Consider the following 56,256-nt stretch of genomic DNA (forward strand, 5'->3'; position numbering starts at 1 on the left):
AGGGGCCCCTTGGGCCTTGCTTGGCCAGTGGTTAAGAACCAAGAGTTCAGCCAACTAAACGTGTTTTCACAGGACACTGCAGGTTCCTCAGACTCTGCTAGAACCAGGGGTTTTCCTGCTGGTGCTCTGCCCCTCAGCCACTGTGGTCTTGCCAGCACCCCTAGAGGGGAAAGGCCCCCACCCTCAAGTCTGCCAGTCCTGTCCCTCCCCAGGGCCAGATGGGAGCTGGTGCCCCAGAGGGGAAAAGCTGCCATAACTGACTCAGTTTCAAGGTCAGGAGACTTTTATTCCACAGAGTGGAAAGTTCAGTTAAAAAACTTCTCCCACTCCTGCTTCCCGGGATGGGAAGACGGGACATCCCAGCAAGGAGCCAGCGCCGCGGGCGAGACCTGGCACCGGGACCATCATGGTTCAGCTGTTACTGGCGCTGCCTGCGAAGAGATGGGGGAAGGGAACAGACCCGCTTACAAAGGAGCCATGGGAGCCATCTGTGGAGCTGGGGGCAGGAGGAAAAAAAATATGCAACCCACTAGCCCCACATAGGGTCCCCTGCCCTCTGCACCGCTGAGAGGTCTCTCCCGCCAGCAGCCACTAGGGGGCGACACAGGGAAGGGAGAGGGGCCCCACAAGGGTCAGGGTGACAAGTTTAGAAACCCCCTTCCCCCGCCAGGCTGGCCAGGAAAGGGGGAGGGTTGGGGGACTTACCGGGGGTGATGAGGTGAGGGGACTCATTCGGCCGCCGGTTGAGGAGGGAAAAGGGAGGGTTATGAGCATGGGGAATGTGACCCCCCCCCTTTCCAAACACCACAAGCTCCCACCACCCCAGCCTGACTCCTCCATTCCCCCTCACCCCCAGCATGACCCCCACACACACCCCATGCCCCCTCCTCACTGCCCCACCCCCACTGTTTCCCCAATTCACACCACATGCCCCCAGCATAACCCCCTGCATCTACAGCATGACCCCCCCCACCTCTTCCAAAGTGCAGCATGACCCCTCTCTTGCACTCCCTAGACCACACCCCCTACCTGGCTTTGCGGTTAAATTTGCATTTGCATTTTCCACCTAGGGGCAAAAAAGAGGGTGGGGGGAGGATTAGACACAAACTTGGTGGGGGAGGAGCAGCAATCCCCCCCCCCCAGGAGCTGCCAGCCCCCGCATCACTGCCCCCCATAGCTAGTGACAGATGTTCAGTGCAGACATCCCCAATCTCATCAGGTGCCAGGACATCCCCCCCACCTCCACCCTTCTGCTGCCGAAACACCCCCGGGGCACAGGGACACCCCCCTCCCCATCAGCTCCTGGACACTGAGACACCCTCCCAGTTCTGAGGCCCCTACCTTCCTAGGGCCCTGGGACACCCCCATCCAACCCTCACCTGCTGGGTGCTTAGACCCCCTCTCCCAAGTCCCTGCCCCACCCCACTCACTGAGCAGCACAATGACCCCCAGGGCGCAGAGAATGCCAGCGGCGATCAACCCTCCGACCCGCAGGCGGTGCCAGTCTGGGGGAAGAGGAGCTGTCAGAACCTGGCCTAAGGGGACCTCTAAAGCACCTCCCTCTGCTGCAGAGGAGCTATGCCCCCACCCCACTCCCAGATCCCCCCCCAGACCCCTCACCCAACCCCACATCCCCCAGACCCCACCCCACCCAAATCCCCCAGACCCAACCCCACATCCCCCAAATCCCATCCCCCAGACCCTCCAAACCCCACCATCCCCCAAATCTCCCCACCTAACACTACATCGCCCTAATCTCACCAGACCCCGTCCAACACCATGTCCCCCAAATCTCCCCAATCCCCAGACCTCCCCCAAATCCCCCCACCCAACACCACATCCCCTGAATCTCACCAGACCCAACCCCACATCCCCCAAATCCCATCCCCCAGACCCTCCAAACCCCACCATCCCACAAATCCCCCCACCTAACACTACATCCTCCAAATCTCCCCAGACCCCGTCCAACACCATGTCCCCCAAATCTCCCCATCCCCCAGACCCCACCCCCAAATCCCACCCCACCCAACACCACATCCCCCAAATCCCCCTGCCCCCGCAAATGCCCCCCACCCAACACCATGTCCCCTGAATACCTCCCATCCCAGACTCCCCCATCCTCCCGCACCCAGAACCCCCAGCCAGATCCCCAAATCCCTCCACCCCCATCCTCCTCCCACAGCCCAATCCATCCTCCCTCCCCCCTTGGTCCAGTGCGGGCTCTCCACTGCCCAGCTCAGGCTACTGCCCAGCTCCCTATGAGAGGGTAGGAGACTGGCCTGGCCGGTCCAGCCCCTCCCTGTCTGTGCCAGGCTCCGCCGGCAGGGTCCTGTCCCGGGGAGATGCCAGTGGAGGGAGATGGCAGGAGCGGCACTTACCGTAATAGAAGGGGCTTGCTGGGTCTGGCGTGGGGCAGAAAAGAAAGAGTTAGGGTCATGAGGCCAGGACTCCTGCGTTCTACCCCCAGCTCTGGCAGGGGAGTGGGGTCTCCAGTGGGTTGGAGCAGGAGTAGGGGCTGGGTGTCAGGATTCCTGGGTTCCTTGGACCAATCCAGGCTAATATCCCTCCCCCAGCTGCTCCATTCCCCTTTGGCCTCTACCCTTCCCACCCCATCAGAGGAGTGACAGCCAGGCTGAAGTGCCCCCACCCCATGAGTCCTCTCTGCTCCCTCCCACCTCCCAGGGCAGCTCAGGACCATGCTGGCAGCAGGAGAGCAGAGGGTGAACTCACCCATGGGGTGTTCAGCTTTCAGGACAGGAAACGCCACTGAAAGAGAAAATAGCATTGGACTCCCAGCAGGGGGCGCTGTGGGGGGCAGGGCAGGAGAGCTGTCAGGGGGGGGGGAGCTCCTGACTGCTCCAGCCCAAGCCCCTTCCAGCAGGGGGCGCTGTGGGGAGCGTCTCACCTGCCAAGAGCAGCAGGAGGCCAGTGGTGACTGGCTGCATCCTGGATCCGAGACTGGGTGGCGGGTCCCTACACAGAGAGACGGGGCAGTGAGAGGCGAGAAGTGGCCAGCACCAGGACTCCTGGGTCCCTCCTAGACCTCACTCCCCCACATTAAACCAACACCTGCCTGGGCTCCCGTGTCACATTTCCCAACCCCCCAGCGAGCCCCCACCCTGGGGCCAGATCAGAACTGGTGCCCCCTAGAGGTAAAAGGCCCCATTCCCCCCTGCCAGCCCCCGACCTGGGGCCGGATCAGAACCGGTGCCCCCTAGAGGTAAAAGGCCCCATTCCCCCCTGCCAGCCCCCGACCTGCGGCCAGATCAGAACTGGTGCCCCCTAGAGGTAAAAGGCCCCATTCCCCTCTGCCAGCCCCCCGACCTGGGGCTGGATCAGAACCGGTGCCTCCTAGAGGTAAAAGGCCCCATTCCCCCCTGCCCCTCCTCCAGCCAGCCCCCACCCTGGGGCCAGATCAGAACCAGTGCCTCCTAGAGGTAAAAGGCCCCATTCCCCCCTTCCCTCCAGCCAGCCCCCGACCTGGGGCCGGATCAGAACCGGTGCCTCCTAGAGGTAAAAGGCCCCATTCCCCCCTTGCTCCCCCTCCAGCCAGCCCCCACCCTGGTGCCGGATCAGAACCGGTGCCTCCTAGAGGTAAAAGGCCCCATTCCCCCCTTCCCTCCAGCCAGCCCCCGACCTGGGGCCGGATCAGAACCGGTGCTCCCTCCCTCCAGCCAGCCCCTGACCTGGGGCCGGATCAGAACCAGTTCCCCCTAGAGGTAAAAGGCCCCATTCCCCCCTGTCCTCCCTCCAGCCAGCCCCCAACCTGGGGCCGGATCAGAACCGGTGCCCCCTAGAGGTAAAAGGCCCAATTCCCCCCTGCTCTCCCTCCAACCAGCCCCTGACCTGGGGCTGGATCAGAACCGGTGCCCCCTAGAGGTAAAAGGCCCCATTCCCCAGCCAGCCCCCAACCTGGGGCTGGATCAGAACCGGTGCCCCCTAGAGGTAAAAGGCCCCATTCCCCTGCCCCAGCCAGCCCCCAACCTGGGGCTGGATCAGAGCTGGTGCCCCCTAGAGCTAAAAGGCCCCATTCCCTGCCCGCCCCCACCCCCAGGGCCGGATCAGAGCTGATGCCCCCTGGAGATTAAGGCTTTTGCTGTCAGTTGAGGGCACTCGCTCTCCCCGTCAGCTCAGGCTGTTCCCAGCTGGGGCCGTGGGTTCGTAACCTGCCGAGGTCAGGTGAGGTCAGGCAGCCGAGCGCACAGGGGCCCTGCCTGGGACCCCCCCCCCTCGCAGCCGGGATCCCCAAGAACGGCCTGGAGATGGGGTATCCTAGCAACCAGGGGGCCCAGCCCAGCCAGCTGGTTCTGGCCCATGGAGGACAATGGACTGGGCAGAGAGGCCCCCGGTGACCTGACCAGCCTGTTCCAGCCAGAGGGGACCAGAGAGGCCCCCAGTGACCTGTTCACCTGGATGGAGGACAAAGGACGGGGGAGGGGCTGTTGGGGGAGGGGATCTCAAATGCCAGGCTGGAAGCAGGGGGGCTCGGGGCTGGAGAGGGGGAGCAGGCAGAGCCCACCTGGCTACGGGGAGACTGGGATGTGCCGGGCTGAGGGAGGCCAGGCCTGAGGCCCTGAGAACTGCCTGTGCTGGGTTCACATGCTCAATACACCCTCCCGTGTTACCCTGGCTGGGGGTTCCTGCAGGGGTTGCTTTGCTCCCTCTGGGCGTGGAGGCCCCGGGGGCCCAGAGCGAATGGAGCCCCTGAGGGGCCAGAGACTGTCCACAAAGCATGTGGGGTGGTGGGGAGCATAGCCGGGGCTGGATTCTGTCCCTGGCTCTGGGAGGGGAGTGAGGTCCAGTGGTTGGAGCTGAGGGTGCGAGGGAAGCCAGGACACCTGGGTTCCATCCTGGCACGTCCCTGGGTCAGTATCCTCCCCTTCTGCTCTGGGTGACCCTTGGGCCGCTGTCCCCAGTGCTCAGATGGGGGGGTGGTCTCTCCCCTCAGGGGGGCAGCGTCATTCCCAAGCATGGCCAGGGCACACATGCCCCCATCACAGCAGGGCGGGGGTCTGAGGGGTGGCAGCCCAGCGCCTGCGCCACATGGTGGAAAATAGGCTACTACTGGCAATGGGACAGGGAGCTCCTTCTCCAGCTCAACGCGCCCCTCCCCCCCAAACCAGACACCCAGGGCCCCTTAGCCCCGCTGCCCCAGAGACTAGGCCACCCACCCAGCCCCCTGCAGGACAAGATCGATGCTTGGCTGAGGGATGTCCTTAACCCACCCCCTTCTCTCAAGGATGTCATAGCAGCTGGCAGAGCTGGGATGTCCTTAACTCTGCCCCTCATCCTTAACCTCACCCCCTCTCCTAGGGGTGCTGTACGTGCTGGCAGAGCTGCAGCCAGGGTCGGGTCCATATCATTGGGATAGGGCACAGAGGGGATGGCCAGGGGTCACCCCAAGGGAGGAGACAGTCCAACACCCCTGAACCGGGCCAGGACTGAGCCCTGCCCACCAGCATCACATCCCCCCGGATGGAGGGTGCCCCCCTGAGGGCAGGGCTGGGACAGTTGGAGCCATTAAACTGCCACAGTAGGACACCCCAGGGACTCAAGCCCCAGATGCCCAGTCTGGGTGTCAGGATGGCCCCCAGCCAACACCTAGCGCGTCTCATCGGTAGGGCTCTGAGCAGGCTGATATCATGATCTCCCACTACAACTGGGGAAACTGAGGCACAGAGAAGGGCCAGGACTCTATCCACTAGGCAGCCCTGTCTCCAAGCGAGGAAGAACCCGCCCCACCCCTGGAGCCGTTGTGCCAAAGGTGAATTCCTCCCCCGAGAGTAAATGGATCCTCTGGCTAATCTGGATTTGCCTGGTTTCATCCACCAGCTGTCAGCTCCCGCTCAGCCTGTCTGCTGGGCAAGGGGGCCTGCTGTGCTCAGCTATCTCCTCCCCTCCCAGAGCCAGGGGTAGAACCCAGGAGTCCTGGCTCCTAGCCCCCACACCCACTCAGCACCACTCCCTCTTCCCCGAGCCAGGGGTAGAACCCACCCAGAAGTCCTGGCTCCCAGCACCCCCCTGTTCTAACCACCTGACCCCACTCACTTCTGGTTCCCAGCCCCCTCTCCCCCCACCACATACACACTCTTACCCACTAAACCCTCCCCCCAGAACGCTCCCAGCTGGGGCTGTGGGAGGGAGCCCAGGCTGGGCTGGCAGGATTCCCCGGGCGGATTCCAGGGTTCGGGCACCTCCCCAGCCTGGGGCCTCAGAGCTGGCTGAGCCGGCTGCAGAGGGAGCCAGGCCAGGGTGTGGCCCATAGAAACCAACCTCCCAGGGTCCCCTTTTTCTGCCCTGCCCCAGAGATGCCTGGGGCAGCAAAGGGTCCCGCCCACCACAACTCTGCCCTGGTGACGGGAGGGGCGGGGGCTGGCTGGGTGCCAGGATGCCTGAGTTTTTTCCCTGGATTGGGGAGGAGAGTGGCGTCTAGGGGTTAGAGCAGGGGGGCTAGGAGCCCAGATACCTGGGTTCTCTCCCTATAGCTGGGAGGCTGAGGGCCCGGCCCAGCCCAGGCTAATCCTGTTTTTTTTTTCTTTAGATGAACATTTTTATTGACATCCCTAACAGAGTAACAAAAGTTTATGATCTCGGTCTCTGCTTCCTGCCTGTTCCTAGGTGAGCGCCTAGAGCAGTGACTCGTTAGCCCCCAGCTGGGGGGGAGGGAGGGAATTTATGACTCCAGTAACAATCCCAGTGAACCGGGCCTGGCTGGGATCATTTTCACACTGCAGCACAATCCCCTCAGCCTCAGCCAGTACCAGGCGTTGTTACCCCAGTGCCCGGACCTGCCCCCCAGGACCCCAGAGAGCTAGTACCTCAGTGCACAGCTGCCCAGAACAGCCACTGACATAGGGGAGAGGCAGCCCCAGCCCCCAGGATCTTCTGAGCACATAATGGGGAATACTGCACCCTCTCCGGCGCCCTGCCAGGCCCCGCACAGACCCCTCACCCCAGATCAGGGCCCCCCTCCCCGCCAGACCCCGCACAGACCCCTTGCCCCAGACCAGGGCTCCCCTCCCCGCCAGGCCCCGCACAAACCCCTACTCAGATCAGGACCCCGCCTCCCTGCCAGGCCCTGCACAGACCCCTCCCCCATTTCAGGCCTCCCCTCTCACCAGGCACAGCACAGACTCCTCCCCTCCCAGATCAGGACTCCCCTCCCCACCACACACCATTACAAACCTGCCCCCCTAGGTACCACACAGCCCCCCTCCTCCACACCTGGCACCACACAGAGTCCCCCGGCCAACCCAGCATCCCTCCTGTATTTTAACTTGCTAGAGGACAGATTATCCTCCCCACTTTACAGGTGGGGAAACTGAGGCACAGAGCAAGGCCAGCCTGGGGTGCCAGCAGCCAAGCCAGGAATAGAAGCCAGGCATTTAGGCACTCAGCACATTCACCGTAACATCCACTCCCAGGGCAGCCTGCCCCACACCCAGACAATCTGCCCCCAGCAGCACAGCTACAGGCAGTAGCTCCACACCAGGGCCAGGATCCCCCAGCCCAGTGAGGGCAGCGCCAGGTGACTTACCCAGGGCAGAACAGCTAGGCACAGGCAGCACAGCTCAGCCCTCCCCTGGCTCGGCTGGTTAAGTAGGGCAGGGCCCAGACCACACCCAGGCAGGTGGGGACAGGCCTGGCTGCCTGGGCTGGGGGCGGGAGGAAAGGTTGAGCCTAAATCCTCAGCCTCAGCCAGCAAGGAGCCAATCTGGGCACCGCAGCAGGGATCGGGCAGCTCCTCGGGGGCCAGGCACCAGGGAGACGAGTGTGGAGGTTTCTGCGTGTCAGTGCTGCAAAGTGTCAGAGAGGGAGCTGGGACTCCTGGGTTTTCTCCCCAGCTCTGTGAGGGGAGTGGGGTCTGGTGGGCTAGAGCTGGGGGGGTCTGGGAGCCGGGACTCCTGGGTTCTTGCCCTGGCTCTGTGAGGGCGAGGGAGTGGGGTCGGGGGCCCTGAGTTCCCGAATGGTTGTGGGTAATAGAATTGCAGGATAATGCAGCATGCTAGAAGTCAACATTCAATGAGGGATTCCTGGGCTAATAATGGCTGCAGGTTGGGAGTGACGGGGACTGGCAGGGCAGGGCTGGTGTGGACTGCGAATTGGGAGTGAGGGACACCAGCAGGGCTGGGCCAGCAGGGGCTGTGGGGCGGGAGTGAGAGGGGCCAGCAGGGCTGAGCTAGTAGGGGCTGCAGGTTGGGAGTGAGGGGGGCCGCAGGGCTGGGCGGGTGGGGCTGTGGGATGGGTGGCGAGGGGGGCCGGCAGGGGCTGCAGGTCGAGAGTGAGGGGCACTGGCAGGGAGCCCAAGGCTGAGAGCAGGTCCCACTTGTCTTGTTCAGCACATTCCCTCCCAGCTCCATATTTGCCGTTCCCGGATGCTGACTTTGCCCAGCAGCGAGAGCCCTGGCACAGCCTGGCCCCTGGAGATAAAGGGGGAGGGCAGGTGCTGCAGCTAACGCTGGGAAAGGTTAAAGAGCCGGTGACAGGCACTTCCAGCCCTGCCATGGGGGCGCCAGCAGCAGGACTGGGGACCTCCATTCACTGTAACAGGACCTGGTGTGGGCAGGATGGGTCATCAGCTGGGAGCCAAGACTCCTGGGTTCTCTCCCCAGCTCAGGGCGGGGAGTTGGGGGTCTAGTTCTAGGGGCTGGAACTTGGGGTGCAGGGGATGCAGCTCCCCCTGGCTTAAAGTGGTTTCCATGTTATCCAGGGTTTACAATTTGGTTCATTGGCTCTCAGCTCCTCCCTTATAAACATTGTTCCAGCACTCTTGGGCCTAGTAGTTAGAGCAGGGGCAGCTGGAGTCCTGGCTCTAAACACTAGAGCCCAACTCCCCTTCTATAGCTGGCAGGAGAACCTAGGCTCAGCAGGGGGCGGTGGGCCCAGCAGGGGGCGCTGGGCTGCAGGGAGTGGGGCGGGACCAGCAGGGGGCGCTGTGCTGCAGGGAGTGGGCGGGGCTCAGCGGGGGGTGCTGTGCTGCAGGGTGCGGGGTGGGGGGTCAGCAGGGGGCGCTGGGCTGCAGGGAGTGGGGCAGGACCAGCAGGGGGGCGCTGTGCTGCAGGGAGTGGGTGGGGCTCAGCAGGGGGTGCTGTGCTGCAGGGTGCGGGGTGGGGGGTCAGCAGGGGGCGCTGTGCTGCAGGGAGCAGGGCAGGGAGTTAGCAGGGGGCGCTGGGCTGCGGGGAGCGGGGCGGGGAGTTAGCAGGGGGTGCTGGGCAGCGGGCAGCGGGGAGCGGGGCGGGGAGTTAGCAGGGGGCGCTGGGCGGTGGGGAGCAGGGCAGGGGTTTGCAGGGGGTGCTGGGCAGCGGGGCAGGGGGTTAGCAGGGGGCACTGGGCTGCGGGGTGGGGGGTTAGCAGGAGGCCCCCAGCTGCAGGGAGAGGGATCAGCAGGGGGCTGTGATGAAGCAGGGCTTGCTGGTTTCAATGGTTTGCATGCAGTGGGCTCGGGACTCAGTTTCCCTGGGCGTTACTGGGTTTTTGGGAGAGGAAGTTTGTTGTTACAAAGGGCCAGCGAACAGCCTGGAGAATGGAGACCCCAGTGACTGGTGACCTGATGACCTGGAGGCCCAGCTGTGGAGTCACAGCCGGTTCTGGCCAGTGGGAGGACAATGGGCTGGGGCAGAGGACCCCGGTGACCTGACCAGCCGATTCCAGCCACTGGGGAACAAAGGACGGAGGAGAGGAAAGGAGGCCCAGGCTGCCTGTTTACCTGGAGAGACGACAATGGACAGAGGCGGGGCTTGGGGGAGGTGATATCAGATGCCCAGCTGGGAAGCAGGGGGGCTCGGGGCTGGAGAGGGGGAGCAGGCAGAGCCCACCTGGGTGCAGGGAGACTGGGATGTGCCGTGCCGAGGGAGGCCAGGCCTGAGGCCCTGAGAGTTCCTGTGCTGGGTTCAGACACTCAATAAACCCTCCTGTGTTACGCTGGCTGAGAGTCGCTCCGGGCTAGAGATCAGGGGGGCATTATTCCCTCTGGGTGTGGAGGCCCCGGGGGTCCAGAGCGACAGGACTCCCTGAGGGGGCCCATGGCATGAGACAGACGTGCTGAGGCTCAGAGAGGTGCAGCTCTGGGAGGTGGAGGGGCCTGATCCCGAGAGAGAGTGGACCCCCGGGAAGGGCTGTCACACTGAAGGGGGTGACCCCAGGAACCGCACGAGGCCACGAGTGGGCACCCCCTGGGAGTCTGCGACAGGGGCGCCGTGCTGCAGGGAGCAGTGGGGCTCAGCAGGGGGTGCTGTGCTGCAGGGAGCCAGGGGCTCAGCAGGGGGCGCTGTGCTGCGGGGAGCAGGGGGCTCAGCAGGGGGCGCTGTGCTGCGGGGAGTGGGAGGCTCAGCAGGGGGCGCTGTGCTGCGGGGAGCAGGGGGCTCAGCAGGGGGCGCTAGGCTGTGGGGACACTGAAGACGGATCGCCCCAGGCAGCGTATCTGTGTCATGTCTAAAATCCAGCTGGTGCAAATCCCCATCAGCTGCAGCTGGATTCCTCACTTCCAGGCCTGAACTTCTGCGGCATTATGTGCAGCTGTCTCCCAGCTGCTCCCCCAGAGGTGGCTGCATCCCAGCCCCCGGCATGCCATCCCTGCCCGTGCAGCCATTCAGGGGAAGCTGCTGGCCAGTCTTTGCCCCTCCTCACTGGCTCCTGGCTGCCTGTTTGAGGCCCTTTTGCTGGGGGGGGAGTGGGGCTGGTGCCAGTCCCTTAGGGAAGCACAATGGGACTCGCATGGTGGAATTTGGGGCTCAGTGCCAGCCCTGGCTCCCCTGCCTGGCTCTGCACTGTGGGAATGGCTCAACATTTAGAAGCAAAGGTCAGGGTGGCCGGGGGAAGAGCCTGGGACAGGTCCTGCCCTGACAGCTCCCACACAGCCCCCTGCAGGGAAATCAGAGGAGACACCCCCTCCAGGCACCACCACCCCCTGCTGGTGGGGGCAGGAGCTGCGCTGGGCCATTGGCCTCCCCCACACTTGGGGCCTGGATGCCCCAAAATTGACTTTCACCCCTCAGTTGCTTCCTTTCATCAACTTACTGTAAAACCAGGAGCAGCACAGACCCTCAGCCCCCCTTCTGGCCATCTGCCTGTCGCTCTGCACTCATCTGACGCACCAGGCAGAGCTGGGGAGGGCAGGGCAAGGCTGGGCTGGGCTAGCAGGGGGCTGCGGGTCAGCAGTGGGGGCACCAGGCAGAGCTGGGGGGAGGCAGGGCTGGGCTGGGCTAGCAGGGGGCTGCGGGTCAGCAGTGGGGGCACCAGGCAGAGCTGGGGGGAGGCAGGGCTGGGCTGGGCTGGCAGGGGGCTGCGGGTCAGCAGTGGGGGCACTAGGCAGAGCGAGGGGGGCAGGGCTGGCTAGCAGGGGTCTGCGGTCAGCAGTGGGGCACCAGGCAGAGCTGGGGGGAGGCAGGGCTGGGCTGGGCTGGCAGGGGGCTGCGGGTCAGCAGTGGGGGCACCAGGCAGAGCTGGGGGGCAGGGCTGGGCTGGCAGGGGGCTGTGGGTCAGCAGTGGGGGCATTAGGCAGAACTGGGGGGGGCAGGGCAGGACTGGGCTGGCAGGGAGCTGCAGGTCAGCAGTGGGGGCACTAGGCAGAGCGGAGGGGGGCAGGGCTTGGCTAGCAGGGGGCTGCGGATAGGTAGAGCCCTGGGCGGATATGAAAATGTTTATCTGCATCCGATCTGCAAAAATTGTCTGCAGAGATCAGCATCTGGGAGGCTGGGCTGGGGGGGGAGCCCTGCAGGGGGGCTGGGCTGGGCTGGGGGGGAGGCAGGCAGGGGCCCTGCAGGGGGGCAGTGGGGAATCCTGGCGTGCATGGCTGCTGCCCTGTCCCCATCCTGGGCACAGGCTGGTTTCCGCTGACCCCGGCCCCACGGGGCTCCCCTGGCCCAGCCGCGCACAGAGGCCCATTGTCCAGCGCTGGCGGCCGCACAAGGCTCCATTGAACGCCAGGCTGGGGTGGGGGGTGGGGAGGCTCCGGCCCAGCCTTTGTTCTGCCTCCACAGGAAATTCTGGGAGCCGATGATAAAACCTGGCAGCAATGTGGGGCCCCTCCCTGCCCCAGGCCCCGCCTGCCCCACACAGAGCCGCCAGCCCCAAGAACAGGCCAGGGCGGGGACTGGCAGGCTCGGGGCTGGGGCACGGGGAAGGGGAGCGGGCGCTGATCCGGCCCCGGGACAGGGCCCATGGCTCAGTGGGTCTCTGCCCGGCTCCCTGCGGAGTGGGTCCCGTGTTAACAGTGACAGGGCTGATTCATGGGGAGCGGCTCCCCCTCTTCCCCCCCGAGGGGCCCCTCCAGGGCAGAGCCGGGGCAGATCCTGTCGGAGGAGCTCACCCCCTCCTTGGGCTCTGCTCTCTGAGCCCCAGCCACCTCCCTGGCAACAGGACATGGCAGCCAGTTAGGTGTCTGACACATTGAGGGGAGTGGGGTCTAGTGGTTTGGGGGAGGGGCTGGAAGTCAGGACTCCTGGGTTCCGTCCTTTCAGTTCTGGGTGACCTGGGTCAGAACCCTCCCGTCTCATGCCTCAGTTACCCCAGTGCTTTGGGGTCCCGTGACCCCGCTGTCTCTGGGTCACGCTAGGGGGACGCAGTGCTGGCCGCTCTGAGAACAGGACATGGTTCTCCTCGCCCTCATGCAGAGGGGAGGCGCCCAGCCCAGCCCTGAGCCTGGAGTGCTGCCATTCAGGGCTGGGAGACCAGGGAGTTCAATGGCCAGGCATGGCCCTGTCCCCTGCCCATGCCCGCTCTGGGGGCAGCTCGTGCCATTCCTGCCATGTGGGTACTGCACAGGAAAGGGTGGGGAGCTGGTGGTGTTCAAAGCAGGGGGGTTGGGAGCCAGGATTCCTGGGTTCTATCCCCAGCTCGGGGGTGGGGGTGTCTAAGGGCTTAAAGAGGGGGCAGGATAGCTCAGTGGTTTGAGCATGGGCCTGCTAAACCCAGCGTTGTGAGTTCGATCCTTGAGGGGGTCACTTAGGGATCTGGGGCAAATATCTGTCCTGCTTTGAGCAGGGGGTTGGACTAGATACTTCCTGAGGTCCCTTCCAACCCTGAGATTCTAGGATTCTTCCCACCACAGACATTGACTCAATGGCATATTGGGCAAATCTTAGCCCCTTTGTGCCTCAGTTTCCCTCGCTGGTCTAGGGGGGAGTGATTCCCCCTCCTTGCTGACTTGAATTAGCATCTATAAAATGTATTCAGCTCCTACCATGCACAGGGGTGGGGTCAGAAGTGGGGCGTGGGCAGGGCACTGTGTGTGGGTATGGGGGAAGCCCATGGCTGGGATAGCAGGATTTGTGGGGCATCGATAGAGCTGGGGGGTGGGGGGGGTGCTGCGGGTTGGGAGTGTGGAGCACCAGCATAGCTGTGCTTCCCCAGCACTCTCCTATAGTGTTCCAGCTGGCCAGGTTGCTGTGTGAGGGTGGGGAAGGGGAAGCCAGATCTGTGGGGAGGAACTGGGAGCTTGGCCAGGGCTCTGCTCAGGGCAGGGGCAGGCAAGGCCACGATCCCCTGGTGGGCAGGGCCCACAGGCTGTCTTGGGGTCTGGGCACCAAGCCCTTTGCAGAGGGCACTGGGACAGCAGAGATGCAGGTGCCACCAAAGCCTGGACCCGGGGTCTGCACCAGAAAGTCGACCCCCCCCCGCTCTCACACACACACTGCGGGGAACAAACAACCTGGCTACCCCCACCCTTCTTGGCTCCCACAGCCTCTGGGGGGGTGGTTTGCTGGTCTGTTCAACGCCCCAGCAAAAGCTCTGTCCCCGGCCTGAACTTTGGGCTGGGCTCCGGGCCCAGCTCATGCACACAGGCCTTGGGCTCAATGACACCCCCACCCTGGTGTATATCCCAGCTCGAGCAGGGGGCCAGGCCTGCCGCGGTGTTCCCGGGGCTGGGGGCTCCTGAACATACGGGCTGTTGATGCAGCCATAGACCAGTGTGTTGTAGGGTCATTCAGATGCATGGGGGTACCAGCACTGGCTTGTTATTGCAGGGCCAGGCACACGTGGTGAGGCTGCACCTGTTCGTCAGTGTAGGGCTGCGTCTGGGGTTTGTTACTGTAGGGCTGCTGGAAGGCGGGTTCGTTGTTGCTGGGGGAGGGGTTTGTTATTGTAGGGTTGCTGGAAGGCGGGTTCGTTGTTGCTGGGGGAGGGGTTTGATATTGTAGGGCTGCTGGGAGGCGGGTTCGTTGTTGGTGGGGGAGGGGTTTGTTACTGTAGGGCTGCTGGGAGGGGGGTTCGTTGTTGCTGGGGGAGAGGTTTGTTATTGTAGGGCTGCTGGGAGGCGGGTTCGTTGTTGCTGGGGGAGGGGTTTGTTACTGTAGGGTTGCTGGGAGGGGGGTTTGTTGTTGCTGGGGGAGGGGTTTGTTACTGTAGGGCTGCTGGGAGGCGGGTTCGTTGTTGCTGGGGGAGAGGTTTGTTACTGTAGGGCTACTGGGAGGGGGGTTCGTTGTTGCTGGGGGAGGGGTTTGTTATTGTAGGGCTGCTGGGAGGGGGGTTCGTTGTTGCTGGGGGAGGGGTTTGTTACTGTAGGGCTGCTGGGAGGGGGGTTCATTGTTGCTGGGGGAGGGGTTTGTTACTGTAGGGCTGCTGGGAGGCGGGTTCGTTGTTGCTGGGGGAGGGGTTTGTTACTGTAGGGCTGCTGGGAGGGGGGTTCGTTGTTGGTGGGGGAGGGGTTTGTTATTGTAGGGCTGCTGGGAGGGGGGTTCGTTGTTGCTGGGGGAGGGGTTTGTTACTGTAGGGCTGCTGGGAGGGGGGTTCGCTGTTGCTGGGGGAGGGGTTTGTTACTGTAGGGCTGCTGGGAGGGGGGTTCGTTGTTGCTGGGGGAGGGGTTTGTTACTGTAGGGCTGCTGGGAGGGGGGTTCGTTGTTGCTGGGGGAGGGGTTTGTTACTGTAGGGCTGCTGGGAGGGGGGTTCGTTGTTGCTGGGGGAGGGGTTTGTTACTGTAGGGCTGCTGGGAGGGGGGTTTGTTGTTGCTGGGGGAGGGGTTTGTTACTGTAGGGCTGCTGAGCGGGGGGTTCGTTGTTGCTGGGGGAGGGGTTTGTTACTGTAGGGCTGCTGGGAGGCGGGTTCATTGTTGCTGGGGGAGGGGTTTGTTACTGTAGGGCTGCTGGGAGGGGGGTTCGTTGTTGCTGGGGGAGGGGTTTGTTACTGTAGGGCTGCTGGGAGGGGGGTTCGTTGTTGCTGGGGGAGGGGTTTGTTACTGTAGGGCTGCTGGAAGGCGGGTTCGTTGTTGCTGGGGGAGGGGTTTGTTACTGTAGGGCTGCTGGGAGGGGGGTTCGTTGTTGCTGGGGGAGGGGTTTGTTATTGTAGGGCTGCTGGGAGGGGGGTTCGTTGTTGCTGGGGGAGGGGTTTGTTACTGTAGGGCTGCTGGGAGGCGGGTTCGTTGTTGCTGGGGGAGGGGTTTGTTACTGTAGGGCTGCTGGGAGGGGGGTTTGTTGTGGAGCGCCTGGTGGCTAAGCACTGGGGCCGGGGTACACAGTGCAGGGACAGTCGGTCGTGGAGCCCCCGGCCACCCCTGCTCACGAGGGTGCTGGTACGGGACTGGCAGGTGAGGGGGCCCACGGCCAGTCACAGGCTGGGATTAATTCAGCAGCAGCAGAGCCCCGCTCCCCGCAAGATGGGTCAGTTTCATCATCCTCATTTTACAGAGGGGCAGTGAGGCACCCAGGGGAAAGGACGTGACCAAGGTCACAGCCAGAGCTGGGATTAGAACCCAGGAATCCTGGGTCCTAGTGCCCCCCTGCTCTGACTGTCAGACCCCCTCCCCTCCCAGAGCTGGAAATCGAACCCAGGAGTCCTGACTCTCAGCCCCCCATGCCGGACCCCTGCCCTGTTGTGGTGACGCCAGGCTTCAGTCACAGCCCAGGGATTCTCTGCACTCACTTTATTTGCCTGGTGCTATAGCAGGAGCGGGCGGGTTGGGGGCACTGGGATTCCCTTGGCTCTCCCAGGCTCCCCCTTCACCCCGCCCACTAGGGGTGTGGCCTCGCTGTGTCCCTGTGAGGGTGCTGGGGGGCAGGGGAGCAGCAGAGGAGGGGGAATCCACAATCCCAGGCTCCAGACCGCCAGCTCAGCCCCTCTTCCCAGATTGCCTCCCTGGCCACCCCACCCCACAGCCGTGCACCCAGCAGCCTGTTCTGCAGCAGGTGGGGAGCGGGATCCCCGAGGAAGCCCCTGCCCAGGCCTGGCCCAGGGCCCTGGCTCAGGGGGCTTCAGCAAGGAGCAGGCAGGAGGTGCTGAGCAGCAGCAGGAGCAGCGGGGAGCAGGTGGGTGAGTGAGGGCTCCCGCTGGCCAGCTGCAGACCTGCAAAGAGAGAGGCAGAGATGTCATTTCACCTCACCAGGTGGGGCGCTGTGAGGAGCAGAGTCCCCCCGGGGCTGGGATCCCAGCATGGGTCAGAGAGAGGGGAAAAAGCCAGGCCCATAAGGTGCTCCGCCCGAGAGGAGGGAGTACCCCTCACTCCTGACCTGCAGCCCCTGCTAGCCCAGCCCTGGGTTCCCCACAACAGCTTGGCCAGTGCCCCTCACTCCTGACCCGCAGCCCCTGCTAGCCCAGCCCTGGGGTCCCCACAACAGCTCAGCCGGTGCCCCTCACTCCTGACCCGCAGCCCCTGCTAGCCCAGCCCTGGGGTCCCCACAACAGCTCGGCCAGTGCCCCTCACTCCTGACCCGCAGCCCCTGCTAGCCCAGCCCTGGGTTCCCCACAACAGCTCGGCCAGTGCCCCTCACTCCTGACCCGCAGCCCCTGCTAGCCAGCCTGGGGTCCCCACAACAGCTCGGCCAGTGCCCCTCATTCCTGACCCGCAGCCCCTGCTAGCCCAGCCATGGGTCCCCACAACAGCTCGGCCAGTGCCCCCCACTCCTGACCCGCCACCCCTCCTAGCCCAGCCCTGGTTCCCCACAACAGCTCGGCCAGTGCCCCTCACTCCTGACCTGCAGCCCCTGCTAGCCCAGCCCTGGGTTCCCCACAACAGCTCGGCCAGTGCCCCTCACTCCTGACCCGCAGCCCCTGCTAGCCCAGCCCTGGGGTCCCCACAACAGCTCAGCCGGTGCCCCTCACTCGCGACCCGCAGCCCCTGCTAGCCCAGCCCTGGGGTCCCCACAACAGCCCGTCCGGTGCCCCTCACTCCCGACCCGCAGCCCCTGCTAGCCCAGCCCTGAGGTTCCCCATAACAACTTGGCTGATGCCCCTCACTCCCAACCCACAGCCCCTGCTAGCCCAGCCCCAGACTGACCCCCTCCCCACCCCACAGCTCTGCCAGTGCTCCTCAATCCCCAGACTGATCACTCTGATCATTCCATGTCTGGGGTCCCCCCAGCTAGGCCAGTGCCATTCAGCACAGCTCTGTGGGGCCAGCACGTGGGTCTCTCCGGAGCAGACACCAGCCTGGTCCGACACATGGGCAGATGGGGGCTCCTGGCCCGGGGGCAGATTCCCAAGGCTCCTGCTCTGATCAGGGCGGAAAAGCTGGCACAGCGATGCCCAAAGCGTGTGCCCCCTGCCCTCTACTGGTGCTTCCCGGGACTGCAGGTAAACTCACTGAGCAGCTGGCCCTGCCCACTGAGCTGGGTGCTACCAGCCCCAGGGAGACCCTGAGCGTCCCACCCAGATGGCATCTGGCAGCACCAGAGCCAGCGCCAGTTGCAAATCACCTTGGTTGGCAGCTTCGTCGTACTTCAGGAAAGGGCCAGCAGACACGACCCCCGACGGAGGCTTCCTGCCCCGCACAGCAGAGCCCGGCCTGGCGCAGTGCTGCAGGGGGAGGACAGAGCCTTGTCAGCGCTCAGCACTAGGGGGCACGCTGGAGTCTCCCAGCACAGGGCTAGCAAAAGGCTCTTTGGCACAGGGCACGATCTGCCCAGTGGCTCAGAGACACTGCAAAGCACATTGCAGCCTGTTTATGTGGGAATGCAGCCACCTCTGGGGAGGCACAGCTCGGTCACAGCCACATGGCAACGCTGCTGGGGACAGTTTGTCCTGCACTGAAATGCAGCCACCTCTGGGGTGGGGCAGATGGGAAAGAGCTGCATGACAGTGTTGTACAGGGTGCTCACTTGGCACAGGGATGCAGCCACCTCTGCGGTGGGGCAGCTGGGTCACAGCTGCACAGTGATGCTGAATGGGGACAGCTTGCCTGGCACTGAGATGCAGCCAGCCCTGGGGTGACACAGCAGCATGCTAGTGCTGCACAGGGATGGCTCACAAGGCATGAGGATGCACTGCAGGCCCCATCCTACCAGACAAGGAGGACCTGGCAGGAGCTGCTCCCCCCCTACACTGACAGGGCCTGATCTGGGTCCGTCCCTCGGTGCTGCATGTGGGCCTGGCTGAGAGCACCCAGGGCTGCCATGTGTCCAGCCAGCAGGAAGGGAGGCTGCTGCCAGTCAGCCCCTGAGCACCACTGGGGAGCTTTCCCAAGGAGTCTCAGAGCAGATCCAGTCCCTGGTGTGGAGGGGGAGGGTCCCACTGCCCCGGCTCTGGCCAGGTGGGGCTCATCTGCCCACGTGCTCACTCACCACGGTGCACGTGGCCACTTGGGGGCTGCAGAGCCGGACACGGCAGTGCAGATACACCAGTTCCAAGTCTGGGATGAACCGGAAGATGTTGAAGGAGAAGCGGCTGATGGTGGAGACGCCGTCCTCCTCGATCGTCACTGTGCCGTCTCGCAGGCTGGGGCACCTGGGTGAGAGACAGGGCACAGGGGGGCAGCAGGTTAGACACTTAGCCAGCTCTCCCTGGCTACTGCAGCTGCCTCCCAGGCCAGCATAGTGTTAGAACCCAGGAGTCCCAACTTCCAGTCCTACCACCCTGCCATGCCCCACTCCCCACCCAGAGCCAGGGACAGAACCCAGGAGTCCAGACTTCCAGCTCCCCCCCTCTAACCCACCATGCCCCACTCCCCACCCAGAGCCAGGGACAGAACCCAGGAGTCCAGACTTCCAGCTCCCCCCCTCTAACCCACCATGCCCCACTCCCCACCCAGAGCCAGGGACAGAAACCAGGAGTCCAGACTCCCAGCTCCCCCCTCTAACCCACCATGCCCCACTCCCCACCCAGAGCCAGGGACAGAACCCAGGAGTCCAGACTCCCAGCTCCCCCCTCCTCTAACCCACCATGCCCCACTCCCCACCCAGAGCCAGGGATAGAACCCAGGAGTCCAGACTTCCAGCTCCCCCCCTCTAACCCACCATGCCCCACTCCCCACCCAGAGCCAGGGATAGAACCCAGGAGTCCAGACTCCCAGCTCCCCCCCCTCTAACCCACCATGCCTCACTCCCCACCCAGAGCCAGGGACAGAACCCAGGAGTCCAGACTCCCAGCTCCCCCCTCTAACCCACCATGCCTCACTCCCCACACAGAGCCAGGGATAGAACCCAGGAGTCCAGACTCCCAGCTCCCCCCCCTCTAACCCACCATGCCTCACTCCCCACCCAGAGCCAGGGACAGAACCCAGGAGTCCAGACTCCCAGCTCCCCCCCTCTAACCCACCATGCCCCACTCCCCACCCAGAGCCAGGGACAGAAACCAGGAGTCCAGACTCCCAGCTCCCCCCCTCTAACCCACCATGCCTCACTCCCCACACAGAGCCAGGGACAGAAACCAGGAGTCCAGACTCCCAGCTCCCCCCTCTAACCCACCATGCCCCACTCCCCACCCAGAGCCAAGGATAGAACCCAGGAGTCCTGTTGCCCAACCCCCCTGTTCTGCCCCCCTTCTGGCCCCCGCTAGGTGGTGTGAAGCAGAGAGACCCGCTGCTCACTGGCTGGTGATGAGATCCCATCGGATGCTGGAGGAGGGGTCTCGCTCCGGAGTGGCCCAGCACGATGACAAGGTCAGCACGAAGTGGCTGGGGTCCAGCCCCGAAACCCGGATGCCCACATAGGCTCTGTGGTTGACAGTGAGTGGGATGGGGCTCTGGGTGAAGGGTTTGCTGTATTGGGGGTCTTGGTACAGGACAATGCTGGTCAGGTAGCTCCCTTGGCCGGAGGGGAGGGTTGTGTTAACGACACTGTGCAAGGAGGGGAGAACAGAAGAGACACAACACAACACTCGATGGAGGCTGGAGTAGAAAAGTCACGTGTCCGCAGCAGGGTGGAGCATTGGGTCACCAGTGGGCAAAGGCGAGTTTCAGGGGTTGTGGGAACTGATGAAGTTGCAGGAGCTGCAAGGATCGGGGGGCAGGAGCCAGCATGGTGCAGAGGGGCAGGGGAACAAGGGGTCCCAGGACCCAGCATGGTGCAGAGGGGATGTGGGAATCAGCTGGGTGCTCGGGGAGGCGGGAACCAGAGGTCACAGGGACCAGTGCGGAGCAAGGGGACGTGGCAACAAGGGGGCAGGTGAGCCAGAGTGGTTCAGGGGGACGTGAGACCAAGAGTCACAGGGATGGGGCGGTGCAAGGCAAATGCCAGGAGTCACAGGACGGCGCCGTGCAAGGCAGGTGCCGGGGGTCACAGGGATGGCGCCGTGCAAGGCAGGTGCCGGGGGTCACGGACGGGGCGGTGCAAGGCTGGTGCCGGGGGTCACAGGGACGGGGCGGTGCAAGGCAGGTGCCGGGGGTCACAGGGACGGGGCGGTGCAAGGCAGGTGCCGGGGGTCACAGGGACGGGGCCGTGCAAGGCAGGTGCCGGGGGTCACAGGGACGGGGCGGTGCAAGGCTGGTGCCGGGGGTCACAGGGACGGGGCGGTGCAAGGCAGGTGCCGGGGGTCACAGGGACGGCGCCGTGCAAGGCAGGTGCCGGGGGTCACAGGGACGGGGCGGTGCAAGGCAGGTGCCGGGGGTCACAGGGATGGCGCCGTGCAAGGCAGGTGCCGGTGCAAGGCAGGTGCCGGGGGTCACAGGGACGGCGCCGTGCAAAGCAGGTGCCGGGGGTCACAGGGACAGGGCTGTGCAAGGCAGGTGCCGGGGGTCACAGGGACGGCGCGGTGCAAGGCAGGTGCCGGGGGTGACAGGGACGGCACGGTGCAAGGCAGGTGCCGGGCGTCACAGGGATGGCGTGGTGTAACGAAGGTGCCCGGGGTCACAAGAATGGTGCGGTGCAAGGCAGGTGGATTCAGAGGTCCTGCTAACTGGTGCAGCACAAGGGGGGTCATGGAACCAGTGTGATGCAAGGAGACGGGACCCAGGGGTCACAGGAACCAGAGCAGCTCAAGGGGGTGGGACTGAGGGGTCTCAGGAACCAGCGCAGTGCAAGGGGGGGCAGGACCCAGGGGTCGCAGGAAGTGGTGCTGTGCAAGGGGGGGGCAGGACCCAGGGGTCGCAGGAACCAGCGCAGTGCGGGGGGCAGGACCCAGGGGTCACAGGAACCAGAGCAGCTCAAGGGGGCGGGACCCAGGGGTCTCAGGAACCAGCGCAGTGCGGGGGGCAGAACCCAGGGGTCACAGGAACCAGCACATGCAAGGGGGGGGCAGGACCCAGGGGTCACAGGAAGTGGTGCTGCGAAGGACTCCTGCGAAGCAGCGTGGTGGAAGCAGTCCCATGGGCAGGGACTTGGGGCACTGAGGGCCAGGTGCTCTGGGAGCTTTGGGGTCCCAAAGGCAGAGGGCTGCAGGGGGCTCCAGAAATGAGCAGCAGCAGCAGGTGGTGCTGAGGAGGGGCCCTACTCACTCCTGTATGGGCTGGATGGCCATTGGGATGGACAGGTTGATGCTCAGTGGCTGGGCGCAGGAGAAGTGCAAGAAGAGGAGCCTGTCCCGGCTGATGACCCCTCCATAGCTGGTGCCCACCCGGCCCTGAACCTGGTTGGAGTAAGTGGCGTGGGTGGCGTTGACCTGTGGGGACATACAGAAGCAGCAGCATTGGTGGGAGCTGAGACTCTCCCTGCCCAGGATCCATCGGGGCAGAGCTCCCCTCCTCACCGCCCTTCTCTCTCAGCCCCGCCTGGTGAGAGACCATTGGCCTGCGTGGGGGGTGGGTTGTGCCGGAGCAGGGGGGCAGCGTGTTGACTCGTGCTTGGCTGTATGATCCTATGGAGGTGTGCATCCTCGGGGAGGCACTCGTGTGACACCAGATAGGTGCGGCTTGGTTCAGGTGTGGGGCAGTGTGTATGGATGACTCACTCCGGTGGGTTTCGGGGAGGGGGGCATGGGGAATCATAGAATCTCAGGGTTGGAAGGACCTTAGGAGGTATCTAGTCCAACCCCCTGCTCAAAGCAGGACCGATCCCCAACTAAATCATCCCAGCCAGGACTTTGTCAAGCCTGATCTTAAAAACCTCTAAGAAAGGAGATCCCACCACCTCCCTAGGAAACCCATTCCAGTGCTTCACCACTCTCTGAGTGAAAAAGTTTTTCCTAATATCCAACCTAAATCTCCCCCGCTGCAACTTGAGACCATTGCTCCTTGTTCTGTCATCCGGTACCACTGAGAACAGTCTAGATCCATCCTTTTTGGAATCCTCTTTCAGGTAGTTGAAAGCAGCTATCAAATCCCCCCTCATTCTTCTCTTGTATTCGGGTTTGTGTGTATGCACAGGTAGCACCGCGCAAGGGGGCAATGTGTTGGCAGGGGATGTGCACGGAGCCGTGTGTTGGTACGTGTGTGGTGGGGTATGTGGCCATATGTTTGTGTACATGGCTGTGTCCTGGTGCATATTCATGTGGCCATGTTTTGGTAGGGGCATGTGGGTGTATATATGTCTCATAGACTCATAGACTTTAAGGTCAGAAGGGACCATTATGATCATCTAGCCTGACCTCCTGCACAAAGCAGGCCACAGAACCCTACCCATCCGCTTCTATAACAACCCCCTAACCTATGCCTGAGTTATTGAAGTCCTCACACTGTGGTTTGAAGACCTCAAGCTGCAGAGAATCCTCCAGCAAGTGACCCATGCCCCACGCTGCAGAGGAAGGCAAAAAACTTCCAGGGCCTCTGCCAATCTGCCCCGGAGGAAAATTCCTTCTCGACCCCAAATATGGCAATCAGCTAAACCCTGAGCATGTGGGCAAGACTCACCAACCAGCACCCAGGAAAGAATTCTCTGTAGGAACTCAGATCTCATCCCATCCAACATCCCATCACCGACCACTGGGCATACTTACCTGCTGATAATCAAAGATCAATTGCCAAAATTAATTGCCAGAATTAGGCTATCCCGTCATACCATCCCTTCCATAACCTTATCAAGGTTAGTCTTAGAGCCAGATATGTCTTTTGCCCCCACTCCTCCCTTGGAAAGCTGTTCCAGAACTTCACTCCTCTAATGGTTAGAAACCTTCGTCTAATTTCAAGTCTAAACTTCCTACTGTCCAGTTTATATCCATTTGTTCTTGTGTCCACATTGGTACTAAGCTTAAATAATTCCTCTCTCTCCCTAATATTAATCCCTCTGATATATTTATAAATAGTAAGCATATCCCCCCTCAACCTTCTTTTGGTTAGGCTAAACAAGCTGAGCTCTTTGAGTCTCCTTTCATAAGAGAGGTTTTCCATTCTTCGGATCATCCTAGTAGCCCTTCTCTGAACCTGTTCCAGTTTGAATATCCTATGATGGTGCACGTGCACAAGGCTGGGTGCTGGTCAGGGTGCTCGAGTGTGCACGTGGCCATGTGTTGGTACACGTGGCTGTGCATTGGTAGGGTTATGTGGGTGCGCACGTGGCCGTGCGCTGGTAGGGGGTGCGGGTGCTCGTGTGTGGCTGTTCGCTGGTAGGGGCACACAGGTGCGCACGTGGTTGTGCACTGGTTAGGAGTGCGCAGGTGCGCACCTGGCCGTGCGCTGGCAAGGGTGTGCGGGTGTGTGCATGCTTGGCTGTGTGCTGGTAGGGGTGCTCGGTTGCGCACATGGCCATGCGCTGGTTAGGGGTGCATGGGTGCGCACCTGGCCGTGCGCTGGTAGGGGTGTGCGCGCGTGCATGGCTGTTCTCTGGTAGGGGCACATGGATGCATGCATGGCCATGCGCTGGGAGGGGCACCAAGATAGCTGCATGGCCATGTGCGAGGAGGGGTGCAAGGGTGGCTGCGTGGCCCTGAGCTGGTTAGGGGCACATGGGTGTGCACCTGGCCGTGCCCTGGCTGGGGTACGCAGGTGCGTGCGTGGCCATGCGCTGGGAGGGGCGTGCGGGTGCGCACGTGGCCATGCGCTGGGAGGGGCATGTGGATGTGCGTGTGGCCATGCACTGGGAGGGGCGCACGGGTGAGCAAATGGCTGTGCACTGGGAGGGATGTGCGGATGGCTGAGTGGCCGTGTGCGGGGAGGAGTGCGTGGGTGGCCACGTGGCCATGCACTGGGAGGGGTGTGCAGGTGGCTGCGTGGTCCTGCGCTGGTTAGGGGTGCATGGATGTGCGCCTGGCCGTGCATCGGAAGGGGCACGCGGGTGCGCACTTGGCTGTTTGCTGGTAGGGGGCGCGCAGATGCATGCATGGCTGTGCATTGGGAGGGGTGTATGGGTGGCCGTGTGGCCGTGCGCTGGTAGGGGTGCACGGGTGCGCACGTAGTCGTGCACTGGCAGGGGTGCATGGGTGGCCACGTGGCTGTGCACTGGGAAGGGTGCGCGGGTGTGCACGTGGCTGTGTGCTGGTAGGAGTGTGCAGGTGCACACGTGCGTGGCTGCTTGCTGGTAGGGGCGTGGGGATGCACGCATGGCCATCCGCTGGTAGGGGTGTGCGGGTGCGCACGTGGCCGTGCGCTGGGAGGGTTGCACGAGTGCTCCCCTGGCTGTGTGCTGGGAGGGGTGCGTGAGTGCTTCCCTGGCCATGCCTGGTTAGGGGTGAATGGGTGGCCGTGTGGCCGTGCCCTGGAAGGGGTGCATGGGTGCGCACGTGGCCATGTGCTGGTTAGGGGTGTGTGGGTGACCGCGTGGCCGTGCGCTGGGAGGGGTGAGCGGGTGCTCCCCTAGCTGTGCGCTGGTTAGGGGTGCGCAGGTGGCCGTGTGGCCGTGCGCTGGGAGGGGTGCGCAGGTGCGCACATGGCCATGCGTTCGGAGGGGTGCGTGGGTGCACACGTGGCCATGTGCTGGTTAGGGGTGTGCGGGTGCGCACGTGGCCATGCGCTGGGAAGGGTGCATGGGTGTTCCCCTGGCCGTGCCTGGTTAGGGGTGTGCGGGTGGCCACGTGGCCGTGTGCTGGGAGGGGTGAGCGGGTGCTCCCCTGGCTGTGCGCTGGTTAGGGGTGCACGGGTGGCTGCGTGGCCGTGTGCTGGGAGGGATGCGCCCGTGCTCCCCTGGCCGTGTGCTGGTTAGGGATGCGTGGGTGGCTGCGTGGTCGTGCACTGGTTAGGGGTGTGTGAGTGTGCGTGTGGCCGTGCACTGGGAGGTGTGCGCGGATGGCCGCTTGGCCGTGCGCTGGGAGGGGTGCGCGGGTGCTCCCCTGGCCATGTGCTGGTTAGGGGTGTGCGGGTGCGCGCGTGGTTGTGCCTGGTTAGGGGTGTGCGGGTGCGCGCATGGCCGTGCGCTGGGAGGGGTGCGCGGGTGGCCGCTTGGCCATGCGCTAGGAGGGGTGCGCGGGTGCTCCCCTGGCCGTGTGCTGGTTAGGGGTGTGCGGGTGCGCGCGTGGTTGTGCCTGGTTAGGGGTGTGCGGGTGCGCGCGTGGCCGTGCGCTGGGAGGGGTGCGCAGGTGCTCCCCTGGCCGTGTGCTGGCTAGGGGTGTGTGGGTGAGCGCGTGATTGTGCCTGGTTAGGGGTGTGTGGGTGCGCGCGTGGCCGTGCGCTGGGAGGGGTGCGCGGGTGCGCATGTGGCCGTGCGCTGGGAGGGGTGCGCGGGTGTGCACGTGGCCGTGCGCCGGTTAGGGGTGTGCGGGTGCACACGTGACCGTGCTCTAGGCGGGGTGGGCAGGTGCTCCCCTGTCTGTGTGCTGGTTAGGGGTGTGTGGGTGCGCGCGTGGTTGTGCCTGGTTAGGGGTGTGCGGGTGGCTGCGTGGCTGTGCGCTGGGAGGGATGCGCCGGTGCTCCCCTGGCCGTGTGCTGGTTAGGGATGCGTGGGAGGGGTGCGCAGGTGCGCGCGTGGCCGTGTGCTGGTTAGGGGTGTGCGGGTGCTCCCCTGGCTGTGCGCTGGTTAGGGGTGCACGGGTGGCTGCGTGGCCGTGCGCTGGGAGGGATGCGCCGGTGCTCCCCTGGCCGTGTGCTGGTTAGGGATGCGTGGGTGGCTGCGTGGTCGTGCGCTGGTTGGGGTGTGTGGGTGCGCGCGTGGCCGTGCGCTGGGAGGGGTGCGTGGGTGGCCGCTTGGCCGTGCGCTGGGAGGGGTGTGCGGGTGCTCCCCTGGCCGTGTGCTGGTTAGGGGTGTGCGGGTGCGCGCGTGGTTGTGCCTGGTTAGGGGTGTGTGGGTGCGCGCGTGGCCGTGCGCTGGGAGGGGTGCGTGCGTGGCCGTGCGCTGGGAGGGGTGCGTGGGTGCGCGCGTGGCCGTGCGCTGGTTAGGGGTGTGCGGGTGCACGCGTGACCGTGCGCTGGGAGGGGTGCGCGGGTGCGCGCGTGGCCGTGCGCTGGGAGGGGTGCGCGGGTGCGCGCGTGGCCGTGCGCTGGTTAGGGGTGTGCGGGTGCACGCGTGACCGTGCTCTGGGCGGGGTGGGCAGGTGCTCCCCTGGCCGTGCGCTGGGAGGGGTGTGTTGGGCATGGATATGGCCACCTTGGCTGCGACCAGTCGCCAGGTGCAGTCTCCTCCTCACCGTCACCGTGGTCCCGCAGCTCTGCCGTGTGCTGTCGAAGTAGAAGACGAGTCTGCCCCTGACGAGGCTACCGGTGCAGCTGGGGTCAGCCAGGTGCAAGGCCTCGGCGGGGAAGCCGTCGGTGAAGAGCAGACAGCGGGACAGGGACACTGAGCTGTTACCACCACTGCAGGCCAACTGATAGTCTGGAAGGGAAGTGAGAGCTGGTAGAGGACAGAGTCTGTCGCATGGGGCCTCTCCTGGCGTGGGGCTGTGCCCTTGTTCCTGGCATGCCAGGCAGAGACCACCGGCGCAGTGGAGCTGCAAGCCCATGGGACAGAAGGAGACCCTGGGCTCCTTTGCCCACTCCACGTGCCTGGTAACCCTTCCTTCAACGAGAGCTCTGGGAACTCGCCCACTGTCGGCAGAGAGGGCACGCACGTGCTGGGCACTGCAGCGAGACCCGTAAGGGCCAGGGGCGGGAGCCAGCTGCCTTGGAGGCAGAGAGGGAACGGGCAGATGACGGGGGCTTGGAGTGGGAGACAGATGGCTGAATCTGCAGGGCCCATCACCTCCCTCCCCCGAGCAGCCTAGCCTCTTACCCAGTTTTCCATGGGATCATAAAGGGTCAGGACATTTAGGGGACACCTGGGGAGCCGGTGCCTGAGCCAGAATTAGAGCCCTGAGTCGTCTTTGTTGCCAGCTCTTTCCCCACCACGAGCCTGTGCCAAGCTCCTGGCCCCCTGCTCTTTGGCTCTAATCACTGCCCCTCGCACTGTGTGATGAGGAGAGACGTAACCTTGGGAAATCTGCTACCCCCTGGTCATGGAGCCAAGGCATTCGTGGCAGACAGAGGCCAGCAGGGACCGGTTGCCTTGAAAGCCGTGACAGAATTCCAGGCCTTGAGTGCCAAAGGAAAGCAGGAGTGAGAGGAAGGGATCGGAAATTGCTCTTTACCATAGTCAGCCACTTGGATGGGCTCAGAAGCTTTGTAGCAGTAACAGCCCCATCTCCCTGCCTGCTCGCCGCACCATTCGTCCTCCCCGCAGGCCAGACCGACACACGGGTCACGCACAGCTGCAGAGTGAATCAGAGTTTAGTAGCGGCACGGAGGGGCCTGGTCCAGCCGACCTGTTGATTATACCTGCGGCTGTTCTCTGATCTACCCAACCTCCTGTATTTCTAAGGGCAACCTGTACATTTCTCCAGCTTTGCATCACAAAGCACTTTGCAAATCACAGTTCCCTCACCTCACACCTCATACAGCCGCCTCTGGGCTGGGCAGATTAATAGCTCATGGGGGTTAAAACACGGCCACTTCTGGGGTGGGCCCCAACGGCAGGCTAGCAGTCACAGAGCAACACTGCTCTGCCGGTGCCGAAATGCAGCCAGTTCAGGAGTGGGACCAGCAGCTGTTTTAGCAGCCACACAAAGACCATACAGGGATTGTTCACACAGTGCTGACATGCAGCCACCCCGGGGTGAGGTGCAGCCTACAAAAACACTGCACAGTGTGTCGTGGCAGGAAGTGAAGGAGAACGGAGGAGGAAGAATTTAAATACCCAAATGGGGATGTGGCTAGGACACCAGATGCCCCCAAAAGCGTTTTAATGACTACGGGGGATCAGGTCATTGGCTTTATGGCTCCTCCAAGATTTAAGGCTCAATCTCAATAGTGCCAACACCTCACACTCCCAAATTCCCCAACCCAGTGCTCTGCCCCCAGGCCTGCAGGTGGGACTGGTGCTCACGGCACTGCACAGACGATCTCCAGGCGCCAGCGCGTATCCCCTGAAGGCTGCACAGCTCTTCGTAGGAGGCAATGGCCGTGCACAGCATCCCATTGGCCGCCCCGTAGTGGCACATGTCGTACAGGCAGGAGGAGTAAAATGGGGCAGGGTCCACGTGCCAGTGGCACTCGGCAAACGGTCCCGATTGACTAGTCAGGGTCCCGCAGAGCTCTTCAAACTCCAGGGGGTCACTGCAGGGCTCGAGGGAGTCGGTGTCATCCACACACCTGTAACAAAGGGAAGTTAGCGGTACCCGGGCAGGGCAAAGGGAGTGGCTCTCTCTAGTATCACCTAGGGAGTGTCTGACACCCCCCCACACTCCCACCAGGGGACCTTCTAAGCTCTGTATTAAGCTCTGCCTCCCAGCAACGTGCACTGTACCAGCCTACAGCACATCTCCCAGGGCCTCCAGCTTGTGATTTCTCATGCATAAAAATAAATGAGGTCCAGCGGTGAGGAGAGGGGACAAGGGTGAGAGGTAGAGGTAGGGAAAGAGGAGCCTGTCACACCATGCATGCACGTGCAGACACGCACACAGACACAGGCGAATGCACACACAGACACATATACACAGATGCGTGCACACACAGATGCTTGTGCAGATACGCACACAGACAAATGCACACACGCACAGACGTGCACAGACAGATGTGCGTGCACACACAGATGTGCACACACAGACACGCACGTGCACGGGTCCTGTCCTCAACCTACAGTGACGTGAACAGGAAATAATTCATTTGGAAAAGTAATGGAATAACAGGTTGTCACTTTCTCTCTCTACCCCCACCTGCTCCATTCATCTGTTCACCCAGCTCTCCCCCCTCACGCTGCTCCATTCATCTGCCCCTCGCATGAGGAACAGGCCAGAGACCCAACCAAGTCACCAAGCAGCTCTGCCAGTTGTCACTGCCAGTTTCCAGAGCCTCATTTGTGAGCTCTGCCTCCCAGCCCAGCCCAGCAGCTTCCACTCCTACAATGACCTCTCCCAACGCGAAAGCCTCAGTTAATTTCTCTGGTAAACAACTACCAAACATCCCCAGGGATCCCGCTGGAGCGTCAGGATCCCACAAACCTGGCCGGGCTGGGCTCAGCCTTCCAGGCATTCCCGAACTCTGCGTCACTCCGGGCTGTCTCCCCACTGGGCAGGACTTTATCGTCCCTGCGGATGTCATTGAAGTTCCCACACATCCCGCACAGCTGCCCCCGGTACTCCGGGCCCACACGGACGAACAGCGTGTGGCGGCCGTTGAACTGGATCTCCACATTGGCTGGGGTCTGTATGGTCACCAGGTTTCTGATCCTGGACACGCTGCCCAGAGGGCCCAGGGCATGCGGCAGGCTCACCCTTGCCCCGTTAACCTGAAAGAGCAGAGGATGCAGGGCAGTGAGCGCCGCCTGGGACACCGCCCCCAGGCGCAGTTCCACCGGGGGGAGGCCAAAACCTTGCCCTCTGCGATCATGGAGCTCCTGGCCTGTAACAGCCCTGGGGGCACCAGGCCACCAGGGCTGAGCTGAAGTGGGGCAGGGGCTGGGAAGCAGAGATGTTCAGCAGGTTCTAGGTTGAGGCCCCGAAAGCTGATTTCCCTCCTCAGTATTGAGTTATATTGTAGGGGCGCTTCTGAGCCCAGTCACAGGTCAGGACCCCACAACCGAACAGCCCCTGCTCAAAGCCGTCTCTTCCCAGCAGAACTGAGGCACATCCGGAGCCCTGGTCTCACACCCTGCACGCGAGGCTGGCTGGGCTTTTACCTCCTGTTGGCTGCCTGGCCTGAGAGGGGGCAGAGGCCAAACCCTGAGCGAGCACAATTCATCACAGCCCCCCTGAAATCTGGCTGCTGACTGGTGTCACTTCAGTGCCCCTAGTCCTCCCGAGCCTTCCCAACACCCCCCCCAGCCCTGCCCAGGAAGGACGGACGCCCTCTCGCCGTGCACTGGGAACGAATTCATGGAGCGGTTCAGTTTATTGCAGCGCTAAGGGCCATGGGACATGCCCAGAAGTCTTAGCGCCACAGACCAGGGGTGGGGCGTCAGGGGGCCATGCCCCCCCTTTTTACTGGCCATAAGGCCGAGTGCTGGGTGGAAGGGGCAGAGAGGAGCGAGCGAGGGGTTTCGGGGGGAAGAGGAGAGCAGCGCAGGAGCAGGCCCTCGGGCGAAGAGATGGGGTGGGAGTGGGGTCTTAGGGGAAGAGGTGCAGCGAGGGCGCCCAGGCGGTGCGGGGGTGGTGGTTCGGGGGCAGCATTCACTAACGGGCTGTGCTGGGGTCGGACAGGGAGGGCTCTCGGGCTGGAGCTCCTTTCAAATGTCTCCACGCTCACCTCAGCAGCCTTGCTGTCCCCTAGGACAACGTGAGCGTTCTGGTCGCCTCCCTCGAGCCAGACGTCCACCCGGGAGACGAAGGAGACTCGACGATTCCTGCAGTGCCTGTTTTCAGCCACCACCCGGAAGGAGAAGTCGAGGGAGGAGTTGCAGGTGTGTGAGATCTCGTAGGCGCACGTGCCCTGGAAATGGGCCACAGCCCCATCGAAGGTGAAGTAATGAGGGTCCCCTGTCACCGTGCAGGTGCTCAGCTGGCTCTGGCAGCCCAGCCTCCCGTCCTTCACCGCACACTGCTGGCCGGGGTTACAGCTGGCGGGGGCGCAATTAAAATTGAAGTGGCCGTCACAGCTGCACCTTTCCTGGCAACCAGAGAGCCAGACCCGGTCCCCAGCCTGCAGGGATAACAGACAGAAAGCACTCAGCAGAGCGTAACTGTAGAAGGAAGCATGGAGTGGAAAGAAGGGAAATACCCCAAATCGTAAGTCAGAGATTAGGTCCCAGTCCAAGAAGGTGCAGCAGGTGACTCACCCCTTAAGGGCTGGGGCTAGCCAGCCCTAGTGACAGAACGAGCCCCAGCGGGGGTGAATCAGGTAATTCCCTAGAAAGGGGGAAGTTCAGGAGCTGTGAGAGAGTCTGCAGAGAGTGAGGAAAGGCACCTACCAGGAAGACCCTGAGACCAGGGGAGTTGGTCCCAGCAGGGAAGCCTGAGAGAGACCCTGACCAAGCAGGGGAGAGGCTGCAAAGGCCCCACGCAGGAAGGTCTTGAGGGAGGAAGAGAAACCCTGCACTGTGGATTCTGTTTGGGATTTTGAGTTTTATTTGTGGTTCTTTTACATTAATAAACCTAGTCCCCAAGGAGGGGCATTTTTGACCAGCAAAAACCTGAAGGGAAGTTTTATTGGAACAGTCTAAGAGGGGAAACTGAGGCAGGCTGCCTGTAGCATGACCCTAGACATCGTGGGGCTGCATGGGCATTGGCTGGCCCATCCACATGGAATCCCATTGCTCTACAAGGGTGCACTTAGGCCATGCAGATGTAGGATCTATCCCCTGGTTAAAAGATCTGGTGATGTGACTGAAGCAGCCACAGAGGTGAGTGAAGGAATGTGGGCCTATCACAGAGCTTATCCAGGTTTCTGTGGCTTTCCCTGTCAATTTGACACCTCCCACAGGGCTCAGTAGCAGAGCTGGTCGGAAAATGGGATTTCCGTAGCATGTGAAAGTCCAACATTTGGAGCTTAGTTTCATTCCAAACTGAACCAAATGCTGAAGTTTCCTGCAAAATGAAAATTCCAGAAAAATGGATTTGGGGCCATCAAAATGTTTTGTTTCAGTTATGTCAGATTGTTCTGTTTCACTAAGGTAAAAACATTTTTTTTAGCTCATGTAAAACATCATAATATATTTATCGCAATATTTATATCACATTCAATATTATAACTGTGAAGACACTCAAAGAAATAGTTTAATGTTTATCAAAATGAAATGAGCCAAACGATGAAGTACCCAATGCAGTTTTGTTGAAATTGACACATTCTGACAAAACATTTTGATTTTGACAAAAAAAGGTGAAACCTGCATTTTCTGATGGAAAAAACTGTTTTGCCCAAAGGTCTCCTGGAGCCAGGAAAGCGTCCGCCGGGAAACTCACCGGGTAGTGCAGCCCGTTGCGCACGCAGCCGCACTGCTTCTCTGGAACGCAGCTAGCCCCGCTGCGCAGGTACCCGGTGTTACAGAAACAGCCTTCGGCACACAGGCGGCTGCAGTGAGCCTGGATCATGCTGCGTGCACAGGAGTCCCGGCAGGGAGGCTCGCAGAGCTTGTAGTGACTGTTTGCTGGGCATCCTGGGGCTGGCAAAGAGAGAGGAGCAGGAAGAGAAAAGATCCAGTGTTAATCCCAGGGAGAGGCGCTTGGAGTTTCCAGAACCAGATATGAAAAGGCACCAGCTCGGGACCCCAGAATTCACACCAGGGGATAGGGAGCCTTGGCAGCCCTGCCCAGTTCAGGATGTTTCCGGGAGCAGAAACCAGTGAGCAAAGCCACTAGGACAGGGCGGGAGAACTTTTCCAGACACCTACCAGCCAGGGGTCTAAACCAGTTTGTAGGTACAAAAGAAGCATCCTATTCTCCCCCCACCCACCACTGCAAGGTGCCAGGGCAGCACCCTAGTAGGAAACCGTCCCCCATCTGCTGGGAAAGGGAGCTGGGATTCCTACCAGGGTGCTGTCTGTGGGCTCCAGCTTTTTGTAGCAACTGCTGATGTTGGGATCTGATAAATGTGAAGCCTCCCTTGCAGAACGCTGGGGAGGAGAAGAAGAGCATGCTCTCACTCCCTCTCCTTAATCATAAAAAATACCATGGAGATAGGCCCAGCTCCTAGAGCTGGAAGGAACCCTGAAGGGTCATTTAGTTGTCCCCTGCCTTCACTACCAGGACCAAGTACTGATTTTGCCCCAGATCCCTAAGTGGCCCCCTCAAGGATTGAGCTCACAGCCCTGGGTTTAGCAGGCCAATGCTCAAACCACTGAGCTATTCTCCCCCTCTCTGACTCATTAGACCCCCCCACTCTCCTCTCTGAGCCGGGATAGAACCCAGGAGTCCTGGCTCCCTGCTTTGAACACCACCAGCTCCCCACCCTTTCCTGTGCGGTACCCACATGGCAGGATTGCCACAAGCTGCCCCCAGAGCGGGCACGGGGGGGTAAAGGGCAGGGGGCAGCGCAGGGCCTGGCCATTGAACTCCGGGTGCCCTGGCCTCCCAGCTGGGCCCACGGGGGGCTCTTCCTCAACTCAGGTCTCCTTGGCGCGGGGCGCTCCTGCCTCTCCTCCTCTCCTGGCAAATAGCTTTGGTGCCATTTTTCTCAGGCAGCAGGTGAGTGAAACTGACCTAAGTTTGGTCATTCTGTTAACAGATGCTCAGGATTTGGCAACTGGTGTGACGCTGGCAGCAGCTGGGCATTCACTACTGTGAGCAGATCTTTGAGGAACACACACTTGAGCTGTACGTCCTTAGGAGCCAACGGCTCCTGACAGGTGGCATCATCAGCCATTGATTGTGGCAACATCTCAAGTCGCAAATGAGACACTTTCAATTTAAAAAGCAAAACACAAATTTGGTCTCTGCTTACCACAGAAAGACTCGTTCCTCCAAGGCGAGATGGAGACATTCGCTCTCTGGCAGGCGGCTGCGTATGGCTGAATGGACTCGCACAGGGCACTGCTCTCCCCTCCTGACACACACAGGGCAAAGACGCAATCAGACAAATAGGGGCCTGGGTCAATCTGGGAGTGGCAAGAGGAGAACGGCCCGTTGGGATCCTGGATCACCCAGCACCGGGACTTGGACTGCACCAGACTTTCCTCCTCTTCACACCCAGGGCAGGAATCAGAGCAGCCATCGTCACAACCCGGGACATCCTCCGACTTCCAGTCTGCAGCGAAGTGGAAGGCGTCCTTCCCATGGGAGCCGTTACGCATCACAAAATCATCCTCAGCAGCTCCGTTGAAGTTCCCGCACAGCCCACAGGTCTGGCCTCGGTACCCAGGGGAGAGGCTGAGAAACAGGCTGTGGGCCAGGTCGTAGCTCACACTCAGCCCAAAGGGAGTCTGCAGCACCGTATAGAGCCCATGCTGATAAATGGCAACTCCTAGTGTTTTAACATTCACCGGGAGGGTCACAGTCACTCCAGCAATCTGAGTGGGGGAAAACAGCACCGAAGAGATTAACGCAGGGGATGGATCCCTCACACATTGTAAAACAACGGGGCAGTGGCATGCAGAGTTTGTGATGGGTGAGGAGTTTAGGGGAAATCCCACTGTAATCTGACCAGCCAGAGAGCTATTAAACCCATCTTCTCCCTGTAGCTGCGTAGGACAATTTGCTGTAAGAAACAACCCCAGAGCATTTGAAGGGGTGTGTGGGCCGGGAGGGTGTAGGTAGGAGAAGAGAATTAAGCTTGGACGTCTTTTTGTTTTGTGTTTGTGTAGCACCGAATACAATATGACCAGGACGCCTAGACCCAAAGCAAGACGAATAAAGAAGACGTCTTTCCCCCTCCCTCTTTAATTTCTATTGCATAAAACCAATGAGGGTGGGGAAGGATGCACAGTAAGGCACCGACATGTCACAGAATTATAGAATCTCTGGGTTGGAAGGGACCTCAGGAGGTATTTAGTCCAACCCCCTGCTCAAAGCAGGTCCAATCCCCAGGAAGTGCTAAGCTTCAGGGTGTATTCGCAAGCCAAACTGCACTCCCCCGGGCATATGCCTTTCATACAGCCTTTCATCACTACTTCTCATCATTCAATTTCCAAACCTCCTTAGATACAGTATCCACATGTGGCCATCCTCTCCCACAGCGTACTGACCGTTGTGTGCCAGAGGGGGTCCCTGAAAGTCATTCCTACACCAGATGTGCAGTGAGTCAAACTGAGCACTGGCCTCTTTCATTCCCCCCCCCCGAGCCCTGCTTTCCCAGGTTGCTTGAAGACGACCTCGCACAGTCCAGTCCATGTGCATCCTAGCAGGTGGCACTGTCATTTGCCCCTTGGCAAGTGTGCAGTGGTTTAGCCTGCACTCGTCTGAATGTTATACAGCTAAGATCCATGCACAGCACAACTTTCCTTCGTTTGGGGCATTGATAAACAGAGCAAAAATCATCCCGCAGGTACTGAATGTGGGTGAGGTGCGATCTTCAGACAGCTAAAGAGCTAATTTCATCAGTATTCTCAAAGACAATTCTCAATGGTGACTAGTGCCCAGGTCAGTTTCACTCTTCTCTCCCCAGCTGCTTTGGCATTAGACATGCTCAAATCAGCTCTGAAATAACTTTGTAATAGAAAAATTCTTGGGCGGGATGGGGAGGTTCATTTTTCTTGTTTGAATAAATAGCTAAACTTTTTCACCAGCAGTTCACCCTCCGGCGGAGATAGGCATGGAATATCTCAGCCTGAGGCTATGTGTACACAACCACTTATGTCAGAAAAACTTGTCTCACTCGGGTGTGAAAAAACTCCCCCCAGACAGACATTAGTTACACTGACATACGCGCTGGTGAGACCAGTGCTGTGTCGGTGGGAGAGCTTCTCGTGCCGATGCAGCTACTGCTGCTGGTTGGGGGTATTTAATTATTTCAGTGGTGGAGACGCTCTCCTGTCGGCACAGAGCGGCTGCATCGGTACCGCTGTGTTGCAGCCAGTTCGCTAGTGTAGACCAGGCATGAATTGTGACAGTTTCAGGAAGTTCTGAGTGATGGTGCTGGTTAAATCTCCACAGATGGTGATTAAGTGCTTTCCCAGGGAGCGCCAGCCCCAGGGAATTACCTTGACTGTCCCGTGCTGCCCTCTCTGCAGATGGATCTCCGTCCTGTTCACAAGGACAAACACCTCTGAGGTCACAGCCACAGGAACATGGGGCAGGTTTTCATTCTTCACTTCCACTCTGAAGAAGGGTAAGGACTGTGATGCCCCACACAGTTCAGCAAAGACATATTTGCAGGTGCCCTGGAAATCGTATCGCTTCCCATCAAACGTTGTGTAATGGGGCAGCCCAGAAGCCCAGCAGATGCCGTTGGTTCGCTTGTGACACCCATAAACCCCCTTTCGAGTGCCACAGAATTCCCCAGGGGCACAGGCAGAGCGGGAGCACTGGACAGAGTGGGAGGAGCCGTCACATCTGCACAATCTCTGGCAATTTTCTCCTTCCCAGAAGCTTTCCCATGCCAGGTGGTATCTGCCATTGTGGGTGCAGCCGCACTGCCCCCGAGGCACACAGTCAGTGCCACTCAGCACAAAGCCAGGGTCACACTGACACCCTTCTTCACACGCAGTCCGGCAGCGGGAGGGCACAGCTGGGTGGGCACAAGAGGCCGGGCAGGAAGGTCCACAGAGCTCGTAGTGGCTGTTAGGGGGGCAGGTTAACTCTGAAAAAAAGAAAGGAGTGTTTAGAAATATGGGAGAAACACTGCAGGGAATCCTCCTAAGCAGGACTAAAAATGGAGGAAAGGGAAGGACAGAGAGTGGCCAGACCGTTAAGGTCCAGCCCAGTGCTTGAGTGGGTACATAAAGGAGAAAGATGGGTGAGGGGGGAGGGGAGAACTAACAAAGATTCTCCTAGTATTTGCAATCATCTGCTTACCGCATCCAGCCCGCTGTCTCCACGGCTCAATGGCAATGCCACGACTTTGGCACCGCTGGGCATAACTGCGAAGCACTTGACACAGGGTCTCGCGGCTGCCCCGAGTCACACACACATCCCTGACGCAGCTCTCGAAGTGAACCTGAGCGTCAGCCGGCTGGTTACACTCTTTAAAAGGCCCAGCAGTATCTGTGATGACCCCGCAGTAGCTCTGAGATCTGTACTGGGCTAGTTCCATTTCGTTACATTGGGCTGGGAGCCCGACAGCCGTGCAGTGAAAAGGGGAATCGGCATCCTTCCAGCTGTTGCCAAAGGTGACGGCATCATGGACCACAGAACCGTTTGGGGTCCGGAAATCATCGCTCCGGTTCCCGTTGAAATCCCCACCAAGTCCACACAGCGACCCAGAGTAGATCTCAGAAACAGAAACCGACACAGAGTGGGACCAGTCGTAGGACACAGAGAGGCCAAAGTCGGTCTGGACCACAGCAGACGAGCCACTGAAATAGGCGTAGAGTTTGCCTGATGCGAGGACCAGAGGCAGATTGGCCAGGGATCCGTTCACCTAGGGGGACGCGAGACATGGGCCATTCACTGTCATGCCAAACCCCACTGTGCATTTCTGGCTCGCAGCTGGGCTGTGGTCTGAGCCCCTGGATCTACGTGTGATTGGGACACTGTTTGGCTGCTGAGCTTGCCATTCAGACCTTCAGAATTTCTCTAACTGTAGGCCGGGATTTATCTGGAAAAGCACAAAGCTGCCTGTAGCTCCAGGGAAGCTCTGGTTCTCTCTAGGCAGCCACCCCAGGTCCCCGAGGGGCTGGTTTAGAGTCCCTGGTGATGGCAGTGCAAGGTTTACATCTCTAGGCCTCCTTAGTCACTACCCACCCTTGTGTCACATCACAGCTGTGTCTGTGTCCCTGCACACCTGGGGGTCAGTGAGAATCAATGCCTCCCTGGGCCTTTACCTTTCAAGCTGGCAATGAACTGCCTGCCTGTCTCCACCGTGGCAATGAGGCACAAGTGACAACGTTCATGGCAGCGTGTGAGATGTGGCAGGGGGCAGTGTGGATGCAGGGTTCACCTGCGCAGCCCCATCTGGCTTTGATCAAAGTTGCTGCCCTACTAACGGCTTTGGGACACTAACCCCACTTCACTTGGACAGCATCTCAACATCACAGTGGGAGGTAGGACTCACCTCAACATCCTGCATTCCCCTCAAAACACAGCTAAGGGGACAGTGCGCGGGTCTTCTCCCCCCACAAGACTGTCCAGGGCTTTTGCTTTCTCACCTGATCATTTCTGTGCTGAGCTATGAAATGCTCTTACCTGCACCTGGCCGTACTGTCCCCCTGCTATAGCAATACGCTCCCCATAGACATCTAGCTCCACCAGGCGCATCCAGGACACTGCAATGGAGCTTTTCAGCTCTTTCACCACTTTGATGGCGAAGTCGGGGAGGGTCCCGGGGGGGCCACAGTACTTGCTCAGGGTGTATTTGCAGGCTCCTTGATAATCAAACATGACTCCGTCAAACGTGGTGTAGTGAGAGTGGCCGAACATCCATAAGGTGCTGAACGTCACAGGGTAACAGCCTCGGGTGCCGTCCACAACACTGCATATCTCCAGAGCCCCACAGGCATGATCCTGGCACTGCATGGGCTGGGCAGGCTGCCGGCAGCTGCATTTCCTGCGGCAGGTGTCTGTCAGGATCACCTCCTCTCCCAGCTGGTGATACTGACCATTCAATGTGCAGCCGCACCAGCTCACAGGCACACAGCGTCCAGCGTCCAGAACATACCCTTCCCGACAGAAGCATCCGGCCACGCAGGGCTTGGTGCAGAGCAGGGGTGCGCTAAGGTTGGCACAAGAGGCAGGGCAGGCAGGGCCACAGAAGTCATAATAATTACTGGCTTGGCAGGTGGTATCTAGGATAGAGGAAAAAGAATCACCAGAGGACAATGCAGAAGGCCCAGAAGACTCTTGTCCCATTTGCTAGGGTTAATCCCTAGTGCACAGGGCTTGGTAACTGACAACCTTATATTGGCAACCGCCTTCTCGATGTAGAGCGCCTCTGTAACACAGGAACACGAGATGGGCGCTCACATGTCCACCTTCTGACTATAAAGGCGGAGTCATTGGCGTAGGAGACACAGAATGCTGATGCTTTAAGGGGGAGGCAGCCAACACCTTGCCCCCTGTCCTCTCCGGGTGAAACTGGCCCCTGTGCGGGGGTCGGCCCAAGCTGTAAATCAGTAGCCCCCAAACTGCAGGGGGCACTCTGCTAGGGGGGTGTGGAGCAACATCGGGTGGGCACTGGCCAGCCGAGCGGGGAGGGAGAGCCACCAGCACTCTCTGCAACCAGCTCTGCTGGGGCCTCGGCCCAAGCCACCAACGGCAGCTGCAGCCACGGCTCTGCTCTTGGCTGTGGCTTGGTCACCAGCTCCTGGCCCCTGCCCCTCCGGCCGCAGCCCCCAGCCTGGCCACGGCTCCGCCCCCGAGCTGCAGGAGCGCACACACAGGAGGCCGCAAGAGGAAAAGTTTGGGCACCACTGACTTTAATCCTATTTTGAAGGTGTTGGTGGGACACAAGTCGGGTGTAGGCCTTGGGCTGGTCCATCGCATCGGGGTGAATGTCTCCCAGACAGCAGGGAAGGAGCAAGCCAGCTCTGCTGCCTATGCCCTGTGCCCAGTACAGGACCCTTCTGCTGGGCCGGAGCCTCTCCCTTCTATAGCACTGAGACGCAGAGACCAATGCTGGGGCAGTACGCACCACATCTCCTGTTCGCTTGCAGCAAGTCCCCCAACACCTCTGCTTTACCCAGGCATAACAGCTACCTCCACAGCCCCAAATTAAGGGCTGCTAGCCCAGGCCACTGCCTCACAGGGCCATTCTTTAGCTCACCCTGTATAAAAACTCTGATTTGGGACTGGGAAGGTCTTTTCCCCACGTCCTTATCTGCTGAATTGTGGGATTAGTAAATCTGTGTTACACATGGGCTGCGTGGAGCTTCTCTTTGTGCTGCTCCGTGCTGTGAGGTTTGGGCTCCTGCAGCCCCATAACCTCAGGCAGAGGTTGGGGTGTGAAGACAGACTCCATCCTGGCATTCAAATTAGCAGCCCCATAACCTCAGGCAGAGGCAGTGGGGGACCAATTCTTCGGCACTCTGCATTGCATGGATAGAGTAAGTAGCTCATTCTGGATCTTGTGTGTTGCAGGATGTTTGGAAGAGTATAACTAATGCTGAATACAAGCACAGCCCATTATCGCTTACCACATCCAGTCGCTTCTCCCCAGTGACCTGTCTTCACCCCGTGAATAGCACACATCTCATCGTAGGATTCGACGGCTGCACACAGCATGCGATTGCCCCGTCCGTACTGGCAGAGGTCGTAGACACAGGCCTCGTAGTAAGGGGCTGGGCTCTCGTGCCAATGACACTCAGCAAACGGTCCGGTGCGGTTCATTAGGATCCCACATGCCTGCTCAACCTCGTACGACTCCGGACAGGGCTCAGAGAAGCCAGTGTCATTCTTACACCTGGAAGTGTCACATCAATAACAGTTACACGGCAGTTTATCAAGAGGCATTTGGCTAAAGAGTCAGGACATGCACAGAGACCAATTCCTGACAATGGTCCTTGTCTCACTGCATCAGTTCCTCTCTCCTGTGACGTGGAGGGAAGATTCGGTTCGGAGGGGAAGGAAAAGGAGAACTGTCTCATTATGGGAGTTTCCCTAATACAAGCTGTTCCTGATCCACAGGCCTCCTCTTTTCAACTAGCTGACAGGGCTCATTTCTGAATTGGGCTCTTAAAGGGAAACAGGAGCTCCTGCCACAAAGTGCAATTCCCACGCAGGGGAAGTTGGTGGGAGCCTGTGATGTCTTGCAGGGGACACTGGAAGTCCTCTTGCAGTGAGGAGGAATCTTGCAGAACAAGAGACCTTTCCTTTGCTTCACCATCACTAACAGCCAAGATATGGGAATAGGAACAAATGCTGTTCTCTGAAGTTTTGTGAGAGCAGTATTCTTCTGTAGAGTAATGCTGTGCCTGACACAAGTGGGGAGCAGACAGGGATGGTGGAGGGTAGAAGAGATATGCACTTAAAATCCAGAGCACCAAATATCGTCCTGTAGAACTGCCATACTGGGTCAAACCAGTGGTCCATCTAGCCAAGGATCCTTTCAGACAGGGGCTGGTGCCAGATGCTTCAGAGGGAGTGAACAGAACAGGGCAATTATCAAGTGATCCCCTGTTGTCCAGTACCAGCATCTGACAGTTGGAGGTTTAGGGACACCCAGAGCAGGGGGTTGCATCCCTGACCATCTTGGTTATTAGCCATGGATGGATTTATCATAGAATCATAGATGATTAGGGTTGGAAGAGACCTCAGGAGGTCATCTAGTTCAACCCCCTGCTCAAAACAGGACTGATCTCAACTAAATCATCCCAGCCAGGGCTTTGTCAAGCCAGGCCTTAAAAACATCTAAGGATGGAGACTCCCTAGGTAACCCATTCCAGCTCTTCACCACCCTCCTAGTGAAATAGTTTTTCCTAATATCCAGCCTAGACCTCCCCCACTGCAACATGAAACCATTGCTCCTTGTTCTGTCATCTGCCACCACTGAGAAAAGCCGAGCTCCATCCTCTTCGGAACCCCCTTTCAGGTAGTTGAAAGCTGCTATCAAATCCCCCCTCACTCTTCTCTTCTGCAGACTAAATAAGCCCAGTTCCCTCAGCCTCTCCTTGTAAGTCATGTGCTCCAGCCCCCTAATCATTTTTGTTGCCCTCCATTGGACTTTCTCCAATTTGTCCACATCCCTTCTGTAATGGAGGGCCCAAAACTGGATACAATACTCCAGATGTGGCCTCACTTGTGCCAAATAGAGGGGAATAATCACTTCCCTTTATCTGCTGGCAATGTTCCTATAAATGCAACCCAATATGCCATTGGCCTTCTTGGAAACAAGGGCACACTGCTGACTCATAGCCAGTTTCTCATCCACTGTAATTCCCAGGTCCTTTTCTGCAGAACTGCCGCTTAGCCATTTGGTCCCCAGCCTGTAGCAGTGCATGGGGTTCTTCCTTCCTAAGTGGAGGACTCTGCACTTGTCCTTGTTGAAGCTCATCATATTTATTTTGGCCCAATCCTCCAATTTGTCTAGGTTAATCTGGACCCTATCCCTACTCTCCAGTGTATCTACCTCTTCCCCATTTTAGTGTCATCCACAAACTTGCTGAGGGTGCAATCCATCCCAACATCCAGATCATTAATGAAGATGTTGAAGAAAACTGGCCCCAGGACCGACCCCTGGGACATTCCGCTTGATAACAGCTGCCAGCTGGACATCAAGCCGTTGATCACTACCCGTTGAGCCTGACGACCTAGCCAGCTTTCCATCCACCTTATAGTGCATTCATCCAATCCATACTTCTTTAACTTGCTGACTTATCCTCCAGGAATTTATCTAATTCATTTTTCAATCCAGTTATACGTCTGGCCATCACAACAAACCTTGCGTGTTGTGTGAAAAAGTACCTTTTTTTTTTTTTTTTAAACCTGACACACATTAATTTTATCAGGTGAGCCCTAGTTCTTGTGTTATGTGAAGGGATAAATAACAGGTCCCTATTCATTTTCTCCAAACCAATCATGATTTTCATATTCCCCTTCAGCCGTCTCTTTTCTAAGTGGAACAATACCTGTTTTTAATCTCCCCTCATATGGAAACAGCCCTTATCTTTTTCATTGCCCTTCTCTGGACCTTTTCCAGGGTAACATTTAACCATCTCAGCTTCAGTAGGGACGCTTTAAACCTTTGTCAAGATATTTTGTCCCGGAATAAAGAACAATGAGTAGGTATAAACAAACAGAGATCAATAATTTATTGACAAAGGCATGTGAGCGATGGTTGCCAGATGGGAATGGAAAGGGAGCAGGAGCAGTGCCAGGGTTTTTGCTGCCCTAGGCGGGGGTCCTTCCGTGCTCCCGGTCGTTGGCAGCAATTCTGCGGTGGGGGGGGGTTTTCCGCGCTCCTGGACTTTGGGGCACTTCAGCGGCGGGTCCCAGAGCGAGTGAAGGACCCGCCGCAGAATTGCCACTGAAGACCCAGAGAGCAGAAGGACCCCCCACCGCCGAATTGCCGCCAACAGTGGCAAAATGCCACCCCCCTCAAATCCTGGTGCCCTAGGAGACCGCCTGGGTCGCCTAAATGGAAGCGCCGGCCCTGAAGGGGAGATGCTGCTATGACAATATCCTGAACAGAGAAAGGTGATAATCTAGAACAACAAAGTGTAGGGAGAAGAATGGATGTGGCCATGGAAACAGGCAGTCACCAACAAAGCAGGGGAGATCCATAGATAACAAACACACCTTGGTGGGCTGATGTCAGAGGTCCAGGCATTCCCAAACTCTGCATCGCTCGAAGCTCTCTCCCCACTGGGCAGGACTTTATCATCCCTACGATCACCATTGAAGTTCCCGCACATCCCGCACAGCTGCCCCTGATACTCCGGGCCCACATGGACAAACAAGGCATGGCGGCCATTAAACTGGATCTCCACGTTGGCACTTGCTTTCAAAGTTACCATGTTTTTCACCCTGGTGATATTGGCCACAGGTCCCAGCTGGGCCGGTAAAGGGGTCTTTGTCCCGTTGACCTGAAACAGGAAGAGAGGTGGGCTGGGACTGAGGAGTATCCTCCTGGCTAGGCAATAGAACTATTCCCAAGGAATTACAGAGGGGATTTTCAACTGTAGCACGATAAAGAATATTTCCAGCCATAAAACCATGTGGAAGCTGCTGTACTTGGCAACCATGGTATCTGATCTATAAAGTATAGATCTCAAAATGACCCAAGAAGCAAGCAGCAAAGTCCGTGTGCTGTAATTTTGTACAAGGACTGGAATCTCACAGCCTGGCCAGAGTAAGGCGGCTCTACCAGAACGGGGACTGACCAATAGCTGGTGACTCTCAGAGGCACAATTGATCTATTGCCGGGAGCAAAGGGGGAAGCAATCTGCTGTCAGTCTATACCCGTCAACCCTATGTACAGGTTAGCTCTTCTGGCCAGTACACTGGGAGCGATGTCAAGGCTACATCCACTCCTCACCCCTGCCTGCCTGTACGCGCTGGGATGGGGTAGCATCTCCAGAGCCTGCTCTCCCCAGCCAGGCTGTGACCTCCCCACTCCCGATGCAGACAGTCTGCATCAGGAAGCACAGGGCTTTGCAAATCACCAAGGTTAAACGACCTCTCCCCAGGGAGGAGGAGTCCCGCACAAAGCAGACAAAGAGCAGAAGCTGAAGACCAGTGAGTCCAGAGGGGATAGGGGGTTATCCAAGGTGAGTCCCAGCACATAGCTAGAGGAGAGGTGCTTGCAGGGCAATTCCAGCCGAAGCCCTGCTTCCCCCTGGACCAATGACCTTAACAAAAACGTCACCCATTATTTGCCTTGTGGCAGGGTAGGAGCTGAATGAGCTGGCTGCTAGGAGACTAGGGTGGGACTTGGGTGACCAGAGTTCAAGTCCTGGGTCTGCCACAGACAGTGTGTGACCTTGGGCAAGTCCCTTAAGGCCTGATTTTCAGAAGGTACATCTCAAAGGTATGTAGGTGCCTAACTCCCACAGAAATCACAGAGGATCTTGAAATCTGCACCTCAGTTTCCCCATCTGTGAAACGGGGATAATAGCACTTCCATGACTCACAGGAGGGTTGTGAGGGTAAATGATTTCAAGAACAGGAGGCGCTCGGATCCTATGGCGATGGGAGCCAGATAAACACCCATGAGTGATGGATAGTTGTGGCTGTTTCTCCTTTGTCCTTTCTGCTAATGGGTTAAAGCGCTCAACTCACCAGAACGTCTTTGCCTCGCTCCAGAACGACATGGGAATGAAAATGGCCAGTTCGGAGCCAAAGTTCCACTCGGTAAATGAAGGAGACCCGGGGATTCCGGAAATTTCTGTTTGCAGCCACCACCCGGAAGGTGACGTCGAGGGAGGAGTTGCAGGTGTGTGAGATCTCGTAGGCGCACGTGCCCTGGAAATGGGCCACAGCCCCATCGAAGGTGAAGTAGTGAGGGTCCCCTGTCACCGTGCAGGTGCTCAGCTGGCTCTGGCAGCCCAGCCTCCCGTCCTTCACCGCACACTGCTGGCCGGGGTTACAGCTGGCGGGGACACACCGGAAAGTAGCAGAGGAGTCACAGCTGCACCTTTGGGTGCAATCAGCGAGCCAGAGAAAATCTCCAACCTGGGATGGCGAGAGAGAGAGAGAGAGAGGGAAATGGCCATGGTCATCATCAGCAAAATGTCACAAAACCAAACCACTCGGGCAAATGGGATAGGAGACACACAGAAGGAAATATGAGATTTATCAGGCTCATTAACTCTGGGCCATGCCCTGAGCCCAGAAAGCATGCTTAGGCAGGAGGGCTCTTATGCAAACAGGATTGTCTGATTATTTGTGCTCCCTGGGTCTGTCTCTGCTTGTTGACTCTTGTGTTATATATAAGTTGTTAGCTGTTTTGATCAGGACCATTTCTTTGTTCTGTGACTATTTCAAGGGTGCCCTATTGTGTGACCAGGCTCCTAGGTGCTGCCAGAATACAAAGAATAACAACAATAATAAAAAGAAAGTGATAGGGAGGGAAAGAAAGCAGGTGGAAACACACGCTGCAGGGCACGAGGGTTAGATACGAAGGAGACTCTTTGCTCCTTGAGTGCAAAAAATGAGGTTTGAGTCTATACTTGCCCATGCAGCCAGGTTTCCTCAGCATTGTCCAGAGACTGAAGTTGCAACTCACCCCGTAGTAGCGTCCGTCGTGCTCACAGCCGCAGTGCTCCGGCAGGACACACTGATCCCCGCTCCACAGGTACCCGTCATTACAGAGACACCCTTCGGAGCACAGGGAGCTGCACAGATGCTGAGGCCAGGAGCTGGCACACAGGTCCTGGCAGGGATGCTCACACAGCTCGTAGTGGCTATTCACTGGGCACCCAGGGTCTGTGAAAGAGGAGGGATTTCTAGTATCAATCAAACAGAAGCACACATGGGGATTGAAATTGCCCTTGAGCCCCTGAGCAGCAAGCCCATGGCACCCGTCCTGGATGTTTAAAGTGCTTAGCTCTTATTTAGAAGGTTGGCAGATTGGACAGTGCATTCTGCAGAGATCAGCAGGCCCGAGACACCAGAGTGCCCAGCAGAAGGAAAAGACTGAGACCCTCTAGTACCTGTGCCACAGGCCCAGGTAATCGGCCACAGTAGATACACATTAGATACACTTGCATGATCCTGTAACGGGGTTGACAAACCCCCATGGACACAACGGAGAGGAGAATCTTCCCTGCTTACAGAGAAGCAGCTGATCACACCCTCTGCAGCTGCCGGTCATGGACACGGGCACCCGCAGCTGGGACCAAGTGAGAAAATGAGCCCAGCTCTAAAGCAGGGGAACAGAGAGAGAAGAGGAGGCGGAAAGGCCTGGGATAGCAGAGGGGCAACAGCCCCAAGTCAGGCTGCCTCTGAGAAACCAGTAGGGAGAAAAAAGGAGGCTGCGAGCCCTGGGCTGATAAGTTATATTGAGTGTATAGGTTTATAGCTTGGTCTAATTGAAGGGAACCACTTAGGTGAAAGCTGGGACCCCTAGAGAGACGGCACCAACAGCAGACGGCAGATCCCTACTTGATCCACTAGAGGAAACATAACAACCACCAAATCTCTTGCCAATTGAAACACTGGGAAAGATCCCAACTACGGCAATGATCACATTGTAAAATGACAAACAAGATTTTAAAGCAGTGAGCTACAGGAGGGCCACTAGCCTCAACAACACAATGGAAGTCTGAGCTCCGTCTGTCTCCATTTGTTCCACAGCCTGGGTTTTTCAAGCTGTCTCTCTGAGGAGCATTAGTTATTCAGAGAACTGGAAGAAAAATGGGGTTTCTTCCCATGGAAAAATCCAATTTTTTTTGGCAGGAATTTGAAAATATTTCCGTGCCTAATGGGAATTGTACTTCAAGTACCTCATGCTCCCATTCTCCTCTATTGGTCGGGCTCACTGGTCAGACTACATCACCTATGATGCATTCTCTTCCCTTTCTGGGGGCAGGGGAGGAACAGTGCATTATGGATTGCCTGGAAATGGTACATCAGGAGAGAGGGGATCCAGGAGAGAGGGGGTCCAGCAGCATTTCTAAATTGATGTATTCTGTTTAATTAAAATGAAAAATTGTTCTGTGGAAACCAAACACATTGCATGAAAAATTTCATTCTGGTGAAAACCCCATTTTCCATCTCTAACCAGTTTTAATGGAACATTTTCCACCAGCCCCAATGATTAGCTTATCTGAACAATTGATTTATAAATCAGGATTCCGGTTCTCTCAACCTGATGCCAGAGGATCAGCATGCCCACCGTGACTAATGAGGAGAACTGGGCACTGATGGGTCTGCAGCCCTTTTCCAGTGCTCAGGATGTTCTTGTGCTGGGTAGATCTAGAAAACCTTCCACAGAAGACAGAGAGGATGGTTTCTCTGAGGAATCTGGGATCTCTTTGGCAGATGATTTTGAGGACCTGGGTTTCAGACAGAGTTGAGCAGCTTTTGCCAGTGTTGATGGACTATCATTTTACCTCAGGGCATCACATAAGGAAAGCCAGACCAGCACCGCGGTGCACACAATCCAATAGTACAGTACACAGTGCTGCCTTACCACAGAAAGACTCGTTCCTCCAAGGTGAGATGGAGACATTCGCTCTCTGGCAGGCAGCTGCGTATGTCTGAATGGACTCACACAGGGCACTGCTCTCCCCTCCTGACACACACAGGTCAAAGATACAATCAGACAGATAGTGGCCTGGGTCAATCTGGGAGTGGCAAGAGGAGAATGGCCCATCAGGGTCCTGGATCACCCAGCACCGGGACTTGGACTGCACCAGACTTTCCTCATCTTCACACAAAGGGCAGGAATCAAGGCAGCCATCGTCACAGCCAGGGACATCTTCCGACTTCCCAGCCAAAGCCAAGTGGAAGGCCTCCTTCCCATGGGAGACGTTCTGCATCACAAAATCATCTTCAGCCGCTCCATTGAGGTTCACACACAGCCCACAGGTCTGGCCTCGGTACTCAGGGGGGAGGCTGAGAAAGAGGCTGTGGGCCAGGTCGTAGCTCACACTCAGACCAGAGTCGGCCTGCACAACAGTATGAAACCCGTCCTGATAAACGACGATTCCTCTTCTCTGGAGATGCACCGGGAGAGTCAGAGTCACCCCATCAATCTGAGTGAGGGAAAATAGCACCAAAGAGATCAGTGCAGGAATTTATCCAGTCATAGATAGGGACCATTCTGGTCATTTACTCTGAGTCCCTTGCATGACCCCAGCCAGAAAACGTCACTCAGTAATTCCTGCAGTGGAGGGAATAATTCTTCTCTGCTACATAAATGAGACCAGCAAGCCCAATAGCCAATGTGATGAATGTGGGAATTTTTGGTAATATTTGAATGATCCATATCTGTACCTCAGTTTACACACTGACTGTATTCCATGTATAAGAGTTAAATTGCTTTCCATGGAAGAGGGGAAGGGATGGGCTACTTGGGTCAGGTGGGCTGCCTGAGTTGGATCCAGATGTGCTAGCAAGAGTTGAATGGGGTCAGCAGGGCCCTGCATTGACAGTGGAAGAGCCAAGGACTGGGACATTAACACCTAACAACTGAGGGCCCAGAGCAAGTTAATTCTCCAACTCTCAGCAGGGGAGGGGACTAAAAGTCTAAAGCAGGAGAACAAAACGACTGAGCACATCCAAAGGAGGGTCCCAGTGGGACAAGGAACAGAGATGGAGACAGACTTGAGGAGTCTCTGGGAAGCAGGACAGATGGACCCTGACTGAAGGTTTGCCTCTCCATGCTGACCTAATCTCTCTCTGATGCTGTGCTCCTGTTGACTAGTAAAGGCTGCCTGCCCCGCAGCAATGCAGGTATTTTTCTGGTTGCTTTGCTCTCTTAGAAGGAGCCAGATCTCAGGAAGCCACACAGCTGTTTCTTGTGAAAAAGCTAAACCTACAGCCCTGGGAAATGGGTGCTTTCCAAAGAGACTATACAGGCCTAGGGTGACCAGATGTCTCAGTTTTATAGCAACAGTCCTGATTTTCGGGTCTTTTTCTTATGTAGGCTCCTATTACCCCCCACCCCGTGTCCTGATTTTTCACACTTGCTGTCTAGTCTCCCTTTACAGGCGGGGGCAATCACACAGACCCTGAAAATCCATGACACCTTGTCTTGTAAAATGATGTCAATCTCAATTTGAATATTCCACATGAGGATGAGTGAACCACTTCTCTGGGAAAATGACTTGGTTCATTACTCGCTGTGAAAATGTTTCCTCTTGTCTGCAATTTGAATTATTCGAACTCCCAACTTTCAGCCACTGTTATTCCTTTCTCTGCTAGCTGAAGAGCCTCTAAAATCAGTTCTCTTCTACCTACTTACAGGCCTGATCAAGACTCCGCTTAACCTTTCCTTTGATAAGATGACTAGGCTGAGATTGTCTTGCATCCAGCACCAACATCCATACAAACAGTAACTAGTATGAACATGAGATCTGAGCTAAATATAAACCTGTCCTGGGCATTATGCTGCACAGACTGCTGTAGGGGAAATAATGGCACTGTTCCCTCTAATTTTTTACGTGCATGTGTAGAATTAATTTTGTTATGTGCACCAATATGTGGGACTGAGGGGTTTGGATTGTGGGAGAAAGCTCAGGGCTGGGGCAGAAGGTTGGGGTGCAGGGTGGTGAGGGCTCCAGCTGGGGGTGTGGGCTCTCGGGTGGGGCCGGGGATGAGGGGTTTGGGGTGCAGGAGGGGGCTCAGGGCTGGGGCAGAGGGTTGGGGTGCAGGGTGGTGAGGGCTCCAGCTGGGGGTGTGGGCTCTCGGGTGGGGCCGGGGATGAGGGGTTTGGGGTGCAGGAGAGGGCTCAGGGCTGGGGCAGAGGTTAGGAGTGTGAGGGGTGAGGACTCTGTCTGGGGCTGGGGGAGTTGGGGTGCAGGAGGGGGCTCAGGGCTGGGGCAGAGGGTTGGGGTGCAGGGCAGTGATGGCTCCAGATGGGGGTGTGGGCTCTGGGGTGGAGCCGGGGATGAGGGGTTTGGGGTGCAGGAGGGGGATCAGGGCTGGGGCAGAGGTTAGGTGTGGGGGGGTGAGGACTCTGTCTGGGGCTGAGGGAGTTGGGGTGCAGGAGGGGGATCAGGGCTGGGGCAGAGGGTTGGGGTGCAGGGCGGTGAGGGCTCCGGCTGGGGGTGCAGGCTCTGGGGTGGGGCTGGGGATGATGGGTTTGAGGTGCAGGCTGTCCTGGGGCTGTGGCATGGAGAGAGGACTCTCCCAAGCCCTCCCTTGCCACAGCAGCTTGGGGCGAGGCCAGGGGAGGGGCTCCTATCCCTGGCCAAGGCAGCTCTGGCTGGGCTGAACTGGGGGAGGGACACCTCTCTCCCACCAGGGCAGCTCCAGCTGGGCTGGGCCGGGCTAGGGGCATGTCTTCCTGCTTGTGCAGTCCTTGACAGCCTTCGCAGATTAGAGGGAATTTAGGCACTGACTGATGTATTTGGGAAAGTGGGAAAACCCAACCACTGCTGGAAATGACTTTTTCCCCAATTTCATTTCTTTGATTAAGTGCTTTCCCAGGGAGCGCCAGCCCCATGGAATTACCTTGACTGTCCCATGGTGCCCTCTCTGCAGATGGATCTCCGTCCTTTTCACAAGGACAAACACCTCTGAGGTCACAGCCACAGGAACATGGGGCAGGTTTCCGTTCTTCACTTCCACTCTGAAGAAGGGTAAGGACTGTGATGCCCCACACAGTTCAGCAAAGACATATTTGCAGGTGCCCTGGGAATTGTATCGCTTCCCATCAAACGTTGTGTAATGGGGCAGCCCAGAAGCCCAGCAGATGCCGTTGGTTCGCTTGTGGCACCCATAAATCCCCTTTTGAGTGCCACAGAATTCCCCAGGGGCACAGGCAGAGCGGGAGCACTGGACAGAGTGGGAGGAGCCGTCACATCTGCACAATCTCTGGCAATTTTCTCCTTCCCAGAAGCTTTCCCATGCCAGGTGGTATCTGCCATTGTGGGTGCAGCCGCACTGCCCCCGAGGCACACAGTCAGTGCCACTCAGCACAAAGCCAGGGTCACACTGGCACCCTTCTTCACACGCAGTCCGGCAGCGGGAGGGCACAGTTGGGTGGGCACAAGAGGCCGGGCAGAAAGGTCCACAGAGCTCATAGTGGCTGTTGGGGGGACAGGTTAACTCTGAAAGGGACATGAAGAGCAGTGTTAAATACAGAAGGAATGCTCCAGGGAATCTTCCCAGACAGAAAAACTCAGGACAAAAATGAAAATGGAGATCACAGGAAAGTCTTAATACACTTAGAGCAGGACAAATCCTTCATTTCCTAAGAAATGATTTGCAAGCTAAAAATCTAGGGTTTCTCCTTCCAAGCAGCATTCCAGGCCCAGCTAACAGCCTAGCCAGTAAATATCAGTATGTCACTACAGCACCAGCAGTGGCTTCTACTCTGGGCCAGAAAGATAGTCATCCAAGTCCCTCCCCTCCCTTGGATTCATACACAGTGATGACCCTGCAGACAGTCCTAGGGAGGGCGCTGCACTTAAGTGCCACTTCCCAGGGCACCCATTAAGGAGACAGACTGGCCTTAGTACCTGGCTCGTAATTATTCAAACAAACATCCTAGCTGCGTTCAGGCTGCTCAGTGACATCTGGACCTGGTTTGTTATCTATTTTTAGTGCTCTCTATTTGCATGCAGAATCCCCTCTGGCTGGTATTTAACTCATTGCATTGTGGGACGCTTTGTGAGGCCAGGAATGGAAGGTGGTGAGATCCTGCTTCAGAGAGCTGATAACTGTAGTTTGTATATTTTAACGTGTACACACCGTACAGTTAATGTAATTCTGCCCCCTCTGGCCTTTTAACTAGCTGGTGACAATCACCCTTACGCTTATTTGAAATGTTTTGCTTCTTCTCAAAGTTAAAGACAATGAGCATCTTTTGCCCACCACAACAGGTGGGACATCTTGTCTGGGAATATTAGCTAAGCTAAAGTTAAAATACACAGTTCCCAGAAAAGCAAAGCCTGATAAGGAAGGAGATGCCTGATAAGGAATCTTCCAACTACTGTTAACTTCTCATACCAAAGTCTCCCATAGTGTACATAGTTCAGTGCTGCTGTCCGTGGAGCTTTAATGAAGACAATCCTATGCTGACAGTAGAGATCTCTCCCGCTGGCATAGTGAAGCCACCTCCCCGAGAGGCAGTAGCTACATCAACAGACATAGCGCTGTCTACACCTGGAGTTAGGTTGGTATAACTATGCCGCTCAGAGGTGTGGATTCACCCTGAGCGGTGTCGTTATACTGACGTGAATTGATAGTGTAGGGCAGAGCATACTGTTAACCTCCACCTCTCTTAGCTCTGGTCTACAGTACAAATTTATTCTGGTATAACTGTGTCGCTTCGGAGTGTGGGAAATCCATACCTGAGAAACACAGTTAGAGTGACTGAACTCCTGCTGCAGATAGTGCTATGTCAATGGAAGACATTGCTACTGCCTCTCAGAGAGGTAGAGTAAGTAGATAAGCCAACGGGCGACTCTCTCCAGCTGGTGTAGGTAGCATCTTCATTAGGCGCTACAGTGCTGCTGCAGCATTGTAAGTGTAGACAAGCCCTTAGTCTAGGGCTGTGTCGACACTACGCAGCTTTTAGCGACACAGCTGTACCGCTACAGCCGTGCCACTGAAAGGTGCGCAGTGTAGCTGTGAGAAAGCTCTCCCACTGACAAAAAAATTCCACCCCCAATGAGAGGCTGTAGCTTTGTCAGCAGGAGAGTTCGCCCTCCAATAACGCGCTGTTCACGCTGGTGCTTTTTGTCAGTAAAAATTTTGTCATTTGCTGGTGTGTGTTTTTTTTCACACTCCTGAATGGATAAAAGCCAGTGTAGACAAAGCCCCAGGAGAACCCCTGCCAGGCCAGAGATAAGAATAACTTTCCTTTTTCCTGGGCAGAGGACCCTGTTGGCTCAAATATGCTAACTAAGAACCAGAAATAAGTGTAGAAAATGCAAGTTAGAAATAGCTTGCTGTGAGCCTCAGAAAACTGAAGGTCAAAAGGAGCAAACTGTTACCCCAAGAAATCCAAACCATCTGGCCTCCACCCCAAAATTGTGCATTTGTCTGCCTTGGGAATCAGATTTGCAACTCTCCTCATGAATAATCGGCCTTGTTCTTCCAGTGTAGTGTCTCCTATCCTATGATAAGCCTGGAAGATGGGCTGTGAAAAGTACTAGATATAGTGCAAGAAGGTATGGAGCATGTCCGCTAGATTTAGAAGACAAGGAATTTTGTTTGCTTTCTGTATAAATTATTGCTGCCCCATAGAAGCGATTGGAATTGTACAGCGCTAGCAGGAAAAGAAGAATGTTGACTGATACAAGCACCAAGCCGGGGTATAACGGTGGAATATTAAGAGAAATGTGGGAGGACTTGTCTATACTAGAAGTGCTACAGCAGCGCAGCTGCCCCACGTCTGGCTGAGACGCTCTGTGCCAATGTGAGAGAGCTCTCCCATCAGCATAATAAAATCACATCCGCAAGAGGCAATAGCTGTGTCAGTGGGAGAAACTCTCTTGCCAACCTAGTGCTGTCCGCACCAGCACTTATGCAGTGTTGGTTTATTCACACCCCGAGGGACACACGTTATGCCGTTATAAACTGTAGTACACATGTTGCCTTAAAAACGGGGGATGCCAATGGACCGTTGGGGCAGATGCTAAGGGTGTGTCTACACTACAGAATTACTTCGGTGCAGCTGTGCTGACACAGCTTTTTCAGTGTATTCATACAGTAAAATATAATCCATAAAATGGATGAAATGCTCCGACTAAGGACGCATGGAAGAACTTTGCCATATGCCACCCCCATCTGCTGGACACTGATGGAAACAGCAGAGAAACCAGAAGCTGAAAACTTAGCCCAATTTGGCAAATGGCCAATAGAAACAGAGTAGCCACCCTCCGGCTAACCTCGAACCAGAGTATATACACACCTCAGGCCACTGCACACCGTCTGTGACCCCAGAGATTGCAGAACCCGTGCGGAAAACCTCTCCCCTTGTCCAGGTCAGGTCACAAGGCCAAGAAGAGCTGATTGAACCCTCCAAAGAAGCTGCTGAATCCAGAAGGGCAACTGATGCAAGGAGCAGCAGTGTGGAAAAGAGTCTCCCTTATTGCATGGTTAAGGGGATAAAAAAAAGCAGTGAGATTTCATTTCAAAGATTAGATTGCTCCTTCTATTCTCTAAAACAGAAAAGAGACAACAAGAAGGGGTTCTTTAAAATGTCAGACAAAAAAGAAGGCTCAAGGATGCTGTGCTTACTGGAGAAGGTGAGCTGGGAACAGCACATGATAGGAAGGCAGAGCTGCTCAATGCTTATGTTGCTTCAGTCTTTGCACAAAATATAACATGTGACTGGACCGTTAGCAAAGTTACCACAGTCAGTAAGGGGAAGGGATGCGCAGATCAGAATAAGTTAAGGACATGTCAGAGCTTCTGACCAATTTGAATGAATTCAAATTAGTGGGGACAGATGATATTTGCATGAGGGTGTTGAAGGAATTAGCTGAAGAAAACTCCTAGCCACTGGAAATAATTTTTGCAAACTTGTGGGTGACAGGAGAGGTCCCGGAACACTGGAGAAGGGCTAATGCAGTGCCCATCTTTAAAAAGGGGGAAAAGGAGAAGCCAGGTGTGACAGAGTGTGGTTTTATTCATCTGGTTATGTTGCATGTAAGTCTTACTGTCTATACTAATACTATGTGTATCTCCATTTCTCTGTGCACTGCACCAGTATTTCGGTGGTGGGAATTGGGTGTGTGATTTTTGCTGAGGCCCTTGGGACAGCTGAGGTTGCCCAGCGGTCTGCATGTATGCTATGGCCGTGCCCTCCATAACCTGAGACCCAGAAGGGGGGTGCGACCAGGTGACACCTTTTGCAGGAGAAGCAGGACAAAGAGGAGGAGGAGCAACATGGAGGTCTGAGGTCGGATCGCTGGAAGCTGGCAATCTGCTTGAGGGACTGGAAGAGGGGGAGTCCAAGCCGTCTGGCCCAGGACTTCCCAAAATGGACTTGGCTGAAAGTCACTGATTTCTGTTCTAACAACAGGGCCGTCCTTAGGATTTATGGGGCCCTACGTAGTATTATTAAACTGGTGCCTCTATGCCGGATGGCAGCCCAAGCTCACAGCCTGGTGGGGGAGGGGGAGGAGAGACTTGACAGCAAAGGATAATGAGATGCCCAGCCTGCCTCATGGTGGCGGAGAGTCACAGTTCCCCGCAGAGACTTCCATGCCCTCTCCCTCATGCAGAATGGACATGAAGAAAGTACCTAATTAAAAGCACTAAAATTTGGGAATAAAAAATGTCAATCACAGGTTTTTTGATATGCCCTGAAGTTTGTCAGAGATTTATTTGCAAAAACTAAATAGTAAGGGTGAGTCAGCTGTCCTGCTGAATACAACATTACATATAATGGAATACATGATGCAGCTCTTCTCTATTTTACATTTTCTTATTCAGTATTTCTAAGTTGAATTTATATTTTAAATGTACTCAAATCTTAAACCAGCATTCCAGATGACTACATATTTAACTCACTGAAACGAAGACATTCTTTTAAATTAATCAGAGAGGTTTAGTGTGTTCATAACAATGTTCATTGCTTTTAGAAAAAGGGAACAGTAATTTACTTTGTGTGATCTCCATAACAAGAGACATGGTTATGAAATTTCACCAACTTTAAAAAAATATGTTTCCAAAGATTTTAGGTATAACAAGGATTTTGTCTTACTAAGGTACTGATTTTGCTGGAGGGTTCTTTTAAAACTAGTTTGTTGGATAGTCAGAAGTAAAGAAAGGGAAACTCTTTGTCCAGCTATCTGGAAGGGAAGGACTGTTGTCCCTTTAAGGGCTCTCTTCAGTGAGGAGTGGGGGGAGAGGTGGTGAAGGGATGGACAGAAAGGACAGGAAGACTTGGAAGCAATTTTTTTAAACTATGGTAATTAAAATGTGTATTTTAGATAAGGGAGGTCTTTTGAAGGAGTTATTTAAAAAACTGTATGTCTGAAGATCCACACATTTAAGGCTAAAGATGATTGTGCATCTAAAACTCTATGCAAGCATTTTTTAGAAATGTAATTTTATAATCTTCACCAGCTCACTAATGAAATATTATTAAAGCAAATTTTAAACTAAGGTCCTGTAGACCGACATGTTCTGTGTAAATATTACATTAATGCACAACTGTTTTTGTCAGTAAAGTCAGAAACTGACAGTATAAAAATTTATTTGGACATAAGCTTTCGTGGACATCTGATGAAATGGGTTCTAGTCCACAAAAGCTTATGC

General features: G+C 57.6%; 2 protein-coding genes across 3 annotated transcripts; both read right to left on the reverse strand.

Annotated features, from left to right (window-relative positions):
* Nucleotides 1-265: 265 nt before the first annotated feature.
* Nucleotides 266-7,858, reverse strand: FXYD3 (FXYD domain containing ion transport regulator 3). Of its 2 annotated transcripts, XM_030543235.1 has the most exons (8): nucleotides 7,538-7,856; nucleotides 2,906-2,973; nucleotides 2,731-2,766; nucleotides 2,379-2,402; nucleotides 1,431-1,505; nucleotides 1,030-1,066; nucleotides 706-743; nucleotides 266-431 (listed from the first exon to the last, which is right to left on the reverse strand). In XM_030543235.1, exons 2-8 carry the CDS (start codon nucleotides 2,943-2,945, stop codon nucleotides 412-414), a joined length of 270 nt encoding a protein of 89 aa, XP_030399095.1. In that variant the 5' UTR covers nucleotides 2,946-2,973; nucleotides 7,538-7,856; the 3' UTR covers nucleotides 266-411. The 2 variants fall into 2 exon arrangements, with proteins under 2 accessions (XP_030399095.1, XP_030399096.1); XM_030543236.1 differs by lacking the exon at nucleotides 706-743 and having other exon boundaries at nucleotides 7,538-7,858.
* An 8,316-nt stretch (nucleotides 7,859-16,174) lies between these two features.
* Nucleotides 16,175-32,436, reverse strand: LOC115640396 (alpha-tectorin-like). Its single transcript, XM_030543137.1, has 11 exons — nucleotides 32,308-32,436; nucleotides 30,656-31,048; nucleotides 29,413-29,699; nucleotides 28,299-28,564; nucleotides 27,505-27,624; nucleotides 26,569-26,753; nucleotides 21,578-21,741; nucleotides 19,733-19,981; nucleotides 18,489-18,651; nucleotides 17,625-17,724; nucleotides 16,175-16,275 (listed from the first exon to the last, which is right to left on the reverse strand). The coding sequence occupies exons 1-11, from the start codon at nucleotides 32,434-32,436 to the stop codon at nucleotides 16,175-16,177; spliced, it is 2,157 nt and encodes a 718-aa protein (XP_030398997.1).
* Nucleotides 32,437-56,256: the final 23,820 nt, after the last annotated feature.

This window comes from Gopherus evgoodei, unplaced genomic scaffold, assembly GCF_007399415.2.
Source record: "Gopherus evgoodei ecotype Sinaloan lineage unplaced genomic scaffold, rGopEvg1_v1.p scaffold_31_arrow_ctg1, whole genome shotgun sequence".
Classification (NCBI taxonomy): domain Eukaryota; kingdom Metazoa; phylum Chordata; order Testudines; family Testudinidae; genus Gopherus; species Gopherus evgoodei.

Excerpts from the sequence above, each read along its gene's own strand:
- FXYD3 (XM_030543235.1), bottom strand. The coding sequence starts at position 2,945 with ATGCAGCCAGTCACCACTGGCCTCCTGCTGCTCTTGGCAG. Across the intron at positions 2,403-2,730 it reads GAAAGCTGAACACCCCATGG|ACCCAGCAAGCCCCTTCTAT; the intron begins GTGAGTTCACCC and ends GCCCCACGCCAG. Across the intron at positions 744-1,029 it reads AAATTTAACCGCAAAGCCAG|CCGGCGGCCGAATGAGTCCC; the intron begins GTAGGGGGTGTG and ends TTCCCTCCTCAA.
- LOC115640396 (XM_030543137.1), bottom strand. The coding sequence starts at position 32,436 with ATGATCCAGGCTCACTGCAGCCGCCTGTGTGCCGAAGGCTGTTTCTGT. Across the intron at positions 27,625-28,298 it reads GAGATCGTCTGTGCAGTGCC|CTGTGCGTGACCCGTGTGTC; the intron begins GTGAGCACCAGT and ends TTCACTCTGCAG. Across the intron at positions 21,742-26,568 it reads GCTGCGGGACCACGGTGACG|GTCAACGCCACCCACGCCAC; the intron begins GTGAGGAGGAGA and ends ATGTCCCCACAG.